Source organism: Arachis ipaensis, chromosome B5 (genome assembly GCF_059453495.1).
Source record: "Arachis ipaensis isolate K30076 ecotype BB chromosome B5, ASM5945349v1, whole genome shotgun sequence".
Lineage (NCBI taxonomy): Eukaryota > Viridiplantae > Streptophyta > Magnoliopsida > Fabales > Fabaceae > Arachis > Arachis ipaensis.
In genome coordinates, this window is record NC_142440.1 from 131708667 (window position 1) to 131780755 (window position 72089).

The 72089-nt window shown below is 35.1% G+C and overlaps 4 protein-coding genes and 1 pseudogene across 9 annotated transcripts in view; 3 read left to right on the forward strand and 2 right to left on the reverse strand.

The window, feature by feature from the left end:
- The first annotated feature begins 9244 nt into the window (after positions 1 to 9244).
- Positions 9245 to 15292, forward strand: LOC107643962 (cytochrome P450 82A4). Its single transcript, XM_016347720.3, has 2 exons — positions 9245 to 10307; positions 14439 to 15292. Exons 1-2 carry the CDS (start codon positions 9342 to 9344, stop codon positions 15069 to 15071), a joined length of 1599 nt encoding a protein of 532 aa, XP_016203206.1. The 5' UTR covers positions 9245 to 9341; the 3' UTR covers positions 15072 to 15292.
- A 15163-nt stretch (positions 15293 to 30455) lies between these two features.
- LOC107643963 (F-box/kelch-repeat protein At3g23880-like) lies at positions 30456 to 33798 on the reverse strand. Of its 4 annotated transcripts, none has more exons than XM_021124374.2 (2): positions 33046 to 33798; positions 30456 to 31812 (listed from the first exon to the last, which is right to left on the reverse strand). In XM_021124374.2, the coding sequence occupies exon 2, from the start codon at positions 31794 to 31796 to the stop codon at positions 30639 to 30641; it is 1158 nt and encodes a 385-aa protein (XP_020980033.1). In that variant the 5' UTR covers positions 31797 to 31812; positions 33046 to 33798; the 3' UTR covers positions 30456 to 30638. The 4 variants fall into 4 exon arrangements, with proteins under 4 accessions (XP_020980033.1, XP_016203207.1, XP_020980034.1 ...); XM_016347721.3 differs by having other exon boundaries at positions 30456 to 31848; XM_021124375.2 differs by having other exon boundaries at positions 32471 to 33798.
- Positions 33799 to 34737: 939 nt separating this feature from the next.
- On the forward strand, positions 34738 to 44827 carry LOC107640991 (putative disease resistance RPP13-like protein 1; annotated as a pseudogene).
- Positions 44828 to 59887: 15060 nt separating this feature from the next.
- LOC148565814 (uncharacterized) lies at positions 59888 to 60594 on the reverse strand. The gene is made up of 2 exons (XM_088487698.1): positions 60427 to 60594; positions 59888 to 60349 (listed from the first exon to the last, which is right to left on the reverse strand). The coding sequence occupies exons 1-2, from the start codon at positions 60592 to 60594 to the stop codon at positions 59888 to 59890; spliced, it is 630 nt and encodes a 209-aa protein (XP_088343824.1).
- A 7043-nt stretch (positions 60595 to 67637) lies between these two features.
- LOC107643964 (uncharacterized) overlaps positions 67638 to 72089 on the forward strand; it is a 5574-nt gene continuing 1122 nt past the window's right edge. For 2 of the 3 annotated variants that reach the window (XM_016347722.3, XM_016347723.3), the window contains exons 1-8: positions 67638 to 67900; positions 68097 to 68227; positions 68776 to 68861; positions 69189 to 69283; positions 69831 to 69927; positions 71226 to 71340; positions 71451 to 71605; positions 71683 to 71808. In XM_016347722.3, coding sequence (XP_016203208.1) covers positions 67719 to 67900; positions 68097 to 68227; positions 68776 to 68861; positions 69189 to 69283; positions 69831 to 69927; positions 71226 to 71340; positions 71451 to 71605; positions 71683 to 71808 — 987 coding nt within the window. In that variant the 5' untranslated portion in view covers positions 67638 to 67718. Of the gene's footprint in view, positions 67901 to 68043; positions 68228 to 68775; positions 68862 to 69188; positions 69284 to 69830; positions 69928 to 71225; positions 71341 to 71450; positions 71606 to 71682; positions 71809 to 72089 lie in introns of all 3 variants that reach the window. The other variant, XM_021124376.2, reaches the window with a different exon arrangement.

Below are 72089 nucleotides of genomic sequence, written 5' to 3' on the forward strand. Positions count from 1 at the left end.
TCACCGTTGTCAGTGGCTACATCCCCTCCTCTCAGTGAAAATGGTAAACGCACCCTGTCACGGCACGACTATTCATCTGTCGGTTCTCGATCATGTTGGAATAGGATTCACCCTCCTTTTGCGTCTGTCACTAACGCCCAACACTCGCGAGTTTGAAGTTCGTCACAGTCATTCAATCACTGAATCCTACTCGGAATACCACAGACAAGGTTTAGACTTTCCGGATTCTCTTGAATGCCGCCATCAATCTAGCTTATACCACGGAGATTCCAATTAAGAAATCTAAGAGATATTCATTCATTCTATAGTGGAACGTAAGTGGTTGTCAGACACGCGTTCGTGGAGGAATGATGATGATTGTCACGTTCATCACATTCATATTGAAGTGCAAATGAATATCTTAGGTAGGAACACGCATGTTTGAATGGAAAACAGAAATACTTGCATTAATTCATCAAGACACAGCAGAGCTCCTCACCCCCAACAATAGAGTTTAGAGACTCATGCCGTCAGAGAATACAAAGTTTTGATCTAAATGTCATGAGATACAAAATAAGTCTCTAAAAGTTGTTTAAATACTAAACTAGTAGCCTAGGTTTACAGAAAATGAGTAAACTCCGATAAATGGTGCAGAGATCCACTTTTGGGGCCCACTTGGTGTGTGCTGGGGCTGAGACTTAAGCAATTCACGTGTATAAAGCTGTTTTGGGCGTTCAACGCCAGGTTTGGATCCATTTCTGGCGTTGAACTCCAACTTTTGATCCTTTTCTGGCGCTGGACGCCAGAATTGGGCAAAGAACTGGCGTTGAACGCCAGTTTACGTCATCTATCCTTGACCAAAGTATGGACTATTATATATTGCTGGAAAGCCCTGGATGTCTACTTTCCAATGCATTTAGAAGCGCGCCATTTTGAGTTCTGTAACTCCAGAAAATCCACTTTGAGTGCAGGGAGGTCAGAATCCAACAGCATCAGCAGTCCTTTTTCAGCCTGAATCAGATTTTTGCTCAGCTCCCTCAATTTCAGTCAGAAAAATACCTGAAATTACAGAAAAACACACAACTCATAGTAAAGTCTAGAAATATGAATTTTTCCTAAAAACTAATGAAAATAAACTAAAAACTAACTAAAACATACTAAAAACTATATGAAATTAACCCCAAAAAGCGTATAAAATATCCGCTCATCATGGAGCGAGGGGAGCTAATATTTAGGATCCATGATGAACGACTCAGCTTTAATGTCTTCAAATTCTCACAAGAAGCAGACCAAGAAAACAAAGAACCAAGCAATGATCATAATGAGATGCTGACAGAGGAAACAAGCACTAAAGCACCACCAACACATCTGAGAACCCCACTGAATGAAGAACAAGGAAAACAGCAATTGTCACAGCTCAAGGAGAAGCTGGAGGAACCTAAACCACCAGAGGTATGTGAAGACAACAACAAAATTCCCTTAGAAGAAGAATTCGCCAAGAGCAAGGCAGCATCAAAAGGGACAAAGAAGAAGGTACCAAGGGGGTGGAGGAACAAGAAGATCCCTACGGAAGGCTTCTCTCCGGGAGATAAAGTGATCTCAGCTTACTTCCCAGATATCCCCCCTAATCTCCCCACTGTACCATCTCAGCTACCTAAGGTCTTCACCATCAACAGAGTTCTCTCCTTGGAACATGTAGAGATCATTGATACAACCAATGGATATAAGTCCAAGGCAAGAGGGGAGGACTTGAAGCATTATCAACCTCCCTGATGAAGGAGAAAGATCAAGATAGTGACGCTAAAGAAGCACTTCATGGGAGGCAACCCATGTTTTATTAGCTTTTACTAGTGAATAAGTCAATATTCATGAATTCCAACTCAAACTTGGTGAAGTCCTTATATTGCAGTATATAGTGAAAAACAAGTTTGGTGTTCAAAGCGTGCCAAGAAAGCATGAATGCAACTGAAAGCATGCTAGTCTTGGAGCTTTGAACAGAACTTTTCATCACAATGCTCCAAACTAAGTTTGGTGTCACCTCATGGTGCCACCAATGTGCATACAAGGATACACAGTTAGTTAGTTAGTTGGAGTTCATGAATAAACAAAATCTTTTCTTCTCTTTGTCATTCTAGCCGTAAAAATTTAAATTGATTTTTTTATATATTTCTTACTTTTCTTATTTAATCTTTATAGGGAAAGGAAAGGAGCATTGAAGGAGATTGATTGGACAATTTAATGGGAAAGGTTCGGCCACTTCATGAAGAGGGTACTACACACGTGCCTCAAGGGGGAATGCATTGGGAATGGTTGCCATGCAACATTGGAGGAAGAACAAACTTGGAAAGTGAACCAACTCCATCATAAAGTTGAGAATCTTCGTGCTTACTCCATACAAAACCCCATCCGTTCATCATACACCAACCCCATCAATCCACACCTTTCATCTCTTCATCACTTCTCTATATAAGTGGATCCAATCCGCACCATCTCCACATTCAAAATTCATACCCCTTGCACTTCACTTTCCAGCAACCAATTCTTCAACTTTCCACTCTCTAAATCCCACATTTCTTCCCTTCACTACACCCTTTTCACTTTAACTTCATTCATGGCATCATCAAGCTCCAAGAGGCAGAAGAGGAAGGAACCAATGGAGAACATTCCCTTCGACGAGAAGAGATTCAAGACTGCCTTCCATGAACGAGAATTTGAGCAGATAAAGCTCAAAAAGATACTGCCCGAGTTAACCTTCCAAATCAATGAAGACGAATGCCCACAGATTCGGGAGAAGATTGAAGAAAGAGGATGGCAAATGCTCACCAATCTAGAGGAGAAGATCAATGCAAACCTCATCAAAGAGTTCTACGCAAATGTGGTCAGAAAAGACAAAACCAGGTCCCCAACCTTCAAAAGCTATGTAAGAGGAAAGGAGGTAGGCTTCAGCCCAAATGCTATAATAAGAACTCTTCACCTGAAATCACCACATTTTGATGAGCCTAGCTATCATGCAAGGATAAGTAAAAGCCAAGACAATGATGAGCTCACTGAGATCGTGACTGACATCTGTGTTATAGCAGCCGACTGGGAGAGGTATGGAGATGGGAGACCCCGGTTCATCAAGAGGGGAGACCTTAGCCCAGAAGCCAAAGGGTGGTTTGAACTCGTGAGGAGGTCTATTCTCCCAGCTGCAAATAATTCAGAGGTAAATATTAATCGAGCAACTATGGTACATTGCCTAGTACAAGGTGGAGAAGTCAATGTGCATGAACTTATAGCTGAGGGAATTCAAGATTCAGCTGAGAAGCTTGAATCAGGTGCCAGGCTTTGGTACCCCAGCACCATTCTCAGATTGTGCACAAAGGCCAAGGTAGTCTTTGAGGATAGCAATCCAGACTGGGTGAACCCTGGGAGGCTAATGACAACCCAACGTATGGCCTATACTACACCTGCTCAGCAACAAAGAAAGCCACAAATAGGAAAACTAAAAGCAAAAAAAGGAGCTCACCAAGAGGAGTTTCGTCAGGAAGAATATCAACAAGGAGAGCATCCTTACCCAGCCGACTTGAATATGAATCACCTTCTAAGAGCTATTGAAGATTTGGGGATGAGACATATGGAAGGACAAGAGCAAATACTGAACCGGATGAGCCAACAAGAAGAGTGGCAGAAACAACAAATGGAGCAGCAACAGGAACAATACTCCCAGCTCACTCAAACCATCCACCAAGTTACTGAGAGGCAAGAACGTCAAGATAAGCATTTGCAAGAACTCAATCAGCGACAAATAGCCCAGATGAAAGCATTCAATGAGTTCACTATACTTAATGAAGGACGGCAACTACATAGGGAGGAGTTCAACGTCAACACTCAAGCCAAGTTGAACTACATGTCCAGTAATATGCATCATCTACACTATGCCATCCCTACATATGATGAGGTCCAAAAAGATTTTGTAGAACAAGAAGAGAGGAAGGTGAAACAGCAGAAGAAAACACTCAAGAAGAAGATGGAAGATGGTGGTTTCTGGAAGAAGCTGCTTGGAAAAGGCAAGGGAAGTGGGAGCACAAGCAATCAAGAAACACACCAGGAGGACAAGCAAGAAGGAGAGCATGGACATCCACAAGAATAAAAGGTGGTGGAGTTCCTTCTTTGGTCCATCTTTTCCTATGCTTTAAATAAGGAAGATCTTGTATGAAATAGAACTTGCTTCCATGTTAGTTTAAACCTTTTTAAATTCTGTCTTTTAAGTTTTTGTGTTGAAGAGGTTTATGATTGCTAGTCCTTATGTCACTGCATCCTGACTTTACTTATTTGTATACCTGTCCCTTTGAATCAAATGAAAAGAGAATGAGTATTTTTAAAGACCAGAGAAGAGTTCATACTATGGAGTAAGTTCATGAGTTTATGGTATAATCATAAGTTAGCTAAGTTGGTTCAACCATAAGGTAGGAGGACAACTATCTGTCATGAATAATATGCTTGAAACACACCCCATGAGACTAGCCAAATAAGAAGATCCTAATAAGAAAAAGGGAAAGAACAATCAAAGTTGAGGAATAAAAGAAAAAGAACAAGCAATAAGGCTAGGCACCAATGGTTTTTAATCTTGAGGCATGTGTCTGTGGTGTTCCTGTGTGAGGGATCTACTTGGATGAATAAGCTCTTAGGGGTGCCTTATCACTTGATAACTTGGGTTAACTAACTCGGGATTATCAGCTAAAAGTCCACTATCAAGAGTACCCCTCACTACAGAGCATTTAGTAACCCAAAGAGGTGCTGGACACCAAGGTCTCAAGAAAAGGAAAATAAATAAACTATATGCCTGTGGTGTGTATGTATGGGGGAGAGACTTGAGCAAGTAAGCCCTTAGGGGGTGCTTCAACACCTAGCACCTTGAACCAACTGGTTCGGGAGTGTTGGCTGAAAGCTTATTTTAAAGAGTTGCCCCCTCACAGAACACTTAGCCCTAAGAACACAAATAAGCCCTGAAATAACAACAAAAGGATCAATGGATAAAAGTCTCATGGGATGCAACCACAGTGAGTATTCTAGGACATGATAAAGGTCTGAAAGCCAGGAATGAACCTAAGTTGCTATGCATGAAACCACCATAAAACCAGGGACATGACTTCCACAAGAATGACTCATTTCTCTTGGCATTCCATTCATCATTCTCTTGTTCCAGTACTTGCTTAGGGACAAGCAAGCTTTAAGTTTGGTGTTGTGATGTCAGGGCATTTTGGCCAGTTTCACTGAACTTTTCTTTACTATTTTTAGGGTAGTTTCATGCATTTCCTTAAGAAATAAGCTAGTTTTGGGTAGATATTCACTTACATCTTGATTCAAGCATACATTGTGCACTTTACATAATTTCATGAGGATTTTGCATGAATTTAAGGACAAATTGGATGTTGCATTTCCCATGACTTGGACTAGAACTTTGATGCACTTTATTGCTTGATTTCAGGACAAAGGAAGCAAAGAAGAACCACATTAGTGGCTACGTTAGTTACACTAACGTGGAATGGGAGTAACTTGCAAAGTTAATGAGAAAAGTGATTGCCAATAACGCTCTCGAAGCCATCATTGCCCACGTTAAGAGTCACGTTAACTAAGTTAACGTGAACTCTAACGTGGAAGTAAAGAAATGGAGCCAACGTTAGTGACACTTAACATTATCACTAACGTTGGACCAAGATCATGAGTGGCCACGTTAGAGTCCACGTTAACTTAGTTAACGTGGCCTCTAACGTTAAGAAGAAAGGGGGGAAGCCAACGTTAGTGACATCCAACATTATCACTAACGTTGGCCAAGTCACACTAGGCCACGTTAATTCCCACGTTAACCTAGTTAACGTGGAAGCTAACGTGAGGAAGGGAGGTGACGCCAACGTTAGTGACACCCAACATTGTCACTAACGTTGGAAGGAGCCCACACATGCCACCATGAGCCACGTTAACTCCCACGTTAACTTAGTTAACGTGGAAGCTAACGTGGATAAGGGAATGTTGAACCAACGTTAGTGACACTCAACTTTGTCACTAACGTTGGAGATGGCTAGCATAAGCCACGTTAGAAGCCACGTTAACCTAGTTAACGTGGACTCTAACGTGGGAGCTAAGGGGCACATTGGAACGTTAGTGACAATGTTAAGTGTCACTAACGTTCTCGAAGGTTGGCAAGCCTACGTTAAAAGAGCCACGTTAACTAAGTTAACGTGGACTCTAACGTTGGGAAGGGGGAGGCTTCTCAACGTTATTGGGAAATTTGAGTCCCAATAACGTGCGCGAAGGACAAAGAGGCAACGTTAGTGGCAACGTTTGTGCCACTAATATTGAGGTTAACGTGGCTCTTACTTGGGTAAGGAACGTTAGTGAAAAAGTTGAATGTCACTAACGTTCTCGAACCCATATTTTCACTAAACGTTAACACCACTAACGTCCTGAGCTAAAGTCTCTGCCCACTTCACACTTTCTCTCTGCAAGTAAAGCCAAGCCCAATGAAGAAGATAACTGCTTCGAACTCAAGATCCAAAGGCCCAGACCCAAGACTTGAAGAAACAACTAGAAGAGTAGAAGAGTAGTATATATAGGAGTAGCTTTGAATTATTTTAGGGAGTTGGAAATTATAGGGAGCCTCTGGGCATAGAATTACTCTCTGTATTTACTTTCTCTGCACTTCTAGTTTCATTATGTATTCTCCATCTTTGTTTTCATTTTCCAGAGCTATGAACAACTAAACCCCTTTCATTGGGTTAGGGAGCTCTGTTGTAATTTGATGGATCAATACTAGTTTTCATTATTCTTCTTCTATCTTTTCTCTTGATTTTACTTGAAAGCTTTCGATCTTCATCCAATTGGGTAGTTATCTTGGAAAAGAAGCTATTCATACTTGGATCTCTTCTAAACCTTGAAAGAGGAATGAAGAGATCAAGCTAGAAATGTTTTCTCATACTGGACCAAATTGGGTTTGGATGGATATGTGACTATAATCCTCTCAACACTTGATTTGGAAAATGCATGTGGTATAATCAGTGACCATACTTCATCTCTTCTCATGAGCAATTGACCAAGGAATTGGCTATTGATCAAGATTTGAGAGATTGAATTACAAGAAATTGTAATTCAATCACTTAAAATTGCCAAGGAGATCAATGAGTGCATTGATTGAGGAAGAGATGAAAATGAAATTGATCCGGAGAATGCAACATCTCCTAAGCCCAATGAACTCCCCATTCCTGATCTTACCCATTCTCTTTAATTTCAGTTATTTACTCTTATGAGAAATTCCCCCATTCCCATTTACAATTCTGCAATTTACTTTCAGTCATTTACTTTCAGTTCTTTAATTTTAGCATTTACTTTTTCTGCCATTTGCTTTACCGCCATTTTATTTTCTGCACTTCTCAACTCAAATTCTGATTCGCTCAAATAGAACATTCCTCTAATTAAAGTTGCTTGATCAATCAATCCTTGTGGGATTCGACCTCACTCTATTGTGAGTTTTTACTTGACGACAAATTCGGTACACTTGCCGAAGGAAATTTGTTATGAGACAAGTTTTCTGTGCATCAATCAGATTCACCCTCAGTGATGGTTTCATTCAAAAAGTCGTTGTCCTCGTCCATCGACCCTGGTGTAACCAGAAGAGACTCTTTATATGATAATTTCGGTTCTGTGACCTTTTTCTATCATTCTCAGCAAGAATTTCCATGTCAGCTCCCGACTGATTAAGATCGACGTCTCGTGCCTTAATTTTTTTTTGTACTCCGTTGCATAAGATCGAGCACTTGGGTAGAAACCCTAGGAGAGCTATTGTGATTCTCCATTTATCAAATTGATCAATTTACTAATTTAGTTTTGATTCTACCTGTGGCAACGGCATCAGTTGAGAGAATATTTTCTGTTATGAATATTATAAAGAGTTGACTTCGTAATTGAATGAGAGATGAGTGGTTAAATAATTGTTTGGTTACATATATAGAAAGAGAGACATTTAATCAAGTTGATAATGAAATAATTATTCAACATTTTCAAAATATGAAAAAAAGAAGAAAAATATCTTCAAAATTTGAAGCGAAAAAAGTTTGCGACTAATATAACTTTTAATTTTTTTTATATTCTTTTAATTAACGTGTACTTTTATATTTTTAAATTTAAATTGATATATATTTTGATAATAATATTAACTTGAATTTTTTGTCCTGGAAGACAATAGGATGACTCCATTATTGATAGCCCGAGAGTCGATCAAAAGAAGAAATTTTCTAAGCTTTTCTAAGCTTTTCTAAGCTGTACTTTCTTCCATGAGACGTTTTGTTCGAACTTATCCATATTACTGTTACATATAATTGTACGACTTCTTATCCCAATGTGAACCATCCATCTTATTAATTATTGAAATAAAATCTATCTATCTTTGATATAAAAAAGACGTGGAAAGTCAGAAAAAAACATTTAAAACGTTTTAAATAAAGAGATTTAATTTCATTTCTTGAATAAATTATTATATATTAAATTCTTTATATGTAATATAAATTAAAAATATTATAACATTATTAAAAAATATTATTATATTTCTGAAATCGTTATTTTAATTTTGATATTAATTTATTTAAAATATTAAATTTTTAACAAAAATTTTATTAAAAAATTTTTTATTTTTTTATTATTTTTATAAATTTTATAATAATATTTTTCTGCTTCCATTTTATTATATTTTGATAATTTTCTTTTACGAATTTAATAATTTTTTATGACTTCAATTTTTATTTATAATTTTTTAATAATTTTTTTAAGATTTATATTTTAAACTATTAATTCTTATCGCTAATTAGTCGTTTTTTAGTCTAATAATGTTTATTTATTTTTAAATTTTTTGAATAAAATTTATTTTAAAATTAAAATTTTAGAAAATTATTTTATATTGATTTAAAAAATTCAATGTTATTTAAATTTATATTAATTACAATAATTAATTTTGGTTTATTAATTTAGATAATTTAATTATTTTTTAAAATATTTTAATTTATTTATTGATTCAATTTTATTCATAATTTATATTTTTATTATTAAATCATATATTTTAAAATACGTTATTCAAATGGTGAAAACTCAGATGAAGTTGATTTTATGTAAAATTGATATTTGAGAGTCGTTAAATAAAAATTTAGTCAAATCAATTAAATCATCTAACAATTTTTACATGAAATTCATTGCACCTTGAGTTTCCACCTATTTAAATAGCCATAGAAAAAGTTATTTGTGGTGTGCAACCCCAAACACCATAAGAAAAGCCATATCTACTATCTAGCAACCCCAAACACAAACCCAGATCCAGAGAGAGGGAGAAAAAAAAAATGGATTCAATCTTAAATTACCTAAAGACGACCGAAATAACCGGAATCCTTTGTCTAATAATCTTACTCTATATACTTCTCCGACCCTTCAAAAATGGTGGTAACCTCAAAGGACCTCCCATGGCAGCTGGTGCATGGCCTATAGTGGGTCACCTTCCATTGTTGCGCGGTTCACAGCCACTTCACAAAACTTTAGGCGCCATGGCTGACAAATACGGACCCCTTTTCACCATCAAGCTCGGCGCCACAGAGACCATAGTAGTCAGCAACTGGGAAATGGCCAAAGAGTGCTTCACCACAAACGACATGACCGTTTCGTCTCGTCCCAAGACCATTGCAATGGAGAACCTTACCTACAACTTCGCCGCTTTTGGTTTAGGACCGTACGGTCCATACTGGCGAGAGCTTCGCAAGATCACAACCTTAGAGCTTCTCTCGAATCGCCGAATAGAGCTTCTAGGCGATGTTCGCGTCTCTGAAGTTCAAGCCTCTGTTAATGAGCTCTATAGTCTTTGGTCCAGAAAGAAAAACAATGACGGTTACGTGTTAGTGGAGATGAAAGAATGGTTTTCACGACTGACCTTCAACACGGCTCTTAGAATGATTGCCGGAAAGAGATACTTTGGTGGTGCTACCGCAGATGCTGTGCCGGCGGCTGGCGGCGAGGAAAAGGCGAAAAAGTGTTTAAAATTAATCGATGATTTTATGCATCTTTTGGGATTATTTACTGTGGGAGATGCTATTCCTTCGTTGAGGTGGATGGATTTTGGAGGCCATGAGAAAGCCATGAAAAAAACTGCTAAGGAATTAGACAGTGTTTTGAGTGAATGGTTGGAGGAGCATAAAATAAATTTCGGGAAAAAAGCTTCCAGTGAACGAGATTTCATGGATGTTATGATCTCTATTCTCGGAGAATCAAAGATTCATGGGTTTGATGCTGATACCATAATTAAAGCCACATCAATGGTATGAGTTTATTATAGAGTAGTTGTGTACAATTTTACTAGGAGTTAATATTACATATTTAAAATTTATGTTAACTTATTATTCCTTATTGTTATTGCTTCTCTATGTTTAAAATTTAGGAAAATTTTCTGAAATGAATTTGTTACCAGTGGTATATTAACAGGGAATTTTTCTAAAATGAATAAAAAATTATTTATTTTTCAAAAAAAATAAAAATTATTTTTTTCAAGTTGTAGACAAATCGAAAGAGACAAATCCAAATTGTTACAAAATTTAAAAAACAAGTAGCATTTCTCAAATCGAAAAAGGATAGGCCAAGCAACTAAAATAGTTAAAGCCTTCTTTCCTAAAACTAAAAAAAATACAAGAAAATAAATATACAACTAAAAAATATACTAGAAAAAATTTTAATTCTTCTATGCTATATGCCTATATTAATTGCATTTCATTTAAAACAAAAATATACAGAAAATATTAATTTTATTTATTTCTTTTCAATCCATTTTATATAAATAAAATAATATATAAAAAAATATAGGAAAAATATACATAAAAATATACTAGAAAATAAATGTACAAGAAAAAATAATAAAAAAATGTGTACAAAAGAATACAAGAATATAAATATACAAGAAAAATAAAAGATTATACGAGAAAATTTTAGTAAATAAAAAAAGAACAATATATTAGAGATAAGAAGGAATCCTAAATATATTGGAGATGAGAAGAAATTCTATCTCCAACAATATATTTTGTTAGAGATAAGAAGGTAGTAATACATAAGGACAAACAACTTTAAACAAACTATTAGGATTTAAACATGTGGAGGAGATACTACACAAGTGGATCCAAGCCTACTCATAAAAGAGAGATCCAGATATAGATATTTTGCAACTATTTTCTAACAGACCTATAATAATTTCAAAACAGAGGTCATTAATAGAACTCTTTACAAAATATCTTGATATATTCTAGTGCTTTTTTCTTTTTCAACACTAGAAATTTCTATAGATCTGATCAGTTTCATTTTTGATAGGCAGGATCCTCATACAAGAGGTAAGTTTAGAGCATACGTAAAACTAAGGAGCAAAGATAGGCATATTAAAAAATTAAGTTTTCAGAGAAGGAGAGAATTTTAACAAGTATTCATGGTGAATATCTCATAACGGATTTTTTGAATTCGAAACTGAGTTGGTTCATTACAAGAATAAAGGCCTCTATATATAAAGACTTACAAATAAAGCTGAAATCTTCACGACTAATAAAAAACGAGACATGTGGCAAATAAGAAGGAATCTTATCTCCTGCTATAGCAATACATAAAGACAAACAACTTTAAATATACTACTAGGATCTAGACACGTGGAGGATGAGGATAGGGATCCTATCAACTCCATTATTACCCTTTTACTGCATACATAATTATTTAGCTAAAGGCCAGAACTTAGTGATGTGCTCATGCTCTGTGATGTCATCTATGTGTTTTAAATGTGGAGCAAACGCGGTTGTATCTTCTTGTTGAAAATAGTAGTCATCAACTCTTTCATAGGCAGTAAACGACTCTTCCGTTGGTTCTTCAGTGTCATCATCAATCCCTGCATCCACATGTGTTGGATTAGATATAAGAGTGGATAAACCCTTGCATCTGCTTCTTCATAGTTGTAAGTATTCTGAGAGAATGGTGGATTGTCCCACAGGTTTGAGTCTTGAGCGAGTGATAGGGTTGGAAAAGAGATAGACCCAGTAAGAAAATCAGTTTGAAATTGCCGTAACTCTTCTTGTATTGTTCTGCTTGTTCCCGAGGAGTTAGAATTGTCTTCTTCTTGGCAGAGAGAAAGTCCTTCAATAATTACCGATAGCGTATGTATTGATATTAGGTTTATTACAAAAAGTAAGATGCTTGGCAAGCTTGTTGAGATAACTTTTTTCATCTGTAGGCCACATCTTTGAATACCCTACTATGTTGATGTTGCATCGTGTATAGAGAGTATCTTGCTTGTAATGAAACTGTCTCCTTAGGACAAAAGAGTAATAAAATTTCTGCTTCTTTTTGTGAGGAATATTCTATATTCCATGAGCCTCCAGCGCATTGTAAAGTTTTTCTCGCCGTGTTAGAATAGGTGCAAATATAGTCAAAAGTTGTTCAAGGAATGACCCCGAAAATTGCCTATCACAAAGCAGGTGATACATGGCAAGAGCGGGAACAACTATGGCATAGTCATATTGGACAAAAAGTGTCCACATGAATCATAACATTTCTTCTGGAATTGATCCCTTGTTGATGGGGATGATGCAGTAAGGAGAGTCGATATTAAAATATCGAGAGTTGGCTATTATCTGTGTAACAAGGAGGAGCATGTGTAACCAATAAAACAGACATTGTTGGGCCAAATTTTTACAATAGCAGACAAATCTGCCATATGATCCTCCTCAGTTTAATCATCAAAGAAATCTGATAGATGGATGTATTAGATATATCCTCAATAAATGTATCATTCATTGCTGTGTATGCACTTAGCATTCCTATGGTCCTATCAGGATTTGGTGATCCTTCTTTAATTTTCTTTTCTTTAGCAGGGGTCTTAGAGGTAGAAGAAGAAGAAAATAATCCATTGTTACAACCCTCAACAATCAAACCCAACTCAGATAAAAGCAGGCAACCTCTATTTTACTTTTGACAACCTTCTTCCACACAAATATAGAGAAAGGTTAAGTGATTTTGGTGCATGGATTGATACTAGAATGGCAGCCTCAAACACAAGCATCCAGCAAGTTTTCTCTAAATTTATTATCAGGATGACAGGCAATCTTAGAGAATGGATCAACACCCTTAGTGAGTATGAACGCCTGCAACTCATCAATGGAAGTGTTGCCCAGTTCCTAGGAACATTATACAGAGTTTCTAGGAGGTATTGCTATCATCCAAAAAAAATTCTCAGGAATACTTTGAGATGAGATGCTGCTCTTTCAACAGAAAAGATATGAAAATTCATTACAAAAAGATGGCAGCTAAGTACTATCTTTTTGGAGGACAGAGCAATCCACTCCTTAAACAAGTATTCCTTGCCTCACTTCCAGAAGAACTTCAACCGGAGATTTAGAGAATGATGGTTACACTCCGAAAGAAAATTCCTACAACTCTTGGAGAAATTTATCAGCTGGCTTTAGCAGCTCTTGACAAGCTTTGTGAACAGTAACAGATGATCAAACAATTAACAAAAAATTCTCAAAAACTGAAAGGAGCCTGTAACAAATCCTATCTGAAAATCAAGTAAAATGATGCTGACTCTTGTGATTGTCAAACAAAAAGAAGGCACCACTTCAGACGGACTCAACGTCCTATTTTTGGCAAAAATCACTTTGGAGGAAGAAGAAACTTTGGAAGGAGTAAAATAGACATTGTTGAGTCAGGATTTTTACTTTAATGAGGTTTGTTGGCTTGGCTGAGAAAGGAAAAGGCTCCAATATACACCACTAAATCGATTAATGTCACCCGATGTAACAGATTGAAACCGGTACAACCGATCTTTCATTCACCTTAAAAAAATATATTTCAAAAAATAATACTTTTTAAATTTTTTTTGAGAAATAATAAATTTGTTTATTTCATTTCAAAATGTTTTCCTTAATATATATTATGTTGCTTATAGTATAATTTATATACAACTTTAAACTTAAGGTCAAAAGTTAGCTTTATTTTTCTATTTATGTTATTTCTTATTTTTATTTTTTAAATTAGAAAATAAAGTAAAGAAAATGATTTAGAAATTTAATAACCAATATGTGTTGGTATTACTTCACTCATTCACTTTAATAAATATCGAAGTTTAAATCTCACTTTATGTATACAATAATTCATTGATTAATGATAAATTCTTAAATAAAATTTATATTTACAATATATTAGTTCTTAACCTATAAAACAAGAAATAAAAAATAAATAAAATGTGAGAATAACTACAAAGACCAAAGTTGTGTAATTCAATTTAAAACGAGTAAACTAATTTGGCTATTGCCGATTTTACACCATTTGACTAACCAAGTGTTTTGTTTTTCAGAATGATCTTGTTGAGAAAATTAGTTATAGTAGCATTGTTTGTATAATTAATGTGGTAAACGTGTTTTTTGCAGTCAATGATTGCTGGAGGAACTGATACAACTAGTGTTACTCTTACATGGGCACTATGTTTATTATTAAGAAATCCTCGTACATTGAAAAAAGTAAAAGAAGAACTTGATAGCCAAATCGGAAGCGAGAGATGCATAACAGAATCAGATCTAAACAAATTAGTGTATCTTCAAGCTATAGTGAAGGAGACACTAAGATTGTATCCAGCAGGTCCTCTTGGAGCACCTCGGGAATTCATAGAGAATTGCACTTTAGGTGGATTTCATGTCAAAAAAGGATCTCGATTAGTTGCGAATATTTGGAAAATTCAAAGTGATCCAAGTATTTGGTCAGATCCCTTGGAATTCAAACCAGAGAGGTTTCTCACAACTCACAAAGACATTGATGTTAAGGGTCAGCATTTCGAGCTTTTGCCATTTGGAAGTGGTAGAAGGATTTGTCCTGGAATCTCATTTGCCCTTCAAATGGTTCACTTTGCTTTGGCTAGGTTCTTGCACTCGTTTGAAATTTTACAACCTTCTCCTGATGAACCAATTGATATGACTGGCATCCTCGGATTATCCTATGCCAAAACTACTCCAATTGAGATTTTGATCAAGCCATGTTTGGCTCTTGCTTGTTATGAAACCATGTAAGATTTAGTAGTATTGTCATCTTGTTAAATTATATATATGTCCGTGTTCGTGTAGTACAAGTATATGAGGCTATGAAGTGTAATGCAGAAGATTTGATTTGGAATTAATGCCAGACAAAGATCTGATATCTGGTATTAAATCTATGGCTTAAATTTGGAAATTACACTTTGTGAAGTTGGATATTGATCTATTGAAATATCTTAGTGTGGTTATGGATTAAATCTTTATGCAATAGGGTCGAATTAATAGATTGATTTTGTTGTGGTTAGTAGCTAATATGTATGTAGCAGGTGCCTTTTCTAAGTTTAATTTTGGTTTGGCTTTATACTAAATCAATATGATTGTACTCCCATTATTATACTCCAGTCTCATGAGTATAAATAGAGATTAATATAAAAAAAACTATAGCTATGGATAAAATTTGTTTTGCAATAATTTTTTCATTAGGTATCCTTATTAAATTGGGATTAAGCTCTTTTAAAATGAAAAAAATTACTAAAATAATAAAAAATTTAGTTAATTTGTCTCTTAAAAATACATATTAAGAGTATTATAATAATAAAAAGTTTTTAAATTTTTATTGTATTCAATACATTGAAAATATATAAAAAATTAATTTTTCAAATACTTTTAGCCAAATAATTTTTTTGGTATTTTTAAGATGTGTCTTTAAGACATAACTTAACAAAATTCATATTTTAATATTTTCATTATTTTTTAGTCAAGATAGTGAAATTTATAATTAATAAAAATTAAAAATTAAAAATTTAAAGATGATTAAAGTATCATTTTATCACATTATCAAAAAAAAAAATTTTATTGGATTGTAAAAAATTTTATTATTTATTAAAAAAAAAAGAAAACAAATTACAATGGTTTCAAATTGCTCCAAAATTTTCTTTATTTAATCCTCTCCAAACTGTCATGCTTACACACGGACACAAAAAAGAATCTACCATAATCCTATGTTTAGCAACAATTATTCTAGGACTAAATTTTTAAAGCGGTCTCCCAAATTCGGCCGCACACCAATATTACTCTTCAATTTTCAATTGCACTAATTTGACATCTCATATTGAATTACATACAAGTCCTTCAACTCATTTTTGGGGTGAGTCGGCAAGCGGACTGCTGATGGGGCACAACCACTGTCACATTGTCAATTATAATTCTTCAATTTAGTATCTGTCCCCATTTATAAACCCTAATGCTTCTTCTTCTTCTTCTTTTCTGCTTTTCTTCTTTACCATCTTCTACTTCTGTCATTACCCATCTTTGTTGCTCATTGGTGGTGGTTCGTGTGGAGTAACTCACTCCGCCTCTTCAGTTTTTTGCCAGTGCATATATTATACTCCTTAGCATTCAGAGTTTGGATAGGCTTCTTCTCTGCTTGGGTTGTTTCTGGATCAAATTTAAGAGGATCAAACCTATCCCCAAAGTCTAACTTATTGTTTCAGATGCTTGATGATTCTGGGGAAAACCCAGCATGAAGCTCAAAGATGATTGTGCTAAATCGTAGTAAAATTTTCAGAGGTCAAGCTATGATGAGTCAGAAGCAGGGCACGAAGAAGAAGAAGATGATGAATCATAAGTTTACGAAGAAAGAGTGAACCCCGAAGCCAGTTTTGGATCTTCCAACACGTTGTCGAAGAATGCTTTGTATAGCACCCTACCACAGAGAGCTTTACGCGTAAGTTATAAATTCACGGCGACGAGGCATTACTACACTTAGACTTAGAGATACATATATAATTATAGAAGGATAATATTAAAACTAGGAGTCCATAAAGAAAACTTGAATATCGCCAGCCGTCAAACGCTCATGGACATGCTAAAGCAATAGAGCATCGTATACAAAAGCGGAAATATCAGAAGTTCAATAAGAAGGTACATAATAAAGTATATACATAATAGTTACTAGTCTCGACTGGTGAAGAAAGGCCGGCTAGAAGATTACATTACTAGAGACAATACAAAATAATAAACCTATCTCTCCAATAAAAAGTCTTTAAGAGAAATTAAAGTCATATACAATGCAATTTTAAAATAGGGAGAGAACTCTAGTGTCAAAATAAAATCCTAAAAAGTAATAATCTTCGCTTCGTCTGCACTCTCACTGAGGTGTATTGCGTCCTGTATCAAAAAAGAAACAAGATAACAACAACATGTGAGAACTCAAAGGTTCCCAGTAGGGTAACAATTTCTAATAATGACTACATAAAGAAATATGAACCCTCTACACAATTCTGATCTCCAAATTTTATAGGAATCAGCCTAGAATCTTAACTAGTCCATACAGGATTAATTTGCTATGGTACGAGTGATTTAAATTACCACTAGTCTCATCTATTTTCAACAGTCATCATTATTATTCTCAGTCTCAAGTATTTGAATGGGTCAAACACGAACAATAATTAATACAATGCAATCACAAATAGAGAACAATTATGACAAGTAACACAATTAGCAGTTAAATAGATTATCAATTAGGCAAACTAAGTAATTATGCACGCATAAACAATTACAAACAAATACACATGATGTATGTCTGTCCTACTGACCGTGAGCTCACGTGTCAGTTGTACTGTCAGACCCGACACATCTGGTAGCTAACCGGGATATTTTCTCTCTGTTGTGCATCCGCAGGAGGAACATCCAAGACTTATCACAAGCCGGTCTTGGGAGGAAGAAAGCCCTGAATATGTCACCTTCTCACTGGAGGTAGCACTATCCTGGAGTATTCTCGGCTACCCTTAACAATCAAAGAGACTGTGATGCAACAAGAAAGAGAATCCTCAACATAACTCATCCACACCACAGTTGGGAATTAAACCAAAGAAAATCCTCAACCTTCTATCCGATCCCCCGATGCAACAGGAGGGGGAATCCTTAACCTCACTTGTCTGCCACAACAAAAGAGGAAATCCTTAATTCAGAATCACACAATCAAAATTATTAACAAATTGAATCACAGAATCAACTCAAAACACGCAAAAATAAATTGAACCCAGCTACTCGGAATCACAAAATCAGAATTATTAACAAATTAAATCACAAAATCAACTCAAAACAAGTAAAAATAAATTGAACCCAACAACTCAGAATGTAACACCCTACCACACATAGCCTTATGCTTAAGTCATAAAACAGGGGTGGCGAGGTATTACGACCTCTAAAACTAAAATTTAGTATATATAGTAGTGTGAAAAATGTTTATAACTAAGAGCCCTTGAAGAAAAATGGGTTAAACAAAATCATTAAATTGAAAGCGCAACACTCCGATCGATACGAATAAACAAGAGGGTGCCAAAAATACGAATATCAAAACTCAAGACTCGGTTTGTGAAAATAACCGGTCCGAGCATAGAAGTATATATATATATAAAGTAAGGAACCCAAAAGAAATCCAAAAGACAAGTTACAGAACCTGTTCTCCAAAACAACCTCTAAGAGGAGTCAAAACAATATATATGTATATAGTGAAGATAATAAGTATCTAATTAAGTACATAAAACCAAAATAAAGTCCCGAGAACTAAGGATCTTCACTAATCCAGAAGTCTCCAGCACGCCTCAGCGAGGAGCCTCACGACCTGCATCTGAAAACCACAAAATCCGCATGGGTGAGAACCGGAGGTTTTCAGTATGGTAACAGTGCCCACATATCTAACATGTAATGTCCTGGGAAAGCCGAAGGCAATCCTAGAACTTCCAACAGATAATCAAAACTTATAAACAATCTAAACCATAATTAAAACAGGCAACTAGATAAAGATCTTCAGTCTAACTAACACTCCCCTTTCCAAATCCTTCGAACCTCCCAACCGCCATTAGTAATTTGATATCGCAAACACAATTATATCAACAAGGAAATGCACAAATAGGAAGCAGATACGGCAATTAGATAATTAGCAAGTATTATGCAGTTAATTAGACATTCCAAACAATTCACATATAATGCATATGATGTATGCCTGACTTAGTGGCTGATGAGTCTCATCTGTCGGTTATAAAGCCAACCCGACAAGTCCTTGTAGCTAACCATTGGACTGTCCCTCTGTCGTGCATCCCCAACTCGAGTTATTCTCAATCATAATCATCAATACATATACACAACACCCACACTGATGTTTATCCACGGGGTGAGCTCATCCGGAACTTTCAGTGTCCGGCCACACTTACGACATAGGGTCAGCAGAGTATCGAGTCTCTACCTGGAGCACGTGGTGGCTAGCCACTGCTTTCACCCAGGGAAACTCGTATCTCAGATAGTGGAAGTGCAACATTCACATTTCATTCATTAAGCATATATGCAATCATACGCAACCATAATTCAATAATAGCTCAGCCATAATTCGGCAATAACTCAGCCCTTTGGCTCATAATACAATCCATAACCATCCAATTTATTAACAATCTCAGCACTTCGGCTCATGGCATATAAAGCACTTCCACCATCATAATCAACACCCGATACAATTATCATTAATCATAATTCATCATTAATTCTCTCATTTCTTCATCCACAAGTTATGACATTTCCTAACTTCTTCCCATCGCTAGGCATATCATAAGGATTTAGGACATAAAGCGTGAGAACGGAGGCTTAGAAGTCTGAAATTCGGTTTTGAAAACTTAAAAATCAGTTTTTGGTGAAAATGGAGCCATGTGTGTGCGTCGCTAATGCGCACGCGTGGAAGGCTGGAAAAGTAGAGTGACGCATGAGCGTCGCCCATGCGCACGCATGGAAAGCAGAGAGATCAAGTGACGCATGTGCGTCAGCCACACATACGCGTGGGTGCGTTTTGTGCTCCTCGCACAAAACCAGCACAGTACTAGCGCAACTCTCTGGATTTTCTACTGGGCACTTGCATCAATACAGCGATGTGTACGCGTCGGCCAGGCGCACGCGTGGGGGAGTAAAAATCTGAGATTGACGCATGCGCGTCGGAGCACGACTTGCCAAAAATTTTACTAAGCTAAAAGTTGCAGAATTCCAGTTTCAAACCCCAAACTTCCAACGGGCATAACTTTTTCGTTTCAAATCATTTTGCATCCGTTCTTTGAACAGCATAAACATCTCGGATCCAATTTTATTTTTAAATAAGTTTGACAGAAATCAGGGATCCGGAGACCAAGTTATGCTCTGTCAAAGTGAACTAACTCCTCATTGATGAATTGTTTTCATCGACCCAAAAACTACATTTTCATACAAACCCACAAAATTCTATTTTCAAAACAAACCAATTTCAAATCTTTTCAAAACCAACCAAAACTTACCAAAAATCAACCTCAAGCCTCCTCAACTCATATGTTAACATTCTTATCAAATTCACAATCCACCAATCCACCATTTTAACCAATCTCAATCAAATAACTCAATTTCAAACACAATATCTTGTCATATATCTTTCCTTATCCCAATTTCCAACAATACCATCTCCATCAACTATCAATACATACAATCAATATTATCCTCACCATCAACATGGTTTCACTCACAATTCAATCTCAACCAATCATTAAGCATATATCACGACATGCATATCTCTCATACATCATACCATCAAAACATCAAAATTCATTAATCACATACATAACCACACATTTCATCTCACCCAATAAACAACATCAATAGTTCAAATCCTATATTAGGGCCTTTAGTCTAAGTTTTCACACCACATTACATTTTAAATACAGGAAACCGAAACCATACCTTGGCCGATTCCCCGCTCAACCCGGAACACCTCCAAAATACTTTTTCACAAGCTCTCACAACTTCAATACCTCCAAGAATAGATTTTTAACACACAAAAGCCCTTTTTTCAAGCTTTCCAAGACTTCAATTAAGCTCCAACACACATATATACACTTCCTAAATCATAATACCAAATTCAAGCATACCCACTCAATACCCAAACATCATAAACCAATAAATTCCACTAGGATTGAGAATCTTACCACACCCAAGGATCAAAGAGACAAGATTAAACCTCTCCTTCAAACTAGTTGGATCCTATAACATTAAAAGCTCACAAATCTCAACATTTTTTACCCAAAATTTCAAAATTAAGGCTGGAATTTCAGAGAGGAAATCGGGACCTACCTCAAAAAAAAAGTTATGGATTTTGTAGAGCTCAATACGGTGAATGCGTGACCATAAACGGTGCAGCAATCGAAGCTCCAGATCAAAAGTTATGGTGATTTGAAGATCAAGTAAGGGTGAGAACTTTGGAAGAGTGTTCTTCCCCCTTTCCTTGCAATTTCAGCTTTTTGGGGTTTAAGAGAGGAGAGAGAGAGAGTGCTGAATAAGGGTTTTAGGTTTAATTTGGTTGGGCCAAGGGCCCAATATGGGTCCGGTTGGTCCGGTTTGCCCGTTCGGTCAAATCTTGGGCCGGTTTCTTTAAAATTGGTGTCAAAATTCTCGTTTTAATTTTCTCTATCATATTAAGCCATAAAAATAATATTTCTAATTTTCTAGAATAAATTTTAATTTATAGGTTAATTAGTCTTTAATTAACCGGATTTTACACAAAATCACAAAAACAGAATTATTAACAAATTCAATTACAGAATCAACTCAAAACAAGCAAAAATAAATTGAACCTAGCAACTCAGAATAACAAAAATAAGGGAGAAGAGTGTACATTTTATAAATAGAGGAGAGAAAAATATCATTTTAGTATCTCTTAGATGAGGAGAGTAAAATTTTCTCTATTTTTATTAACTATTTACTTATTAAATAATTTGGAAATGATAATATTGCTTGTAATTTTTAATTTTTTATTATGTAGTGGATTGTTCTTTTCAAAACTTTAAATTACATGGTGGATTATTTTATTGGAAGTTTTAAATTTTGTCTGCTTTAAAATTTACTTGACGCGCTAATATGCAACATTGTGACCTGAATTGGAGGGTCATAGATTCAAATCGTAGATTGGTTGTCTAAATCTGTGTTTTTAAATGTTAAGTAAATTATTTATCCTTGGTTCATTGTAAATGTTTAGTTTGACAGTTTTATTGATTTGGAATCATATAATACTATTGTAATGAAATTCAGAGGAGATGACGGAAATACTGTGTTGGTGATTCTTGAGGATTTAATTTTGAGTAGTCTTACAACTTGCAAGTATCATAAATAGTTTGGTATGATTGATTCTTTACGTAATGTAGTAGTATTAATATAGTCTAATATCTAATGCTTATTAGTATTACTCTTTTGACTTCTGGTTTAGTTTTGTTCAATTTTTGTAATTGCGGGTTTGGTGCATTTTAAATCTAATTTTTCTACTTAATTAAATTCTCTTATTTTTTTTAAATTTTAATAGTAAGCTTTAATATTTGAACTTGTTTGTGATCTTTTAACTAAAAATTATAGATAAATTGTTATAAAATTATAAAATTTTAAATTTTGTTAGTTTAGAAATGATTTAACTTAAATATTTAAAATTATATATTGATTTTCACACAAACTTTTTTTTAAAAAAAATAAGTTTGTCGTCGGTTAAATTCGCCAGTAACTATTAATTTAATTATTAACAATAAATAATATATTACCATCATATTTATCAGGAGAAAAATACGATGATAACAAGCTCTAGAATTTTGCCAAGTAAAAGTTTATATCCACCACTAAATTCATCGATAATTAGGGGCGGACGAAAAATCCACTAATAAACAGTTACTGACGAAGTTTATACCAATAGATTCTTTTAGTAAATTCATCAACAAATCCTACGATATCTAGTGACTTTTATTTATGACGAATTGTAGCTAAAAAGTATGTGAGTGATGGGTATGTATCGGCTGATTTTTTAAAAAGTAGACAACACCTAAAAAAAAACTAAAGTAATCATAAATTTTGTATCAAAAGTAGGGATCGGATGTCAACGAAGGGGGTGAGGGCGGGGGTGTAGATACCTCCGAACTCTCTATCCCTAAATTCTAACCCTTTTTTGTCTCCATCTTCAATCTCTACTGTGAAAGAATGTTTACCTTTATCTCTATTTCATGCATTTTTCAAAGTTCTTGCAAGGTCCTGTGCTCCATTTAACGAAATTTAAAACCCAAATAAAAAATAAAAAAATCATAAAAACATTAGAACAATTTACAAATATATCTTATTCAAAATTATAAATTAAGTAAAATTTTATATTATGTTCTAAAAAATAAAATAGCATACCATAAAATTACTAAAATATATATGAGAGGTGAAATTACTAAAATATATACAATAGCTCTAAAATTTTAATGACAATTATGTATATTCACCTAATTCAAAAATCACACGGAACAGGTCGGGATCTTCGCTTAGGTCCTTGCAGTTGTCTCTTCCACCTCTGCCCTGTGAAAAAAAAATTCTGTATTTAGGTCTCCATTTTGGACAATCCTTACGGTGATTTTCGTGGCCTGAGAAGTTTTGCCACATCTAACCAAAAAAAAATAATATATTTTTTTTTCAAATTTTGCAACTAGTAGTTATTACATAAATTTACAATGCAAATGAATAATAATTAAAATATACCAAAATATATAATAATAACAATCAATAAAAACATAAAATTTAAGTAAGACTGAAATTAATCATCATGATAAAAGTAAAATAAAAAATAAAAATGCTATATACACACAAATAATTAGTTACCATATATTTGTGCATAAATACATGTGTAACACCCTAACACACAGAACTTTACACCTAGGATGTAAAATAGAGGTGGCGAGGCGCTACGACCTCTAAAATAAAATATATATACGTATAATAATTAAAAGATTGCAGTATACTAGGAGCCTTGAAGAAAGGAGAAAAACAAAATCACAAAATTAAAAACGCAACACTCAGAAACAACGTAACTTATGTAAGAAGAAACTACGGTTCTTAAACATATATATATATATATATATATATATATATATATATATATATATATATATATATGGAAAGTAAGAGTAGAGGATCAAGATACAAAATATCAAGCTCCGAACTCATCCTGCGAAGCTAAGTCTGGCCAGAGAATAGTTACATACATATATATATAATCCATAACCCAAAATACATAAAAGCAACCCTAGTTTTTCATAAACCTCTACGAGGTGCAAAAGTAAAACATATATATATATGGAGAATCTATACATATATATAACAAAATAGAACAAAAAAGTATAATCCCAAAAAGCCCACTTCACTGCGGAGAACTCCAGACGCGAGTTGCCTTGACCTGCATATGAAAACACAAACATCATATGGGATGAGAACCAAGGGCTCTCAGCATGGTAAAGGTGCTACGCACATAAGATATAAGGTCTTGGGAATGTTAGAGGCAATCCTAGAATGCCGACACTCATATTATAAAACTTAAAGAGCGAAAACAGAAACTATAAAGTAAGGTGATTTTCTAAGGATTTCTGACTTAACCAAAACTTAAACCAAACTAAAACTTAACTAGAACCCTAACTCTCTCTGCCTTTCCTCCATTCTTCTATCTCCGGTGAAATTACAGAGACAAACAAGCAGACAATGGCAAACACATGTAGAATACAAGTAATACAGATAGCAAATATAACAAATAGCATGTTATAATCACTTAGGCAATCCCAATTAATACACAAGCAAGCAATTCAAACAATATGCATATGATGCATGCCTGTCCTATGATTGATGAGTCTCATCTGTCGGTTATCAAGCAAATCTAACAAGTTCGACTGCTAAACCCTGGACTGTCCCCCATCGCGCATTCCCATGAATCTATGCATAGCTTTTTCTATTCTCATTCATAATTCATTTATATACATAAAATTGCTCAATGGGGGTTAACCTTCTCAGAAATTTATAAGTGTTCGGTTAGCAACATTTCATAGCACACCAACACAGCACCAAATTTCCCACATCATACCACATTCAATCATACTTCAATATTACACAATTTCAAACCTAAATTCCTCATTTTAAATCAACAAGACTATCATCCACCTACTCAATATATATATAATCATATCATCATGTCATTCATCACCAACTCATCACTTAACATCCTTTTATCATTATAAAGAACAATCATCCAACAAATACTCAATTCATATCATAATAATCATCTAGGATGCTAAGCATTAAACATTTTCATGCATTCCAACCTATCTATGTTCATCTAACTTAAGTTTTCACAAGACATTATATATTAAATACGAGAAACTTAAACCATACCTTGGTCGATTTCCATGTATAATCCAAAATACCACCAAAGAGGCACCAAACACAGCTCCAAGGATCCAAAATCCCCAAAGTAATGGCACCTAAACTCCACCAAGCCACCAATGTATACAATCAAGCTCCAATTTACATACATACCAACCTAATTCACATATATGACATATACATACCCGAAATTCAATACCTATCATACTCAATTAAGAAATTAGCTAAGGTTCTAAAATTCTCACCTTACCCAAGGGTCATATAAGCAAGAGTGATTGTTTTCCTCAAGCTAATCAAATCCTATAACACCAAAGAACCAAAATCTCAATACCACTTTATATAATTTTCGAAATATTGGAAAAAAGAGAGGCTGAGAATAAAAATGGAAGTTCCATACCAACCTACATACCGGACTTTATAGAACTCGATGTCACGGATGCGTGGCCGCAAATGGTGCGGCGATTGGAGCTCGGAGCGGAAAGTTATGGTGGTTTGATTATGACGTTAGGGTTTTGTTTTTCTTCCCCCTTGCCTTGAGCATTGCTTCATCGTTTGTGCTGAATGGAGAAGAAGAATGAATATTTTTGAGTTCTTTTGGGCTGATAGGTTGGGTGTTGGGACCATTTCGGGTCCGGTTCGACCAGTTTTGTTTAATCTTGAGCCAAATTCTTTAAAATTAGTATCAAAATTTTTATTTTAATTAGTTCTATCCTATTTTACTATAAAATTTATATTTTTAATTTCCTTTATTAAAAGTTAATTTATTGATTAGTTATTCGTTAATTTTATGGAGTTTACAACTTGTGTTATTAAATTTATTTTAATATATATATATATATATATATATATATATATATATATATATATATATATATATATATATATATATATATTTCATACAAGTGGCTAATTTAGTAACTGACGGTTGAATAAAAAATGTAACAATTGGCTTGCTTAATTCAAATAATTTAAATTGTCAAAAATTCAATAACTAATAATTTAATTAATATTTTATAATTTTAATTGAACGTAAAAACAATTAATAAAAAGAAAAATCATTATCACAAAACTATGAAATATATAACAACAAAAATATGTAATAAATTAATTTCATATCAAAAGAGAAAAAATTGAAATTGATGAACAACAAAAATAATAATTCTAATTTTTTTAAATAACTACATTAAAATATTACATATAATATAATTAAAAATAATTGGTATTTCTATTATTATTATAATATCTTTTATATTGAATTAAATAATGGTTAGAATTTATTTCTATAATTAATTATTCAGAATTTGTTAAGTTAGTTAATAAAAAAAAATCACTAAGAACATACTATGTCAGTATAAAATTAATAGTAAAAATAATCCTATTTTAAGTATATATATAATTAAGCCAATGAGTTATAGCTCAAATGGCACTTCACATATACACCTAAACGATTATAGAAATACACCCCAACGATTACAAAAATACACCCAAAGGATTACAGAAATACACTCAAACGGTTACAGGAATTCACCCAAACGATTATAGAAATACACCCAAAGGATTACGAAAATACACACAAAGGATTACAAAAATACACCCAAAGGATTTAAGAAATACACCCAAAATTCGTTGAAGTACACCTTATGCATAATTCAGAACTCTTTCTCTTTCTCCTCCTCATCTTCTGCTGCTTCTTCTTCTTCAAAAACGATTTCAGAGCTTGATGTCAAAAAATAATGGAAATCGAGAATAACGAAGAGAGAAAACAGAGAGAAAAGCACGTAAATGAAGAAGAAGAACAGGAAGAGGAAGAAGAACGTGCATCAAGGAGAAGAAGAAGGAGAAAGAGAAGGCAAGAAACGAAAGAAAAGAAGAAGAAGAAGAGGAAGATGAAGAAAAACGTGCAGCAAGAAGAAGAAGGAGAAAGAGAAGGCAAGAAACGAAAGAAAAGAAGAAGAAGAAGAAGAAGAGAAAAAGGAAGAAGAACGTGCACAAGAAGAAGAAAAATGTGCATTTGTAAAGACTTCTATAAAAAAACGCTTGTATGTGGAGAATTTCTCTATATAAAATTAAGGGTAATTTACCATAATAAATAAACTAACCTCCAAATTTACATAATTAATTGCATTTATATAGATCAACTATTAAAAAATAAGACTAATAAGTTAATCTATTATTCATCATAACTCTTTTAATTCAGGTAGTACGTACTCAGTACTAAATAAAAAAATTTAACAAATATACTTGTTCAATTCTAAATTTTAGAACTATAAATTTTAGAACTAAATTGACTATAAATTCAACAAATGTATTTTATATTTGATATTATATAAAAATACATTGTTAACTTAATAAAAAATTAAATAACTAAAAACGTACATTTAATAAAAATATAATTTTATATTTTAAAATATTAAAAAATACATTTTAAAAATAGACCATCTAAATATATTTTTATTATTTTCAACAATTAGAAATAAGGTATCTTTTAAAAAAAATTTAAATATAAAAAAATTGAAAATAAAAATTATTTTTAAAAAATAAAAATAAAAAACAAAATCTAAACCTATTATTAACAATCACCTTCTCTCTTTTTGTGAAACATCCAAACTTATTATTTTTTAAGTAGGAAAATTCAATATGATCAGACATGGGTTCAGGTTGCAAAAATGTTCAACTGGGAGAAAAAACACATATACACAGAAATCGCAGTTGAAAAAATGTTCGACTAGGAGCAAAAAAAACACATATACACATAAACCGCGAGACCGCGGTTTCTAGCCATTTTGTATATCAACATAAACCGCTGTAAGGATGTAGCAGTTTATGCACGTTTTCAATTCACACACAAACCGCGACACCCTACAGCAGACTATGTGCAGTTTGGCTTGAACGTAATCCACGACACCCCTGTAGTGGATTATTACGTGTATCCGTAAACTGCGGGACTCCTGTCGTGGTTTTTGCATTTTGTGTAATCTGATAAAATTGGATGCCAGTTTATTTATTATAGTAAATTGTCCTAAAATTAATGATTATTAATTCGACATAAAATAACATTAGTATTTATCTAAATATAAAAATTATAAATAGAATTTAATTATTTGTAATTATTTCATTCAATTTTAATAACAACAAAATATTCTACATTAATTCAATCGATTCACATTATCTATATATGACTTTTTAAAAATTCATGGGCTTGTAAAAAAATTAATATATAAATCACTTTAAGATTGATATTTTAAAGGGTTAGAATTGAGTGTATATATAAACTTCATAACAGGTGAACTCGTACGAGTCTACGAGTTAACTCGCGAGTCAAGTCTAAGTCAACTCCACGAGTTTACTTAGACTCGCGAGTTTGACAACCTTAAATATAACAAGATATTGTCATAAAATCTCTAGTTGACTATAAGATATGATAGCACCAGTGAAAATCATGAAAACAAGTAAATATTTTAAAGGAACTAATAACATTGGCAAAGGAATTACCACACATATATATCACCTAATAACTGCTTCTAGTTCTATAAAATTTTGGTTCTTAATCTTCACTGCTTACATTCCTATGCTTGCAATAACATGCTACACATGTTGTATTATCTAAAGTTCTCAACATTACGGTTGCAACATGCTAAGATCTAATCACTATAACTACTACTAGTAGGAATTACCATTCTTGTACCCAAGCCATATGATTCAAGCTCTATTGCACTCTTGTGGTCTATCTTTGCAATCATTGGTGTCACATTTTTCAGATCCTGCAGATAGAAATTGTTGTTTATATTTCCATTGACAACTAAGTCCGTAATTTAGTAACTTGCATATACGCATTTATTCTTCCATTCAATTCCTCCACAATGAAAGTTTTGCAAGCTATTAATAAATATTGATCTAAATAAAGTTTTGCAAGCTATTAATACTCATATTTTGTTTGCATAAGTGATGCCAAAAATTGGTTACAAGTCTACGATTTGATCTTACAAAGCATAGATTGAGTTGTCAAAATGGCGTATATGATAGTTACAGTACCTGACTTTTATATTAGGCAAACTAAACATGGCAGTGGCTGCATTGTGCAGTTGCTATTCGTATCAAATTGGGAATGTAAGATAGCTATAAGAAACATTTGACAATTCAAATGAGTTCATTCATGAGCTGAGGTTTCTAGTGAATGCAACAGGGGACAACTTAGTATTAGCAGTGCAGCAACATCAGCAAATAGTGATAGCATCAAACTTATCATTTTACAGTTCAGTGTCAATTGTGACTTTTAGCAGTATATTTTCTAGTGCAATGAAACAAATTTTCAGCTGCTAATGTGATATGTGACTCTTGGACTTGATAATTTTGTTGACAAAACAGCAATAGAACACTAAAAGCAGCTCCCTCATTAAGTTTTTGTTATGATACCCCTTCCCTCCCAACCATCCCTCTACGACATCATTTTAAGATCTTAAGTACATCTAACTTTTCCAGTGGCAAAAAATTCTCTCATTAGTCAATATTTCATCATCTTTTGTTCGTATTAACTATCTCACAGCAACAAAATTCAGAATACACAGTTACCATCTTATTAGACATGTATGTAACAATCTAAGAAAGCAATCTTATTCTAGTTGCTATCCTATTAGACATGTATCTAAAGATCCAAGAAATCATATGCTGCATGACAAATTTACTCCGAAAAAAAGAACTAAAAACAATACTCTGACACGTAAATTTTTTGGTTCCAACACTATTGGAAATGGAGATACACAGGATCAAAACCACCTTCACATAGTCACATAATTTCCACGGAAAAAATTAATGAAGGTATATGCATCATAAATAGAGCATCTACATCATAGATAGGGCATACATAGGGTACTTTTGGCAGGGTAATAGGATGTCATAATTTATTTCCATCCTTATATTATTCATTCCTATTAGTACAATCCCATCCCATGACTACTATAAAAAAGATTTCAGCTTGCCATCAAGAAAAGATAAAGTAACCAATAACTAAATAAAGAAAGTGAAAAATTCATTACTTGTACAATGAGATGGTGGCAAAAATCATTCTTCACTCCAGAAAATCATGTTCTAGATTCTTACTAATGAAAAAATCAACGCAACTTCATTTGTCTGTAAACTTCATCCAACAATTAGCAAAAATGAATAAACTTATGCAACAAATAGTCATGATAAGGATGTTAGAATTTTATGCACTTGTATATATAAAGTTTGCAGTCAAAATAAAAGTGATCTGTCTACAAATTTGGATCCAACAAGAAGTAGCCAAAGTAAGGAAACACCCAAAATAATCACAATGACCTGAACTTTGCTGACAGAACAAAAAGCTGCAGAAGCAAAACTTTGAATAGGAACCGAATTTTAACAAGGCTGAACCAAGCTCTCAACATAATCAAATGCATTGACGTAATCATTGTTGGAAAAGATCTTAAAGCGTTTAACACTATGATCTCTTCGGTCATAAAAAACTAACTCAAAACGATGCCTCATCAACATGAAGATATTTCCATTCTCAAATATAAACTCTGGTGATACCCTTTCAACACCAAGATGGTGAAAACTAATCTTTAGCAATTGAGTCCAAGAATTTTCATCTCCAAACTCCTTCATTTGCCATGCAATAAAATGAGTTTTCTTGTAATCATGAAGAAGATACAGGCTATTTCCCCAAACTCCCAGAGTTGGCTCTTCACCAGGGATCTCATCAATACCCTTTGGAAGAAGAATCTGTTTATGTGTATCCGATTTCAGGTCAAAAGAAACAATCATTAACATATCAAGTGTAACAGCATCCCAATCATAATGACCTCCATGCGGGTTACGGAGACCTAGCCAATTAAGAGTGCCACCGATGAAGTGGCCATTATCTTCAACACAAAACGGAAAAGCAGGGAAACTGTTAATCGTCTTCCAAGAACTGCCACCGAACCTATAAACTTGCGCAGTTACTGTTCCAGAAGAATCCCGAATGAGAGTCACTACCTTGTAACTGTCACTTGACTCATCATACCCAAACCCAAAAGCATTATGCACATTGACACGTAAGCACGGTGAGTTTTCTGAAATAAACCCTGTGAGAGGGTTCAATAAACGGAACCAGATATCGCTAATATCGTTGTTGGGGTGGTCAAGAATATGGGCCACACAAACCAAGCCGTTGCATGAACCAGAAACCCAGTCTTGTCCGTGTAGAGAGTGGCGATTCTCTTGAGCATCAAGAGTGGATGGAGGATTTTGGATGAAAGATTCAACGCTACTAAACACTAAGCCCTGTTTTACTTTTTCGTCGAGGGTTTCGTTGAGGGTGAGCGCTGGTGTTCGCGTAAAGAGGAGGATGGCATTTTTGGGTGATCGGTGAAGGTGAAGTTTGACGAAGTGAGGGTGGGAGATGATGGAGTTCCATGACTTGCACACAAGCTTCAGGCGCGTGAGAGGCTTTGCAGGAACCCAAGAGAGGATCTCCATCACCAGTTCACAAGAGAGGAGCGCCGCTGTTGGGTGTTGAGGCGCCATGTCCATGCCCTCAAAAAAGGTTCTGAAAATCGGACCGGTCATCAAACCACTTTAGTCACTAGTTTATTAGTTCATTGGTCCAACCGGTCCAACCAATAATTCAACCGAAAAAACCGTTTTAGAATAAAATAATAAATAAATTATAAAGGACCAAAGATGAGAGTACTCCAAGAACTCCTATTAGATGCAACAACATTCAACATTATCACATTCTCACACACAAATACAAAGCCTTAACTCAACGAACAACCACAACAAGTGACTTGGAAAGAAAATGTAAACACCGAACAATCACAAGCATACACAACATGTGAATATTATTATAGCAAACATCATAACAAAATAGCTCTTTTAATGCGTCTCTGAAAATATCCCAAATAAAAAAAACTACATAATCTGATCTACTTGATTCAAAAAGCTACATATATTAGAAAAATTAAGAATCAACTAAAAGAAAAAGAAAAAGAAAAGGAAGGCCTGGTTGATTCGATTCAATTGCCTGAGATGAAGAATCAAACAGGGCTGAGAAGCTGAGAGTTTAAATGTTAAACCTCACTATTCAAATAACATGACTCGATTATTGTTATTATTACACCCTTCTAATGTCACAAACTCAATATATATTATAGTCCGTTGACACTTGTGTATTCACAACTTGGCCTCATCATTCTGATTCATACCTTAAGTAGAAGAAAAAGTCCCAATCAGCTTTCGTTCAATTTTATCCAGAGAGTTGGGGTTTTGGTTCGGAGTTCATGCCGACGATGATGACGAGAGGGATGAATTCGTGAATCAGTAACATAGGCAGTGCAAATTTTAACAAAGCTCAACACAATGATTAACAACAAAAAGCACTGAAGGAACAGTGAATCAGTAATGTGCAAATTTTAACAAAGCTCATCACAATGATTAACAACAACAAAAAGCACTGAAGGAACAGTGAATCAGTAACATAGGCAGTGCAAATTTAAAATTTAAAAGTTAACAATTTAAAATTTATCATCAAATACAATCACTGAGCAAAGCCAATCAATCAAGCATTGACTGAGCATTCTGTTCTGATTCTGTGACTGGGAAGCAACAAATTCAGCAACAAATTCAAGTTACAGTAACAAATTTAACAAATCCTAGTAAAGTCCCGATTTACAGCAACAAGGCAAATTTATTGATTACCAATTCAGCAACATGCAAAAAATACAGGGAGAAGGGAAATCTGGAAAAGAGAGAACAGGGAAGCGATGGTGCAGGGACTCACCAACGGTCGACGGCGAGTCGGCGACCACCCCACGGAAGGCGACGAAGCAAGAGACAAACCCACGAGTTGCTTCTGCCGCTGGCGACGAGACAGACGAACCACGAGATGCCAGTGACTGAGACGAGACTCGAGTGAGACTGGGAGCCAGAATCGAGCAGAGACAATCACGGACGACGAGCAGCAACCAACACCCACAGCTCGAGCACTCACTGGCGGAGGGAGGCGCGAGCAGCCGAGCACAGAGGAGAGAGGCGAGATACGAGCACACGACGCGGATCCGGCGGGAGGCCCGAGAGCACGAAGACGTAAGTTCTTGAGTGCGACGGACGGCGGCAGCAGTCTCTCACTCCGACAGACGGCGACAACAGTTGGTGGAGGCTAGGGCAATTTGCTGAAGGAAGGAGCTGGAGAAGGGGCGATAACGCGTGCAAAGTGCAAACAGCAATCTCCTTTTCCCTTTCAAGGAAGGAAAACGACGTTGTTTTCTGTAAACCGGCCGGTTCAACAATTCTCAAACGGCTTTTGTTTGGACGGTTTTACACATTGGACCAAAACATTTTTTTGTCAGTTTGATCGGCCAGTCTGATCCGATTTTCAGAACATTTGCTCAAAATACAACGAAGAATGTAAATGCAATTGCAAGGTAGTTTTGGCATTATAAGTTGGCTAGGTTTTAAGATGGCTATGGTGGCTAAAGAGATGACATGTGTCCTGTTATTGTTGTGGTTAGTGGAAATTATTAACCTCGTTTCTGAAAACGAAAAATTTGTGATCGCGCACACATTTTTTGGAATTTTATTAATATGTAGGGTTGTGAAAGTAATTTCATTTTCTAAGTTGTTTATGGCATTGCAGAACAACTTTCTTTTCTCAGCAACGAACTTCTTTATTTATTTTCTTAATTTTAAGTTTCGTAAATTGAGGAGAAGGGATGTTTTTTAGACATTTCATAGAAAAAGAAGTGTCATTTTCTCTTAAAAATACAAAGTACATACTTTTAATTTGTTGAAATAAATATCTTTTTGTATAATAATAATAATAATAATAATAATAATTAGTTTATTGATTTTTTTGTTAAAGTTGACTTTGACTTTGAGTTTTGAGTTACTTCTCATTAAAGAAAAAGCAGCTGGAAATGAAGAAAATGAAGTATCTTAGTTGAGAGAAGCTTTGCTGCTAGTTGCTTCTAATCATATCATTTGGTTTACTAAATTCTACTTCTAAAGTAAGAATTCAGTTGTCTCTCTCTCTCTCTTTCTTCTTTAATTAGTGAGGTCCAAAATTAGAGGGGGAAACTGTAATAACATCTGCTAATAGAATCAATAAACCACATTTTGGTCCTCATTTACTTAAGAATAATCATCATTAACTGATTAAAGTATAATTGTAAATCCATCAAATACTAAGAAACTTGTTTGGGAGAAATTGTGTGCTATTAATCTTTATTTACACACTACTCTTGTAAACTAATACTGTTATTTACTGGTAACTGTAGGGTCTTATTTAAACCAAAGAAAATAAAGCTGCTGCTATTGAGGGAGGGGCATTACTCTCTGCTTCTGTTCAGGCGTTGTTGGATAAGATCATTTCCAATGAGTTCTTGGACTTCTTTAGGAGAAGGAAGCTTAATGTTTCACTTCTTGGAAAGATGAAGATGAAATTGCTGAGTGTTCAAGCTGTTCTAAATGATTATTTGAAAGACTAGAGCACTTTGCACAGCAAATACACATCCTTCAACTGAAAGAAAGTGTTTTCAACAGTGTTTGGCAAGGCATGATGAGAGAAAGAAACTTAGAGAGTATTTGGTGTCAGAAGATGTTGGTGCAAGTGACAATAAAATAGGAGTGATTGCGATTGTTGGCATGGGAGGGATTGGGAAAACAACCCTTGCTAAACTCCTATACAATGATGATGAAGTTAAAGACAAGTTTGATTTAAAAGCATGGGCATGTGTTTCAAAGGATTTTGATGTTTTCAGGGTCACTAAGACTGTGCTTGAATCGGTTACCTCAAAAACAACAAATACTGATAACTTGAGTACTCTGCTATGCAAACCTTTCCTATCTTCCATTTGACATCTCTTGATAGTGAAGATTGTTGGTCTTTACTTGCTGAACACGCATTTGGAGCAAATAATTCCAGTGAAAGGTCCAACCTAGAAGGACTTGGAAGAGAAATTGTGAAAAAATGTGATGGTTTGCCTTTAGCTGCAGTTGCATTGGGGGTCTTCTTCGCATCAAATTGTCGAAAAATGATTGGAGTAAGGTACTTGAAAGTAACATTTGGGATCTGCCAAATTTGAATGTGCAACCTGCTCTGCTACTAAGCTATCATTTCCTTCCGGCTCCTTTGAAACGTTGCTTTGCTTATTGTTCAATTTTTCCAAAGAACTCAGTCTTAGAAAAAGAGATGGTAGTTCGGCTATGGATCGCAGAAGGCTAGTACATGTGTCAAAAACTAAGAAAATCCTGGAAGAAGTTGGTGACGAATACTTTGATGAACTAGTATCAAAGTCACTAATTCGTCGACAGTCCATGGATGGGAAACGCTTTGAAATGCATGACCTCATCAATGATTTAGCTGCAATGGTTTTATCCGCTTATTGTGTCAGGTATGAGGATCAAAAGGCACTTGAAAATCCGAACGAAGTTCCACATTTCACATTTGTCATACAACATAAGTTGGTATGACTATTTCAATAAATTTAATTCCTTTTAATCTCCAAACTTTATCCGGGTTTGTTGTTAGCAGACAGCAAAATGGATTGAAGGTGGGAGAATTGCAAAAATTTCCCAATTTGCAGGGGAAGCTCTGCATTTCAAAGCTACAAAACATTGTTAACCCCTGTGATGCTTCACAAGCCAATATGAAGAAGAAAGAACAAATTGAAGATCTATCATTAGAATGGGATAGCTGCACTGCTCAAGAGTCCCAACATCTTGTATTGGAGCACCTGCAGCCTTCAACAAACTTGAAGAAACTAACTATCAAATTCTATGGTGGAACCTGGTTTCCGAAACTGGTTAGGTGATTCCTCATTTGCAAACATGGTGTATTTGTGCATCCGAAGTTGTCACTATTGTTTGTTACTACCACCTGTTGGACAGCTTCATAATCTTAAAGAACTCATCATATTTGATATTATCTCAGTGAAGACTATTGGTCCTGAATTTTATGGATCTTGTTCTCCTTCATTTCAATCATTTCCCTTAGGCTCTCTCCCTGTGCACAAGTAGCTCTACTTTATAGAATGTAAGAATCTGAAATCATTTTCAATTTCAGAAGAAGAAGATGCACCCCAGTGTCTCACATTTCTTCAAGGTTTCTACATTCTAGAATGTCACCGAACTTGAATCATTTCCTCATCTTGGATTGCCAACTCCTAAGCTTAGACGTTTTTGGGTGTCATATTGCAACAAGCTTAATTCACTACCAGAACCGGTTAATGCTCTTGTTGGCCTTCAAGAATTGACAGTTCTTAACCTCCCAAGTATGCAGTTTTTTGCAAATGAAGGTCTTCCTATAAATACCTTTCCATATTACGTCTTTATTATTTCAATTCTTTTAGCACCTATAAATACATTTCTGTATTGTATCATTCCACACAACTTGAATACACATAAACCTTTTTTTTACTGCTCTCTCTTACCCTTTCTAACAGAAATATTATGAATGTGTAGAGTCATATCCTTATAACTCCATTGACTCTTGAATTTTACTTGTTTCATAGATTGTAGGAAACTATTTGTGAACCATGCTTGTGGAGTTGTGGGAAACTTACTGTAACTTGAAGCAGAGGATAATATTCTCTATCGGATTTTGGTGTTTGTTTTAAGAGAAGCTCACAGCAAATAATGGTGCAACCTCATGCAGCCAAGTTCAGCTCATGCATGCATGGTTGGCGTGACTAAATTAAGTAGATGATAGTTGTAGAGTTAGTTATTGTTACTTGCCACGTAGGATCAGTTAGTTAGAGGCTAAGTTAGTTGTAGTTTTCTGCTATATAAGCCACGTGTATCAGCTAGTTTCATTTGAGATCTTTCACTTTAGATTGAGTTTATTCATCAATTCCATTTAATTTCTTCTCTCAATTCTCTCCAATTTATTGTGCTGTTCTGCTTCACTCACCAATCTTAAAGCATATTATCAATATGTCATTGTTTTTATATAATCATTAAATGTTTTATTTTGTGAAAGAAAAACTATAAGTAGACTATGATTTTTGTGAACAATGTAGATAATGGGCCCAATAAAGTAAAAACATATTACACTTTTAAATTGTCCATCTAAATTTTAATATTAAAATAACCATCCGCACACCCAGTGAATTAAACATCTGTTGTTCATATTATTCAAAATAATCATCGGTTACCTAGCCATTACCCTTTGTGAAATTTTAATTTCTTTATATTTTAAACTCTCTAAACTATCCCTTTTCAAGCAAACTTATTTAATTAGACTTTTTTTTTCTCAAAACCGATTTTGACGTCAAAATATCCATAAAACATAAAAAATCTCACAAAACCAAATAAAAAATATTATTATTATACAAAAATAGTGATATATTTGCAATATATTTGTGTTAGTGATAATAGAACCAGAAAAAGAATATCTTCAAACTTTGAACATTTATTACATGGGAATGGATTTGTAGTTAGCAAAGTAGCAGGTAAAATTGAAGATAGACACCATGAGTTGCTAAATGAAGCCGAGGTGGTAGCAGTTGCTGCAGAGAAAGAAATTCATGTTATGATGATGATGATCATGACGCTTGCTTTTAATGGTTAATTACAAATAATCAATGCTGGTTTAGCTAATCAGTTTAATTTATTTCATCTGTTTATGATTAACTGTATACAGGTTTTTATGATTGGTTCTGGTTTGTATTACTCAATTAGTGTTGGACACAAAAACAAGTATCTTTTATACACAATAGTAAATATTTAAATTTTTATGTTTTTACTTGCTTAAGAAATGCGCATTTAAAGACCATCTCCCAGAAAGAAATATATGCTTTTAAGAGAATTTGATTTACATGTGAGTTGTGATTGTTGACTTTAGGAAATTCATTTCGTTAAAAGCACAATAGTAACTAAATGGTTGTTGAAGGATTAAATGATTTAGTGATTTTAGACACAAACTTGACTGTTAAGGTGGATTAAGTACGTACGTGAATCTAAATGTGGTTTAAACAAAAGTAGTAAAATATTATTTTAATGAAGAATCCGTATTTTTTATGTTTCATTAAGGTGGTTCAGTTACTAGTAGAAGTATAATGGGAGTACTTGTACATCTTAAAAATATGTGATCTTGTGTAGTTTTTTTTTTTTTTTGGTTTTTTTAAGTCTTTGGCTCTTTTATATATATATATATATATATATAAAGAACAAAGAAACAAAAAAGAGTGCTGATGTGGATGTGCAATGCACTTCCACTCAACTATATCTTTTTGTCATTAGATAGTTATTAAAAATTGACCTACCAAAATGATTTGTATATCAATTAATCATTATTAATATACAATTATCCACTAATTTTGGTCTTTCTATTTCATCATGGTAAGGTAATCGAATAGTACGATTTTAATTTAGTATATATATATATATATATATATATATATATATATTATTTCATTTAATATTAGTAGCATATTCATAATATATTTTAGTATCAAGATATTAAATAGAATTATTAATTTAATTTTAAAAAATAAAAATTAAATTTGTTATTATACAAAAAATTTTACTATATATCAAATAATGTGTTTATTAGTTTTCACTTTATTATAAAAATTATCTAAATCATAATACTAATAATATATCATAAGATTATTATTATTAATGAATTAATCATATTTTAATATTTATTATTTATGTATTTAAAAATTAGATTTGAGAATTATTTATTTAGTTTTATAATAAATAATATTTTTTAATTTGAATAATTTATTAATTAGTTTATACTTATTATACCATATATTCAATAATTTATTGAAAAAATATTAATATAGTGAATAAAAAAATAATTTGAAAAGGATATTGTTTAAAAAATAAAGACAAATAAACTCCTAATTAATTTGAATTTAGAGATAATTAAGTTTTGGTTCATTTTTAAACTTGACACGTCAACATTTTTTGTTTAGAATTGACAGAAAAATACTCACAAAGACTTTGTGTCACAGAAATAGAAGATAGAAATTGAAGCAGATCGATTTTATATTGAGGAGTTATTCCAAAAAAATGAACAACGTTGTCATTTTAAAAAAATGAACAAGACCGAGTTGATAGTTCACTCTGTGGTGTGGTGGATGCTTGTTTTTATTGGGCCTCATAGGCCTTCACAAAAAAAAGATAATGAAAAGTTGAAAAGTAAAAACGGTGTTGAAGAAGTTAGTGCCTCTGTAGATGAAACTTGGGATAAATGGTAAATTTGTTAGTGTGTGTTTGGATTAGAGTTGGTCAAATTGGAGTTTGAATGAAAGTGATTTTATAAAATTGATTTTGGATAAAAGTGAGTTTGTGTCAACATAATTTATGTTTGGCAATTCTATATTAAAATTGATTTTGATAAAATGAAAATGTTTAGATAATATTAGTTAAAATCACTTTTAGATAGATAATTAATTAATTATTAAAAAAGTATAATATTAAATTATAATATTATTTTTTAGTATATTTAATCTTTTTTTTATACTCTTTTTAGTATATTTTTATATAGTATTTTTTATAAAATTCTATTTTGATTTGTTATAATTTTTTACTATTATAATAAAAATTAATATTTATTTATTAAATTAAAAATAACATATAAAATAATATATTTTAATACTCTTTATGAGTATTTTCAATAATCTTATTTTATTTGTTGTTTATGATTCTAACTTTTTACCAAATATATTTATATTATTATTTATCATTAATTTTTTATTTAATTTATCATTTTTAATAGGAACAATAATACATATTATAACAAATTAGAATAATAAATAGTGAACAAAAATTACAATAATAAATTTTACAATGTTAAACAAAAAAAATTCTATAATTCTTTTAGTATTCTCAATATTCTTTTATTTAGTATTATTTTGAACTGTAAAATTTTATTACTTATGATTCTATTATTATGTATGATCAATTTTTTATTTAATTTGTCATTTTTAACAAGATCAATAATTCATATTATAACAGAATTACAATAACAAATTTAATAAAAAAAATCAAAATATAAAAAAAGTACTAAAAATTGAAAAAAAATTTGATAATATTTAAAATGAGTTGAAACAAATTTGAAATTTGGAAAAAACTAATAACGATCATCAAAGGTTAACACACGTTAAAGTGAAGGCAGAAGCAACAATTTTTTTGCTTCCAGTAAACGCGCTTTTAGTATGCAAAATCACTTCTGCGTTTAAAGGAAAAAAGTGGTTGTCAAACATTAAAATATAGCGTTCAAAGAACTTCAACACACTTTTATTCTCTTTAACGTGTTTGGCAAACACATCCTTAGTCTCCATGCGCATCCATATTCAAAACATAAATTTAACCCATGTGAGTATTAAAAAAAGCCATGTGGTAGAATATAGAAATTTATACAGTTGTGTATGGGTGAGTAAATGCATGAATTTATTATGTAATTCTAAATTAAAGGTTTTTTAATTTATTTTACCAAAAAAAAAAAGAAGAAGTTAGATATAAAAGTTTTTTAATTTAATAGCTTAGTTTCTATATAAACGAATCTTCTAATTAGATATAATTTTATTATTTGAAATTTTCTACTTGTCTCTAAAATTCAGTTTTTGATCCGCTTTTTTAAGAATTTTTTATTATTTAATTAATTTGAATATCCACTTTTTTGTATCAGTTATTCAAAATATAAAAAAAATTATTTATTTTTTATTTTATATTGATGCGTTTGAAAAATTCTAAAATTAAATTGATGATGATTAAATATTATTAAAATAATTAATTATAAAATTATTAAATTTATCTTTCAATTAATATTTGTTAATTAATAATTTTGTGTGGCAGATTTATGAACTCACCTTTCAAATAAAAAGAAAAAGAAATTGCACAAAAAATGGCTGCTGGTGACTTCACGTACATGGAGTTCATGTCGCAACTATCCATTTTGCAAATTTCAAAGAATAAAATTCATTATTATATAGATACATGCATACACACATTTATCTATTATATTATATAAAAATCGGATTTTTGACACTTAATGATGGAGCTGATGTGACATACTTTTGAGAGTGTTTTTTGATTTATTTTTTTAACTCATTAAATACAAGTTATTACGATAAACTAATTATATCAACTAATTGATTTGATTAGATATTTAAATATCATATAATTTATTATAATTTATATCAATTTAATTTGGTAGTATTTTCTAATTTACTTATTTTAATATTTTGTTAGTATTTTTTAATTTATTAAACCAAATTTATTATGTGTACTAATAAATTAATTTGATTAATTTATTAGTCATTAAAATAATAAACCTATGAATAAAATAGGCAACTAAGATATTTTCAACTAAAAATTAAATCAAATCAAATCAAATATATTAAGCTAAATTTAAATCATGTGAATTAAGCACTAAATTAAAATAAGATAATTTCTTACTTATTCAAGTTGAGTGCAATAAATACAAATTAATTTTGTTAGATAATCATAGTTGTCTGGTTTACTATATTTTTATCGTTCTTACTATTTCAACTCTTTTTTTCTTCTTTTTTTTTTTCTATATGTATAATTTTCTTTATATATAAATGTATCCAAAATGAGAAATTCAAAGTATTTTATTGATTGTTTGTTTGATGAATATATCTCAATTTGGGTATTCTACTACTGTGGATGGAAGTTGACCTGTAGTAATTCAAAGTAGCCAATGTATTTTTTTATAGTATTAGATAGAAGAATATTTGTTAAAATGAATATACCCATTGTAATGAATTCTTTTCAATTGTTATATTTTTATATCAGTCGTGTAAATTCTTTGAAGGCACAAGATAATAAATAGGTTGACTTTAATATCATTAGAAGCTAAATTTAATGGTTCAAATAAGCACCACTAATTATGTTGAAAAAATAATTTTGTAATAATAATGTGATTTATATATTAATTTTTTGAGTAAATTTATTTCAAAATGTAAAAATTAGACTCAATTACGTTAAAATTTTAGAGGTAGTATAGAATTTGACAACAAAATTAACATTTATTAAGAAAATAAATTTATTTATGGCTATTTTCTAACTATAAATAATAACAAGACTTATAAAAAATATTAATGTCATCATTTTTATTAATTAAATCATAATATTAGGTAGTTGATAGTTTTATAGGCAGAAATTATTAAGTAATGATGTAAAAATTAGCAACGAATAAGCAATAAGGATTCAGAAAAAATCTATTATATAATACCAATTTTATAATTAAAATATATCACAATTCACGTATCATATTCTCATATATTCTATTTATTATATATTCTATTTATATAAAAATCAGGTTTTCGCACTTAATGATGGAGTTGACGTGACATGCTTATGAGAGTGTTTATCGATTTGTTTCTTTTAACTCACTAAATATAATTTATTATGATAAATTAACTATATCAACTAATTAATTTGATTAGATATTTAAATATCACATAATTTATATGAATTTGATTTGGTAGTATTTTTTAATTTATTTCTTTTAATGCTTTGTTAGTATTTTTTAATTTATTTGTTTAATTATTAAAATAATAAATTTATGAATAAAATAGGTTTTTGAGATATTTTTTACTAATAATTAAATCAAATCAAATCATATATATCGAGCTAAATTTAGATCATGTGAATTAAGGACTAAATTAAAATAAGATTATTTTTTACTTACTCAAATTGAATGCAATAAATAAAATTAATTTTGTTAGATAATCATGATCTTCTGGCCTTCTATATATAGATAGCCACGCAAAATTATACGAATTACATAAAAAAATATTTTTTAAAATGAATATACCCATTGTAATTAATTTTTTGTCAATCTGTTATCTCTTACCTAACAAATAATATCCATGTTAAATATATTATTTTCATCAGAAGTCATACATAATTGATTGATAATTTTATATATAAAAATACTCATGTGGTAACTAAATACCATATTGTTATCTCACTAAAGTTAATTCTCCTATAATTATGTGAATATATAGCACTATCATATGAAAATTGATTGAATTACATTTATTTTCAACAAGGTAGGTGATTTTTTAGGCCTAATCACGGTCAGAGTTAAGGAAAATTTGAAAAATGCTAACAATACAAATACTTTTTATTTTTAATACCCAATAATAAATATATAAATTAAAATTAATATTGTTTCGTACAAAATTATAAAATGTATAGCATACTCAAAACATATCCAATTCGTATTAACTGTCATTGTTTATGAGTTACATTATCATAAATCTGGTTATTAAAAAAGATTAAAATTAACTTAAATATACACAATATTATTTCATGCTTTTCGTTTTTATTTTATTATTGATATGGTCACCATAAATACGAGCTATAACTCGGCCTCATAACCGTTACTGGCAGCCACCATAACTCGTCATTTGTCGTTATTGCTCGGCCCTTATGAGCTATAACTCGGTGACATCAATACTCTTATCATAACCGACGTCTCAAACGGTATGATAAAGTCGGTTACGAAATCAATCATCACAGAAACCGACAATTTATCACCCAGAATGTAACGGACGAAGAAATATCTATAAAGGAAAGGTAAAGTATCTTTTTGAAGGACAATTCTGAACTTAACACCATACCGACTTAAGCATTGGAGTGCCTTTGCAGGTACACTCCACCCCCCTTTGTATTGCTCGTGCTCCCACACCTACAACGAACATAAGGAACTCGAATTCTGAGAGACGAACGTTCAAGCCTTGCAGCACATAGCTCGGCTGATCTCGAGGAGTTGAAGCCGATCTATTTCCCAGGCAAGATCAATTGGCGCCCACCGTGGGACCGAGGAAATCATATTTTTTCTTTTGGTCCCATCACCTCCATCTGCATCCATGGCTGACGCACCGCCTCCTTCACTGTCCGAACTCATACGAATGGTAGCTGAGCTACAACAAGCTAATCAACGAATGGTTGACGAGAACCAAATAATGGCTGCCCAAATTGCTGAACTAAATCATGCTCGGATCGAGCACAACGATGCTCATCGCCAGTAGGCAGAAGATGAGGAACATCAATCCCAACCGACTCATGTTTTAGAAACCGCTCGACGCGAGGAGCAGCAGCCCGAAGATGAAAAAGAAGAGTCCGACGACCCTGTAGGCCCCTTCACAGAAGAAGTAATGAACTTCGAACTGCCGAAGAGGTTCACTCTGCCGCTGACCCTCACGCCTTATGATGGACTCGGAGACCTGAGGAAGTTTCTAAAGAAATTCCGATCAATAATGATCGTCAATGGTGCATCAGATACAGTTTTATGTCGTTGTTTTCCGAATTATTTAGACGGCCCTGCACTTGATTGGTTGTGTGCTTTGCCTGCAGGTTCCATTTCGCGTTTTCACCAGTTGGCGAAGTTATTTGAAGAGCATTTCGCCGGATCCGCAATATACTTGCACGATTCCGATTACTTGAACACTATCAAGCAAGGACCAAACGAAAGCTTAAAGGACTACATGACCCGCTTTACCAAGGTCGCGATCAGCATACCAGACCTCCACCCCGAGGTCCATCTGCATGCAATTAAAAGCGGTCTCCGACCCTGAAAGTTCCAGGAGATGATCGCAGTAGCAAAACCGAAGACTCTAGCAGAATTTCAGGAGAAAGCAAAAGGACAAATTGATATCGAGGAGCTCAGACAAGCTCGGAAGTCTGACAAGTCACACTTTCGCGAAGAAGATAAGAACTCAACAATTAAGAAAAGTTTTAAACTAACACCTCGATTTGATTCTTATACGCAGTTTAACACTAAGAGAGAAGACATAATCAAAGAGATCTTGAACTCAAAACTAATCAAGCCACCGAGAAAGGCCGGCACGTACCAAGATGCAAAGAACGTGGACAAATTGAAGTACTGCGCTTTCCACCAGAAACACGGCCACAATACCGATGATTGTGTGGTCGCCAAAGATCTTTTGGAACGACTAGCAAGACAAGGACACCTAGACAAATACATTGGTGGTCACATCCAAAAACGCGGCCCTAGCTCTACAACAAGCGACCTCTCTGAACAACACCGAGGAAAAGAGAAGGCATCTTCAAGCCAATATGAAAGACCACGAGGTATAATCAATTGTATTTCAGGAGGATACGCAAGTGGAGGATACTCAAACTCGGCAAGGAAAAGATCGTTCAGAGCAATATGCTCGGTAAACGGACCGCACCAAGATGTAGCAATCACTAATCCACAACCAGAAGTCACTTTCACACATGCCGACTTCAACTCCAAAATACAAAATTTGGACGACCCTGTGGTAATCACCCTTCAGCTAGGGGATCTATTAGTGAAAAAAGTACTCTTGGATCCCGGGAGCAGCGCCAATGTTCTGTTTTACTCCACATTTCAAAGGATGAAGCTCAGCGACAACATGCTACAGTCCACAGGAGGAGACTTGGTCGGCTTCTCAGGAGAACGAGTTCCAATACTCGGATCAATGTGGTTACAAACCACACTGGGTGAGCACCCTCTTTCAAAAACTAATGATATTCAATATTTAGTAGTCGATTGTTTCAGCCCATATAACCTTATTCTCGGCCGACCTTTTTTGAATAAGTTCGGCGCCATTGTGTCTACAGTTCATCTCTATGTAAAGTTTCCACTGCAGGACGACCAGGTTGTAACAATCCATGGAGATTATAAAGAGGCACGACAATGTTACAACATCAGCATGAAATTCCAAAACCGCTCAACGCAACAAGTCAACAATGTCAACCTCAAACAAAAGGAACACACACTAGCCGACCTGGACCCAAGAGCTGATTTTCTCGAGCGCCCAAAACCCTCTGATGACCTACAAAAAGTGTATTTCAATAATGACCCTAACAAATTTACATATGTAGGTACCTCAATCAACACATCTGAGTTACATGCCATAACAACCTTCCTGCAAGAACATGCCGACCTTTTCGTATGGACACCATCAGACATGTCCGGCATCGACCCACAGATTATCAGTCATAAACTAGCAATAAACTTGGCAGTCCGACCAGTGCAGCAGAAGAAACGAAAACTCGACGAAGAGAAAAAGAGAGCGTCACTAGAAGAAACACAAAAGCTCATCAACGCCGAATTTATCAAAGAGATTAGATTCACCACCTGGTTAGCCAATGTGGTAATGGTAAGAAAACAAAACGGTAAGTGGTGCATGTGCGTCGACTTCACTGATTTAAACAAAGCATGCCCAAAGGATTCTTACCCTCTACCATCCATAGACTCTTTAGTAGATACTGCATCAGGCTACACTACTTTAAGTTTTATGGATGCGTATTCAGGGTATAATCAAATACTCATGCACCCCTCCGATCAAAATAAAACAGCTTTTATCACTGATTTCGGTAACTATTGTTATAAAGTTATGCCATTTGGATTAAAGAACGCAGGTGCAACTTACCAACGCCTTATGGATAAAGTGTTCGCCAAACAAATCGGCAGGAATATCGAAGTATATGTGGATGATATGGTTGCCAAAACAAAAATCGGACATAATCACATCAGCGACCTTACAGAAATATTCGGCCAGATCCGCCAGTACAACATGCGTCTCAACCCCGAGAAATGTGCATTCGCCGTTCAAGGGGGGTAAGTTTTTGGGTTTTTTGCTAACATGCAGGGGAATAGAGGCAAATCCAGACAAATGCCGAGCAGTGCTGGATATGGCCAGCCCTAAAACAGTCAAAGAAGTTCAACGCCTCACAGGACGACTTGCCGCACTTTCCAGATTTGTTCCTTGCCTAGCTTCAACTTCTATTCCTTTTTTCCAAACAATTAAAAAGAAAAATAAATTCGAATGGAACGACGATTGTGAGAAAGTCTTTTCAAAATTAAAAACAACTCTCTCACAACCGCCGATTTTACAAAAACCCTACAAGGGGAAGATTTATTTCTATATCTGTCAGTTACTGATTGGGCGATAAGTTCGGCCCTTGTTACAGAAAGAAACAAAGTTCAGCATCCGATATACTTTGTCAGCAAGACTCTCCAGCATGCCGAGCTCAATTATCCAAGGATTGAGAAGCTCGCACTGGCACTAATATTCTCGACGCGACGTCTCCGACCTTACTTCCAGAGCTACGTTATCCACGTCAGAACCGATCACCCGCTAAGACAAGTGTTACACAAACCAGAAATTGCAGGACGACTCATAAAATGGGCAGTCGAACTATCTGAGTTCGATATCAGATACCAATCCAGAGGACCGATCAAGTCTCAATTTCTGGCAGATTTCATCGCCGAGCTTACAATACCATCCGAAGAAGATCATGCAAAACAATGGACCTTATATGTAGACGGCTCTTCAAATAATGGGGGCTGTGGGGCAGGAATTCGTCTGGAGGCCGAAGACGGATTCATATTGGAACACTCAATAGATTTAGCTTTCAAAGCCAGCAACAACCAATCCGAGTATGAAGCACTGCTCGCTGGACTCCGACTTTGTTTAGATCTCCAAATCTCGACGATCAAGGTATATTGTGATTCTTTGTTAGTGGTACAGCAGGTAAACAACCTTTTTCAGGTAAAAGATCCTCTACTCTCTAAATACCTGTTATTAGTAAAAAAATTATCAACAAAATTTGCCAAATTTAAAATAGAACATGTTCCGAGGGTTACCTGAAACTGGAGGTCGATCTCGGAGGAGATCTTCTGTTCTGGTCGGAGATAACGTGTCTGGCTGGCTGATGGCAGCCGGAGCTGTTGTGTCCGACTTGTTGGACTTGCTGCACTGCTGATCCTGGGCCACCGGAGGGTGGGGGGTACCTGCAAGAGACTCCGATGCTTAAGTTAGCATGGGTATTAAACAGGTTTATTGTAGAATCAGAGTATGAGTTATACCTGGGTACTCCAGTGTATTTATAGTAGCGTGGGCTGACCTTTCTGAGAAGATAAGTTAGTTATCTTATCTTATCCTATCTTATCTTGAGTGAAGTCAGCTTATCTTCAAGGGAACCACCTTTATCTCTATAGGCCGGGATTGCCTTTGGATTCTGGGTCGTATTCCTCTATTTGGGCCCTTTTATTGGGCTTCCTCTATTTGGGCCCTTTTATTGGGCTTTGCTGTCGATTTGGCCGAGTTCTTCGTAAAGAAGTCGGTCCGCTTGACCTGAACAGGTCGGTCGCTTCGCCACTGAACATCCCGGTTCTGACAGTTCGGCACCGGGTATGAACAGTGCCCCTGCTTGAGCTCGGTCTTCTTTTTGAGGCTGAGTTCTTGACTTCGGTCCTTCTTTAGTGAAGCCGAACTCAAGCATTTTGTCGATTCCTTTGTAGAAGCTTTTTTGAATGTAGAACGTTTTTTCCTCTAAAAGCGCGCGCTTTTATTTCGGCGCTTTTGAAACGTGCGTGGGTTTAATGCTTTCATTTAATTTTAACATTAATTGCCTCGTTTCCTTTTTGGTTCTTTATTTTGATTTTTGAAAACCCCAGAGACGGTTTCTCTCCCTCGCCCTTTTCGTAACTTCTTCGCACTTATTCCTTCGTTCTCTGCTTTTTACCCTTACTTCAATTTTTCTTGCGTTGCGGCGTCTGAAGCTTCTGTTTTCTCCTGGAGTTTCGCGTTTCTTTCCGCGATACTACTTCTGTTTGTACTTTCTGCTTGTGAGGGGGCGATTCCGGATTTCGTCTTTCATCCTCAATTTGCTGCTTTTTCCAGGTTGGTACCAATAGAAAATCTGCGTCCATTCCTTGTTTTGTTTGGAGATTTCTTTTTCGTCCGATTCTGAAAAAGTTTGCACCTTTGATGATTTCCTCTTGGTGTGCTTTGATTTTTGAAATGCTTTTTGCTTGGTAAACTGTAATTTCTGTGTTTTATTGTGATGAAAAAATGTTTGCTGTTTGAATACTTTCTGAGAGATGCTGGGATGCGAGCTGTAGATTTTTCCTGAAAACCTTGCCTGATTATTGCCTCCGAAGGATGCCCCAGGACTTTGGTTTGGGTCTTGGGGTTTTCCTTTTTCTGCGTGTTCGTCTGTATCGTGTTTGAGTTGTTTTCTCCCTTGTCCGAGATGTTTTTAGTAATCTCATCTTTTTTCTTACTTGTAGGATTAGTTGGCCTCATGTCTTCTCGCAATAACATTGTAGAGATGTCTTCCAGAGTTCCCGAGGGAATGTCCGATTGGCTGGACTCCCTTGTCTTATTGTGTGTTTCCATTGTGGATGCTGAATTTTGCACAGAGCTGAGGAAGCGCCATAGGATTTGTGGTAGTAGTGCCCGCGAAGGGGATTATGAGCTTGTTGCTCCTAATTCTGATGAGAGAGTTTGTTTTCCGACCTCTGTTGAGGGGGAGCGTCCTTCCTTCTATGCTTATGAATACTTCTTCAGTCAATTAAACGTTACTTTCCCTTTTACTGCTTTTGAAACCGACTTGTTGTGGTCCTGTAATATTGCTCCATCTCAACTTCATCCAAACTCCTGGGGTTTTATCAAGATATTTCAACTTCTTTGTCAGGAGTTGGACATAACACCTTCTGAAACTCTTTTCCTTTATCTTTTTGTCTCGGCTAAACCTGGAGGCTCCTCCAAAAAGAAAGCTTCCTGGGTTTCTTTCAGGTCGGCCCAGGGGCATAAAGTTTTTGCCATATATGATGAGTCGTTCAAAGATTTTAAGAACTATTTCTTCCGAGTCCGTGCCATTGAGGGGGTTCGCCCCTTCTTTCTTGATGAAAATGATGAACCTGCTTTTCCTCTGGAGTGGCAAAAGAATGTAAGAGTGCCACGTTACACGTGGGAAATGCTTAGTGAGGTTGAGCGGGCCTTTGTGGTCGTTCTTGAAGATTTGTGGGGGAAGCCACCCCATTTGGACACGAAGAGATTTTTAAGTGATCCCTCTTTGGTTCGGGCTGCTTTGGGTACTGTCTGATTTGTTTCTATACTTGCTCCCGAGTTTTACTTCTCCTGTGTTGTAACTTGTCTTCTATGGTTGATTTTGTGTTTTTTTAGAGATGTCGAAGAATAATGATTCTATGAGGGCCTATAAGAAGGCAAAGAAGGCGACCGCAGCTTTAAACATCTCGGCCAAGGCGGCCGGAGAAGGATCTTCTCAGCCTCCAGTTAAACCTCCGATACCGAGTTCTCCCGGGCCGAGGAAAGCAATTCCTACTCCTCGGGTCCGTCTGGTTGATCCTCCACAATCTTCTGTTGCAGCTTCTGGTGCTCCTCCTAGTAAAAAGCAAAAAACCATGGAGCCTTTCAACCCGGATGCTCCTGACTTTGACGCGGTTGAGTTTGTAGACCAACAAATCGGCCTTTATGGTGCTCTTTCAATGGACGACGTGTCGCTTCTTCATCACTTTGATTATATTACCCGGAGTGGTATCAAGTTGGCACACATGGGAGCGGCCCTGTATCAAACTGCTCAAAGTCTTCCTCTCCATGCTACTAAAGCTTTTATGGAGGAGGCCAAACAGGAGTTCGATCGGATGAAGGGCTTGAAGGAGGAGCTGGAAGTGAGGGTGGCCAAGTTGGAGAAAGATTTGGAGAACGAGAAGGGTTGTTCCGCTTCTCTGGATGCTTCTCTAAGACTGGCCAAGGATACGGCTATGAGGCATAAGGACAGTTATGTGACGTCTTACCGAGAGGTGTTGAGTCTGAGAGAAGAGTTGGAGAATGCCCGGGCTAATTATTCTGAACTCCAAGGTCATCTTGTCGGTAGTGTAACTGCTGCCTATGAGAACCTGAAGGAACAAGTTCAGGTTATTGCTCCCGAGGCCGACCTGACCCTTTTTAGCTTGGAGAACGTTGTCAGGGATGGCAAGGTTGTCCCTGATGACGAGGATGAAGATGATGTCGATCCTCCCCCTGTAACCTCTACCAAGGTGTCGACTTCTGCTGCCCCAGCCGAGATTGGTCCTCCCGCTTCTGATCTCGACTGCCAGATTTTGAATCGGGATGACGGTACTGTAGATGCCGTTCCTCTCCAGACTCGGCCTCCGTCTCCTCGGCCTGATGCTGCTAAAAAATCTTCTGATTCTTAGCTTTTATCTTTATTCTGGACATGTAGTTGGCCCGGCTTGTGGGCTTTTTTAAACTCTTTATGTTTTGCTGACACTTTTCCTGTTGCTTGCCTAGCAACTTTTTTTTTTATAAAAACAAATGGTAGCATGCTTTAGCTTCTTTGCGGTAGGTTTTGATTGCCTCCGAGGCTTTTTAACTTTGTGGATGATAACTTTGTCTTTTGTGCTTGACTTGGTATTTCTTTGTCGGAACCCTACAGCTTAACCTCTTTTGGATTGCTTTTGTATTTTGTATTTTGAATCCTTTGTGGTAGGTCTAACTTGATTTTTTGGCTCGTTCTCGCTCTGGTTTATTTCTGACGATTCGTAGCCGGTTCCTTCAAGTTGGTCTTCGAGTTGTTTTCGCAGTCCATTTCCAAGTTATATTTGTAATCCCTTTCCTGGATTTTTGTCAGATCTCTTTTCGGGAGCTATTTTGATAACTTGCTTGTAGTAGGAGTCCGACTTGGTTATATCGGTCTTCTTTAAGTTATTTGTAGTCCTCTTTCTTGGATCTTTGTCAGATCTCTTTCAGGGACTACTTTGATAACTTTTAGTAGTAGTAGGAGTCCGACTTGGTTATATCGGTCTCCTTTTAAGTTATTTGTAGTCCTCTTTCTTGGATCTTTGTCAGATCTCTTTCAGGGACTACTTTGATAACTTTTAGTAGTAGTAGGAGTCCGACTTGGTTATATCGGTCTCCTTTTAAGTTATTTGTAGTCCTCTTTCTTGGATTTTTGTCAGATCTCTTTCAGGGACTACTTTGATAACTTTTAGTAGTAGGAGTCCGACTTGGTTATATCGGTCTCCTTTAAGTTATTTGTAGTCCTCTTTCTTGGATCTTTATCAGATCTCTTTCAGGGACTACTTTGATAACTTTTAGTAGTAGTAGGAGTCCGACTTGGTTATATCGGTCTCCTTTTAAGTTATTTGTAGTCCTCTTTCTTGGATCTTTGTCAGATCTCTTTCAGGGACTACTTTGATAACTTTTAGTAGTAGGAGTCCGACTTTGTCATGTCGGGCCCTTCTAAGTTAAAGTAATCCTCTTTAATAGGGTTGGCCAGACCTCTTTCCAGGGTTTACTTATAACTTGGGTTGACTTGGTCCGACTTCTCTACGTCGGCCAGTCATAAAGTTATTATTTTAGCGATCCGTAAGACCTCGTCAGGTTCTTTTTTAGATCACTTTTGATAACTTCTTGCATTATTCTGTGTTCATCTTTGCCGATTTGTAGAAAGTGGTTGTCATCTCTAGATCGTCCTTTGGGTGAATCGCGTTTTCACCTTTATCGGACGGTTTGTCTTTACCGTGATCGTGCAGTGAAATTGTTTTTCATTTTCTGCCGATCTGTCGCTTTATAATCGGACGATGAATGCTTCAAATTAATGCGTCTTGAAATCTTTGTAGAATATCTCAAATATATTTTATTAAAAGTAAAGGTAGAAATATATACATATAGGATTGTCTGAGTCTCAACTTGGTGCCTCATTAAAAAACCTTTTCAGGAAAAAGAGTGCATCCAATGATGAGATCTTTTATATACTTTTTTCTAACTGTAGTACCTTCTGAGGTTGCAGGCGTGCCATGAGCTGGGAAGCTCTCGTCCGTCGAGTTCGGACAGTCTGTAGTAGCCCTTTCCAAGTACTTCTATAACTCGGTAGGGTCCTTTCCAGTTTGCTGCCAGCTTTCCCTCTCCTGGTCGAGTTGTTCCGATATCATTTCGGATTAGAATGAGATCATTTTCTGTGAAACTTCTCGGCACTACCTTTTGATTATATCTGGAGGCCATTCGGCGTTTTAGAGCTTCTTCCCTGATTCTAGCTCTTTCTTGGATTTCGGGTAACAAGTCGAGCTCTTCTCTCTGAAGTTGGAAGTTTGCTTCCTCATTATAGTGAACTACTCTGGACGACCCTTCCTCAATCTCTATTGGAATCATCGCCTCTGTTCCGTATGCTAATCGGAAGGGGGATTCCTTCGTGGTGGAATGTGGCGTTGTTCGATATGCCCACAGGACCTGTGGGAGCTCTTCTGCCCAGGCTCCCTTTGCATCTTGTAATCTCCGTTTCAATCCAGCTAATATGACTTTGTTAGCAGCTTCGGCTTGTCCGTTGGCTTGTGGATGTTCGACGGAGGTGTATTGGTGCTTTATATTCAAGTCGGCTACTAGTTTTCTGAAGCCTACATCTGTGAATTGGGTGCCATTGTCTGTGGTTATTGAGTATGGAACCCCGAACCTTGTGACAATGTTTCGATATAAGAATTTCCGGCTTCTTTGAGCGGTGGCGTTGGCTAGGGGTTCTGCCTCAATCCACTTTGTAAAGTAATCTACTCCCACTATGAAAAATTTAACTTGTCCTGATCCCTGTGGGAACGGGCCGAGAAGATCGAGTCCCCATTTTGCAAACGGCCAAGGTGAAGTCACGCTGATGAGCTCTTCTGGCGGGGCGATGTGAAAGTTGGCATATTTTTGGCATGGTGGACATGTCTTTACAAATTATGTGGCTTCTTTTTGTAAAGTTGGCCAATAGAATCCTGCCCAGAGTACTTTTTTGGCGAGAGCTCGCGCTCCGAGATGATTGCCACAAATGCCGCTATGTATTTCTTCTAGCACTTCCTTTGTGTTGGAGGTCGGTACGCATTTTAGTAAAGGTATTGAGATTCCTCTTTTGTATAGTATGTTGTTTATGATGGTGTAGTACTGTGCCTCCCTTTTTAACTTCTTTGCCTCCTTTTCTTCTGCGGGGAGTGTTCCTTCTTTGAGGTAGTTGATTATGGGGGTCATCCATCCTTGGTCCTGACTTGTTATGGCCAGGACTTGTTCCTCTTCTGAGATTGATGGGTTTTGCAACATTTCCTGGATGAGGCTTCTATTGTTGCCCCCTGGTTTGGTGCTGGCTAGTTTTGAGAGTGTATCAGCTCGGGCATTTCATTCGCGGGGTATGTGGCAGATTATATATTCCCCAACTTGTCCGAGCAGTTCCTTGGTTTTATCCAAATATTTTTTCATGGTGGGATCTTTGGCTTGGTAGCTCCCCGTTTTTCGTGATGTGACTACTTGTGAATCGCTGTAAATGTTGAGTTTTTGAGCTCCGACCTCTTTAGCCAGCTTCAAACCAGCTAACAGTGCTTCATATTCTGCCTGGTTATTGGAGGCCGGGAACCCGAACTTGAGGGAGAGCTCAACTTGGGTTCCTTGGTTGCTTTCTATTATCACGCCTGCGCCGCTTCCAGTTTTATTTGAGGAGCCATCCACGTAGAGATTCCATTCTATGGGAGTTTCCGGGGTATCTGTGAATTCTGCGATGAAGTCGGCCAGATATTGTGACTTGATGGCCGTCCGAGCTTCATATTAGAGGTCGAACTCTGATAACTCGACTGCCCATTGTAGGATTCTGCCTGCTAAATCTGTTTTCTGCAGTATTCCTTTTATGGGTTGGTTAGTTCTGACCTTAATGGTATGAGCCTGAAAGTAAGGGCGGAGTCGTCGAGATGTTAGGATGAGGGTATATGCAAATTTTTCTATTTTCTGGTAATTCAGCTCAGATCCCTGTAGTGCTTTGCTAATGAAGTAGACGGGTTGTTGCCCATTTTCGTCTTCTCTGACTAGTGCTGAGGCTATCGCTCGGCTTCCTACCGCGAGATATAATATAAGTGGTTCTCCTTCTTGTGGTCGAGATAGGATAGGTGGCTGTCCTAAGAACTCCTTGAAGTCCCGGAAAGCTTGCTCACATTCTGTCGTCCATTCGAACTGTTTTCCCTTTCTTAAAGTAGCATAGAAGGGGAGAGATCTTATCGCAGCTCCTGCTAAGAATCGGGATAGGGCGGCCAATCTCCCGTTGAGTTGCTGTACCTCTTTGACACAGGTTGGGCTCTTCATGTTGAGTATAGCTTGACATTTGTCTGGATTTGCCTCAATTCCCCTTTGTGTGAGCATGAAACCCAAGAATTTGCTTGCTTCAACTGCGAAGGTGCATTTTGCGGGGTTGAGTCGCATGTCATGTTTCCTTATAGTGTCGAATACTTGGGACAGGTCGAACAGTAATGTATTTTCGTTTTATGTTTTTATCAACATGTCATCCACATAGACTTCCATGATTTTCCCGATGTGAGCAGAGAAGACTTTATTCATTAGCCTTTGATAAGTAGCTCCCGCGTTCTTGAGACCGAAAGGCATCACGATGTAGCAGTAGTTCGCCTTTGGTGTTAAGAACGATGTTTTTTCTTGATCTGGTGGATACATGGGGATTTGGTTGTATCCTGAATAGGCGTCCATAAACGATAGGTATCTATATTCGGAGGAAGCATCTACCAGAGCGTCAATACTTGGGAGTGGATATGGATCTTTTGGGCAGGCTTTGTTGAGATCGGTGTAATCGGTACACATGCGCCACTTCCCGTTTGATTTTTTCACCAAAACGACGTTGGCTAGCCATAGTGGGTACTTGACTTCTCTTATGAATCCTGCCTCCAGTAGCGTTTGTACTTGTTCTTCCACAGCTCGGGATCGTTCTGATCCGAGTTTTCTTCGCTTCTGCTGCACCGGCCGAGATCCTGGATAGACCGCCAACTTGTGGCACATTAACTTAGGGTCTATGCCTGGCATGTCTGCTGCTTTCCATGCGAAGAGGTCGACATTATCTCGCAGGAATTGTATCAGTGAGTTTTTTGAGTCTCCGCTTAGGACCGTGCCGATATTAGTTGTTTTATCCGAGGTGTCTCCAATCTGAACCTTCTCTATCTCACCTTCTGGGTGTGGACGGAGTTCCTCTCGACGCTGAGCTCCGCCAAGCTCAATTGTATGAAACTCTTCTCCTCTTCCTTTGAGGTTTAAGCTCTCGTTATAATAGCGACGTGCCATCCTTTGATCTGCTTTTACCGTGGCTATCCCCTCTGTAGTTGGGAATTTCATGCATAGATGTGGGGTTGAGACTATTGCGCCGAGTTGATTGAGTGTTGTCCGACCTATGAGAGCATTGTAGGCTGAACTTACGTCGACTACAATGTAGTCTATTTTGAGGGTCCTAGATTGGTTCCCTTTTCCAAAAGTAGTGTGTAGCGATACGTATCCCAACGGTTGTATCGGGGTGTCTCCTAGTCCAAACAGATTGTTCGGGTATGCTCTAAGTTCCCTTTCGTCTAAGCCGAGTTTGTCGAAAGCTGTCTTGAATAAGATGTCGGCAGAACTTCCTTGGTCCACTAGTGTGCGGTGTAGATTGGCATTTGCCAGTATAATTGTGATGACCATGGGATCGTCGTGTCCCGGAATGATGCCGGATGCGTCCTCTTTAGTAAATGTTATCGCCGGGATGTCGGGTGCTTCCTCCTTTCCCTCAATGTGGTATAATTCTTTGAGATATCTCTTTCGGGATGATTTGGAGATCCCACCTCCTACGAATCCGCCATGTATCATGTGGACGTGTCTTTCTGGTGTCCGAGGTGACCGTTCAGTTCGTCCATCATCTTCGTCTCTCCATCTTTTTCTTTGGTCATCATCCCGGGTGGCCAGGAATCGATCTAATTTTCCTTCTCTTACCAATTTTTCTATGATGTTTTTCAAGTCGAAGCATTCGTTGGTAGAGTGCCCTCGAATTCGATGGTATTCACAATATTCCTTCCGATTTCTTCCTCCCCTTTTGCCTTTGAGTGGTCGTGCTGGGAGAATCTTTTCTGTATGGCAGACTTCTTTGTATACGTCGACCAGGGATGCTTTGAGAGGAGTGTAGTTGTGGTACTTTTTGATTTTTTCACCCTGTCGATCTTCTTTCCTTTTGGAGTCCTTGTCTTTGTCTCGGTAGGAGGTTCCAGATTTTGAGGTTTCTCCCAGCCGAGCGTTCTCTTCCATGTTGATGTATTTTTCTGCCCGTTCCTGTACTTCGTCTAAGGAGGTAGGATATTTTTTTGATATGGATTGGCTGAAAGGTCCCTCTCGTAAGCCATTGATAAGCCCCATGATGGCGGCCTCTGTCGGTAGACTTTGTATGTCCATGCATGTTTTGTTGGATCTTTCCATGTAGTTGCGGAGGCTCTCCCGATCTCCTTGCTTGATCCCTAGTAAGCTGGGTGCGTGCTTGGCCTTATCTTTCTGGATGGAGAATCTTGCCAGGAACTTTTTGGCCAGGTCGTCGAAGTTTGAGATGGACTTCGGAGGTAAGTTGTCAAACCATCTGATCGCCGTTTTTGTGAGAGTTGTTGGGAAAGCTTTGCAGCGAACGGCATCTGAGGCATCGGTAAGGTACATCCTGCTTCTGAAATTGCTAAGATGGTGGTTGGGATCTGTGGTGCCATCGTACAAAACCATATCCGGAAGCTTGAAATCTTTTGGAATTTTGGTCTTCATAATTTCCCTGGTGAATGGGTCCTGTTCTTTGCGTGAAGTTTCCTCAGGAGTGGTCCGAGGAGCTTTCATTTTGAGGTCGGCCTCTAATTGCTGTAATTTTTCTTCTAGTTCTCGTCGTCGCCGTACCTCTCTTTGCAGATCTTTTCCGAGTATGAGTTATACCTGGGTGCTCCAGTGTATTTATAGTAGCGTGGGCTGACCTTTCTGAGAAGATAAGTTAGTTATCTTATCTTATCCTATCTTATCTTGAGTGAAGTCAGCTTATCTTCAAGGGAACCGCCTTTATCTCTATAGGCCGGGATTGCCTTTGGATTCTGGGTCGTGTTCCTCTATTTGGGCCCTTTTATTGGGCTTTGCTGTCGATTTGGCCGAGTTCTTCGTAAAGAAGTCGGTCCGCTTGACCTGAACAGGTCGGTCGCTTCGCCACTGAACATCCCAGTTCTGACAGTTCGGCACCGGGTATGAACAGAACATATACCACGCGAACAAAATCAAAGGGCAGATATCTTATCTAAACTCGGCAGTACACAGTCCGAGTTATCTACACTGCAACAGTTTACAATAACATCACCCACTGTTACTCTGACCAATGTGTTAAGTGTTACACAGGTAAAGGATTGGAGGGACGACTTTATACACTATTTAAAAACAGGTAATATACCAGAAGGGGTCGAAAACAATAAAAAGTTCCGACGGCAAGCATCTTCTTTCACAATATTCAATGGAACACTGTATCGACGAGGTTATACTCGACCTCTACTCAAATGCCTTAACAACTCGGAAGCTGAGATAGCCTTAGCTGAGGCACATGAAGGAATCTGTGGCACACACACAGGTGCTCGGAGCTTAGCATCAAAGGTCCTCCGAGCTGGATTTTTCTGGCCTACTTTAAAGCACGACAACCAACAAAAAATCCGATCATGCAACAACTGCCAAAGACACGCACCACTGATACACATACCAGCAGAGCAATTACATCATTCAGATATCAGCTGGCCATTTAACCAATGGGATTTAGAAATACTCGGTCCGTTCCCTACGGCACCGGGCCAGGTAAAATTTCTTATTGTTGGCATTGATTATTTCTCCAAATGGGTAGAAATCCAACCTTTGGCAAAAATCGCATCCCAGCAAATGATTTCGTTCGTTTGGAAATACATTGTTTGCCATTTCGGCATACCTCAACATATCATAACTGACAATGGTCGCCAGTTCGCCGATCAGAAATTTCAATCTTTTTTGCAGAACCTCAAAATAAAAGAGCATTTCGCCTCGGTCGAACATCCTCAAACAAATGGACTCGCCGAGGCAGCAAATAAGGTAATTCTACACGCACTTAAAAAGAAGCTAGATGATGCCAAAGGGTTCTGGGCCGAGCTTATACCTGAAGTCCTTTGGGGATATAACACCACCCCACAAACATCAACAAGGGAAACACCGTTCAGACTTGTATATGGCTCCGAGGCTATGATACCCCTGGAAATCTCCCAAAGCTCATTTAGAACACAAGTCGGAAATCAAGAGGAAGCTCGGAGAACCGAACTCGATACCATCGAAGAAGTCAGAGACATCGCAACATTAAGGCAACGAGCAGCACAACAAGCAATAGCTCGCCAATACAACAAAGCCGTTAAAAGCAAATCCTTCATGCAAGGAGACTTAGTACTTCGGAAAACAGAAACTGCTCGGAAACAAACCTCGCATGGAAAGCTCGCAGCAAACTGGGACGGTCCATACCAAATACCAGAAGTACTCGGCAATGGAGCATACAAACTCGAATCAATAGATGGTAAACTACTACCCAATACTTGGAATGTATCTTCCCTAAAGAAATTTTATAGTTAAAAGGCAGGGACAGGCTTGTACTCTTTTTCCTACTACCAAGATTTTTTCCAAAGGGTTTTGCTTGGAGAGGTTTTAACGAGGCTAGCCTACCTGCACCTTTGTATTTAAAAGGTTCAAAAGGACTCCGAATATATAGGAGACGAATATTATCTTATTCTTTATCAAATAACTGTACGGATGATATTATCAATCAAATATAACTCTATCAATACAGCTCAAACAAACGCTAATACTCGTCTAAGCTACAACCTGCCATTATCAAATAACATCATCAGCCACAAGGCCAATAAACTCGGAACACTTTCCGAACAATCGCAAACAGCTTTTACAAAAAGCATCACATTCAAAATTCAAACAAGTCAATTCAACAAAGTTCAAAACACACGAACTAACTATTACATATGCAAAACAAATTTAAACAAGTTTCTAACAAACACATCAAGCATTATCGGCTTCATCTTCTGTGTCCCCATCATCTTCGATCAGCTGACCATCTCGCACTATCTTTCCAGGATCCATACCAGAGAGATCGGCATCTGGTACCAAAAACTTTACCTGCAACCTTGCCCTTTCAAAACCTTCAACAAAAGAATCCAATATCTCATCCGCCTTTTTCTTCTCCATATCCTTAAATTGAGCAGTAACCTCAATAAGCCGAGTTTGCATGTTCGCCAGATCACTTTCTTTTTTCTTCAAATCTTCCACATCCTTAACATAACTTTCTTTAGTCTCCTTCAACAACTTCTCGGTCTCAGTCAAACGCGCTTGAAGCTCAGCAGCAGCACTCTTACTCTTAACCAACTCCTCCTTCAAAACAGAAACCTCTCCTCTTTCCGTAGCAACTCTCTTATACTTCAACTCTTGGCTACGCCTAAGACTTGCAAGGCGCAGGCCAACAACCTAGAGAAAGAAATAAACCAAAATTCATAAGACTCCCAAAGAAAAAGAAAAATAAAGAAACAACAGTCAGCTATTACCTGCATATACTGCCCAATAGCCATGTCTCCAACCTCCTTTGCAAGAGAAACATCAGCCGACGATTGGCAATACTCGTCCACCACAGCCATATAGGGATATTCCTTTTTCCACACCGAAAATGCCTCACTTTGTTCAGAAATTTCATGAAGCCTTTTTTGATTACCCATAAAAGCCTGTATCTCTTCCAGAGGAACCCCTAACTCCTTTTCATCAGAATCATCGGACAACTCAACAAGGTCGGACTTCCTTCTCTTCTTTGCAATCACCTTCCTCCGACCTTGACGAGGCTGAGTAACCTCGCCAGTCCCAACAACTTTCTCAGCATTAGATGACGATACCTCCTTCTCCAGATTCTTATTTTTGAAACGCGTCCTCAGAGACGCAGCTGAAACACCAGGGTATTTACCACCTGCAAAAAACAAACAACATCAGAAATATGATGAAAACCAATAAACACCTTAGAAACAACCCTATAACTCACCCAAATAGGCTACCACAACATCTTTATCCTGCTCCCACTTCAGAAGCTCATACATTGAAATCAGGTCTCCCCGACCGATATTTTCAACAAGAAACTCAATCAAACAAACATTTCTCGGAGAGATAACTTCAGGTCCGAGTATATTTTGAGGTTCCGAGCACCAATACAATGGAAACTTCTCAGCCAGATTCTCATCTATGAAAAACAGAAAATCTTTTTCCAGACCCCTAACCTTTAAATACATCTCTTTAAAATCTTTGAAAGAAGATTTGTACAATTTGAAAATGCCAAAACCAGGGGTGCTATTGAAATTTATCCAACCACCTTTCCACACCCCTTTGGCTTGAAATAACGAAAAGAAAAGGTCAACAGATGGCACCTCTTCCAGAAACTCCATTAAAATTTTAAAAGAACGAAGAAACGCCTATCCATTTGGATGAAGCTGCGACGGAGCGCAGTTTAACTGCCTCAAGACCTGACATTCGAAATCAGTGAAGGGTAATCTAACTCTCAACTCTTCAAGAACGCAGCTGTGCATATAGAAAAATTCAAAGCCTCTACCCCGGTGATAAACCCTATCATTAACACTATAGGGCAGTAACTCAACCCCAACTCCAGAATTCTGCCTCACTACCCTACTAGCATCCACCTCCTTAGCAGCAGCTTCATCACAGAACAATGACACCCGAGACCTCACATCATCCCCAACCCAGTCATAAGACCAATCTATTCCAACTTTCTTTTCCTTCTCAAATCCCATCAGAAACAGTAAACAAACATGCAACCAAGAAATACAAAAAATGAGGGAAGAAAGAAATTAGAAGAACACAGACATGACCATACCTCTCTTGCTCATTCTTCACACAAGAAGCAGAAAACCAAAACGCCCAAATTCCAAATCAGTAGAAATAATTAATCACAAATAAAAACGTTCCAAATATCACCCTTCCCTCAGTCACATCAAACGGCGAAAGGAGCATTGGAAACCATCAAAATATTAATGAAGCTACCACTCATTCTCTCTCCTCAATAAAAAGCACGCACGATTTCCCACGTCGCACAAATAGAAAGTTGATTTAATGAAGTACGTTGAACTGGGGGCTCACTCAGTAATCCACTTTATCGAGTTATAACTCATCACAAAAGCTCAACCTGCTTCATTAAAAAACTTTCCTCAGGCTAAGCTTGGGGGCTGTGATATGGTCACCATAAATACGAGCTATAACTCGGCCTCATAACCGTTACTGGCAGCCACCATAACTCGTCATTTGCCGTTATTGCTCGGCCCTTATGAGCTATAACTCGGTGACATCAATACTCTTATCATAACCGACGTCTCAAACGGTATGATAAAGTCGGTTACGAAATCAATCATCACAGAAACCGACAATTTATCACCCAGAATGTAACGGACGAAGAAATATCTATAAAGGAAAGGTAAAGTATCTTTTTGAAGGACAATTCTGAACTTAACACCATACTGACTTAAGCATTGGAGTGCCTTTGTAAGTACACTCCACCCCCCCTTTGTATTGCTCGTGCTCCCACACCTACAACGAACATAAGGAACTCGGATTCTGAGAGACGGACGTTCAAGCCGATCTATTTCCCAGGCAAGATCAATTATCATAAAAAGTCATACATATTATAAGAGAACTTCATCTTTTTACCAACGGTTTTTTCATTCAATGGTTTTTATAAAAAAAAAAGCATGATAATGTTGTGTTTGGCAAGAATATATGGAATTTTGAAAGGTTGAAACATAGGTTTAGTCCTTAACATATTCATAAATGAAGTGCAGAGTAGATAAAAAGATAGCTAATAAAAGAATAAATAGTTAAAGCTTTTTATTACTAACAGTCGTAGTGTATGATAGGTGTTCTATAATTTTCTGGATTTGATTGTTTCTTTATTATTATATGTTGTTCTATTTAATTTATGTTAAAAAAAAAACTTATGATAATCATCTTATCGTGGAAGTGTAAAAGTTGTAGGTATTATATTTACTTTATATGCTCTTAAATCTCATATCCTTGATGAATATTTGTGATTGAGTAATTATTAAAAGAAATTAGTTTAGTATCTATTTTATATTCTATTTAAATTATAATATTGAGTAAATATTAATTTTTTAAAAATAAATAATGCGATTTTTTCATAAAAACAACGTTTAAGTAATTGTGAAATTAGATTATACCACAGATGATGATAAATATCTTGACATTAGATCTGCTATAAAATAATTTTTTAGGAATATTATATTGTATTATATAATTTAGTTATATTTTTCTTATCTTCAATTTATATTATTTAGATTGGCATATTTCTAAAAAAGGTTATTCAATTTTTTAAATTATTAAATCAAATCAGTTATAAACTAATTAATTACGTTGATTAAATATCTAAATATCTTATTATTTAATATAATTTAATTTATATAGATACATGACTTTTACAGTTTTATTATTTATTGTAATAAATTTTAGAGATCATTTTCACAAGTTATAATTTATTTTTTTATCTGCATATTCAACTTTTAAGAATAATTTTTTTAATTTTGTATTTATAAAAAAATTATTTTCTACTTTAATATATGAATTTTTTATTGCGGAACTCACTTTAACAAAAATAAATTAATTTATGAAAATTTAAACTTGAGAGCTTACTATGGTTAAACTCAAACTTTAATTTATTTTGTCATATTATTATATAAATATTAAATTCTTTGATTAAACACTTATTTAATTGAATGAAAAACATAAAAGTGTATATGGAGCTCATGTAAATTTTTTCTCTTCAAAATTGAGAAGAAAACTGACGAAGAAGTATAAACATGGATAAAAATACAGAGTTACCATTTGAATTATAATTTATATATAATATATAAAAATATTAATATAATTTTATTCTATTATAATTTTTTCTCTTCTTACTTTTCCTTTCCATCCAAGCAAAAAAAAAAATCTCTTCTATTTTCATTCTATTCATTTTTTCTTCATCTAAACAATACACAAAAAAATATACTTTTCTTTCCTCTCATTTTTTTTCTTTCTATTTTCTTTCCTCTTATTTTCCATCTTATATCCAAACAATAGTTTAGTATTTATCCATTTATCTTCTAATAATATTGTTATAACAAGGATACATGTAACTTTATAAAAATGATATAACCTAAATTTTGATTATCTGAAAATTTATTAAGTGGCTAGAATAGTTCCACATCACGAACCAATGAATACTAGCAATAGAGATGATCACAAAACAGTCGAAACGGGTATTTGCAGGGATTACTCCCGTTTTGGGGGCTAGATGGAAATTCGTAAAATCCTCACGACCTACCACGTGAAAATGGATGGAGACTAGGGGTGGCAAATGGGCCGAAACCCGTCGGGCTGGCCTGCATAACCCGCCAAAAAGGCGAGTTGGGTTGAAAATTTGAGACCGCCAAACTTAAAAAGCTTGCCTACCTCGCACCGCCTAATCCATGGACTTTGGCAGGTTTCTGTAGGGCGGGGCGGGCTTTCCTGCTGGGCCAAGCTTTTATTTTGTCAGTGCCATTTTTTTACAAACTTCTATGATGTTATTGATCTACAAGAGGATGAAGATGATAGTTGAAGATGTTCTAAGTTATATTTTGGATTATGTTTTATGTTTGATTGATTATAAACTTGAAGATGTTTAATTATATATTTTGGACAATATTTATTTTGCTTTGGACAATGTTGGTTTTATTATTTTGTTTCAAAAAATTTGGTTTATAATTATGTTTATTATATATTTATAATTATAAAGACTTTAATGTGTGTGAATTTAAAAATTATATATATTGTTTAATATTTAATGGTTTATAAAAAAAATGAGAGCCCGCCAGCCTACCATTAGGCGAGGTGGGGCGGGCCAACCCGTCAGATGGCAAGCTTTTGGCGAGACAGGGCGGACTTTTCCGTTTACGACCCCTAATGGGATACGAACATAAGTACCCGTGGAACCTATTAAATATATGCGAATATAAAATTATTAATTTATCCTAATTTATATATACATCAATCCATTTCTTGAATTTAGTAACCTTAATTTCTGCCTCCAATTCGAATTCTTCTTTTTTCTTTCGGACTCCTTTTCAGTCTCGATCCCCTCTCTCTCTCTGGCTCACTTTCTCTGCCTCTCAAGTTCGTTACTACGTCGCTCAGTATCGTTCCAAAAATTATGTTATGTTATTATGTTGGAATATATTATGTTTTCTCCTTTTGAAATGTTATTTTTCATATCGAATATGTTATAAATTGTATTGAATTATATTGAGTTGATTATTTTATGAATATTATATTATGTCATTTTGTGTTAATTTTTTTCAAAAATTTTCAAAAAATATTCGTAGATAACTGAGGAGATCTGCATTCTCTAAGGAGTAATTAAATAAGAACTTACAATGACGGAGAAGGAACGAGGTCATTTTTTTTTAAATAGGAGTGAGGGATGGGAATGGGACTTCTCACGCTCTCCTGAGTACTCATTACCATATCTAACTAACAATGGAAATCCAATCTGAGCCAATTTAAAAGGGGACGCGTGGACTTCATCTGCATTGAACCTTTAAGGTAATGAACCTAAATCGGATTTAGGACCCTAACAATAGATTTTAGTTGATCTTACTTGCATTGAGGTTTTATTAGGTCCAAATATATCTTGGACTATACTATTTATTATTATAACACTTAGTATATGTAAAAGTTAGATATATTTACAAGACATTTTTTAATTCAAATTAAAAAAATTAATTATCTCTTTTTTAGTTTTAAATATTATTTTCTACTGTAACGAAAAAGTGAAAATAACAATAATCACTCACACAATTAAATTAGATAATCTTAATATATACATGACACTATATATATCAAGAATTATTATATATGATATATATATTTTTTTTCTATAATGACTATTTATATAATTTATTGAACAATATTTTCATCTTAATATTTAATAAATTTAACATACAAAATAAGTAACTTAAGTCATCATTTAGAACAATAAGTATAATAGTGTAAATACTTATTTATTTATTAGTAGTAAAAAATATGTAAATAATATAAATTGATATTTTTTTAGTATAAAAGTAGTAATAAAAGTTATTAAATAAGTTAATTACATAATTAAAAAAATTGTAAATAATTTCTTAAATAATAATAAAAATTAAGATCACTATTTTCACATATTATAAAATTTATGAAAAATTTTTTGGATAATAAATCAATTCTCAATAGATTATACATTAATTCTGTAAAAAAAAATGAATACGTTGGATATTATTATTTACGTACTAATATAATATATATATTATTAATTATTAAGTTTATAATTAATTTTTAATCTAATTTTTGATAATTAAAATTTAAATGATTGAAATTATTAAATGCTGAATATTTTATATCTATCCAATTTATTTTTTTTATTAAAATAAAAAAGAATAAGTTGTTAATCAATTCTAAATTTAAATTTAAATTTGAGTAAGAAAATAAAAAAATATTTTAAATTTTATCTCACTAACTAGAATTAATTTTAACTAGAATTAATTTTAATGGTCATTTACTATTTTTTAATAGTAAATATTGTCAAATAAAATAGTGTAAGAAATTAGAAGAAAATCTATTTATAAGTTTAGAAAATATTAATTTATTTTTCAATAAGATAAATGATATATTGAATAACAAAAGTTGTGTTATTGATTTTTCTTCACACTAACTAATACTCAACGATGATATTTCGGTACATCATGTTACCAAAAAATATTAATCGATCTAATAACTTTTGTAATGACATAAGTTTATGAATTTGAAAATTTAAAAATTATTTCATAAAATGTGAAGTTTTAACAAGTAACAATGTTGATCATAATATTTTGACTTCCAGAATGAATATGATACTAACAAATAAAATTGTCCCAAGTAAATTTTAACAAAGACAAAAGTCCATAAATATTGCTATTAATGAAAAATTAATCTATTTTAAAGACAAATACAATTTCTTTTTTACGGATTTCCTAATTTGGCAAGTCGAGGACTAATCCACCACATATTGATGCTCTATTTATTAAGGGTCTCTCCCTAACTAATGGATTGTTATACACACAAGGCGAGCTTCGAACTACAAATACTTACTTAAACCAACAAATGAAATGATCATTCAACCAATTCAAATGGATTAAAATAAATATTAATTATTTTAAATATTATTTGTAAGTTGTAAAATATTTATAATAATAATTATTATATATTTTTTATTTAAATTTTAATAAATTTTTTTTATATAATTTTATATATTATTCCGTATAGAATACTAAAAGATACACTAGTATAATACATAAAAACAGACAACCAAACTAAAAATAATTTAATATATGAGATTCTTTCATAATGTATAATTTTAAAAAATGAAACTTTTTAAATATACAGTGTAATGTATAATTTAAGAATAATAAGATAAAAATATCTAAAATTTTTTAATAATATTTAAAATTTTTAATAATAATAATACAAAATATTTAAATTTTTAACAAAATAAATTTTTGATCTCATTAATAAATAAAATAACTAAAAAACAGATATAATTAATTTATAATTTTTTAAAAAACTAATTTAATTAAAAAAAATTTATCTTTCAAAATTAATTTGACTATTAACTAAAAAATGGAGAGACTAGACTACTAGAGTATACAATTTGGCTGAGAGACTGATTTGGTAATCCGTCCGGAATAAATAAGAAAGCTCAAAGCTACAAGATGAGAAAAACGAGGAAGAAACTGAGAAAACAATGGAAGCGAAGTTGTCGCGTGCGGCAAAGAAGCTCACAACGTCACCCATTCAAGAACTCTCCCATCTTGCACAGTGCTGCAATGCCATCAATCTCGCTGAGGGCTTCCCGGACTTCCCTGCCCCTCCCCACATAAAAAACGCCGCCGTTTCGGCAATCAATTCTGACTTCAACCAGTACAGGTCAACTTTCTAACCCTTACCATAAATGTTTGTTACTTGCTGGAGCTTCAACGAAATTAACTCTATCCATAATGATAAGTACGTCATTTCGAGTAAATAGAAGAGACAATAGAAAGTATCAAAACCTTTTGACCTTGTTTCAGCTAAGTGCTACTTTTACAATAAATTGATGGAGTGTACTTGTTTGTAATTTGAGGCACGTGCAAGGCATATGTGATTACCTGAGCCAGATGGTGAAGGAAATTCATGGCTTGGACATCAACCCCTTAACGGACGTTGCTATTTGCTGTGGTCAAACTGAGGCATTTGCAGCAGCAATTTTCGCAAGTATGTGCTAATGAATTTTGTATGTTACTGCTAAAGAGAAACATAATCCTTCTTTTTAGTTGCTTACTTTAATGTCTTTGCTTCTGTTCAAATTTTGCTATCAGATACCTTTTTCGATTAGTAGTTCTTGGCAAGCATCGTGAAAAGGGAATAATTACTAGAATGCAATTTAATACATTAAAAGTTTTAAACCAACTTGCATTGGTTGAGGGCGAGCCCACTCGTCCGCTTGAGTAAATGTCACTTGTCTGCTTTGAATCTGTATTGTGTATGTAGCACCTGCTGGGTGAGGAGATACTGTAGGAAACCAAAATAAATAACTAATTAAAGTTTGATATTAGAACACCGACAGGTAATTGATTTTTATCTTATTTGCTACAACTGCTTAATGTACTTTATAAAGTTGTACTGAAAATTTGATGTTAGAACACCAAGGCAGAATTGATTATATCTTATAACAATTTCAATGTTTTGTGTTTTGGATGAGATATTCTATATATTCCTTTCTTGTGCTATGTAATAATCATCTTCTGTTCTGTTTCTCACAGCAATTGATGCTGGTGATGAAGTCATACTGTTTGACCCTTCGTATGAAACATATGAAGGATGTATTACCATGGCTGGGGGAGTCCCAGTAAGCTACTTATTACCAATATTCATATCCAATTTTGTGGACTAAGATGTCTTAATAGGTTTAGTACTTCAGTTTATCGCAAGCTTTACTAGGAGCAAAGATTACCACTGTCATCTACATGTGTGTTCTTTTTATATATAACACTTCACCAGGAAAAATCCTCATTTTGCTACACAATTTAATTTATGTATTGTCGCATGGAAAACGTTCTTGCAGATAATCTAAACTAAGCTAGTGGCCCTCAATATTTTGTGTCTGTTATTGATGTGAAATGATCTTTTCACTAGTGCAGCTTGTTTTTGTTAGCTTAATTAACCAACATGACAGATACATGTGCCGCTTGACCCACCTCAGTGGACTCTGGATCCAAGCAAATTGCTGAGATCACTAACAGAGAGAACTAAAGCCATAGTACTGAACAGGTTAAAAATCACCCAAATGCATGAGTTTCCCTCAATTTCATACATAGAATTTGTTCTGATCGTGTTGCTGTTTGTACCTATGTGACAACCATCTGAATAGTGATTACGAAAATCTTTTTTCTTTTCTTTTCAAATTGTTTTATTTAAAGATCAAGCAGAGATGCAATATCAGTGTTTTCTTGTTACCCTGTTACTGTAGAAACTTTAGTTACAAGAATTCATGTGTTTCAGATCATGTTTCCTGTGCATTCTGCTGTCACGTGTTCCATATAAATCTTTCACCGAAGATTTTGCTTCTCATTTGCTCAACTTTTGTAAGGGGAATTGCAATATTTACACATGCTTGGTTTGAAGTTTATGATTCATTTTTTACATTCACAGAACTTCTCAATATGAAGTCGATGAAAGTAATAACAATTACTCACTAAATTCTTTTTGTCCTTTTTTTCATTTGTTTATTTTATATAACTAGTTTTGAATATAAATGCCTGTAGATGCTTAGTCTCGCATTATGGATTACAAAAATGCTGACATAAATTTCAAACAGTCCTCACAATCCAACTGGCAAAGTTTTCACAAAAGAAGAACTTGAGACTATTGCTAGAGCATGCTGCAGCCAAGATTGCCTGGCAATAACAGATGAAGTATGAAGTTCCCTTCCTTTGCACTGGTAAAACTTAAATTTCAAGATTTAATAAAGACAATTTGAGTGTTTTTGTGTGTGTGTGTGTGTGTGTGTGTTTGTTGGGGGGGGGGGGGGTTGTCAGGGTGGGGATGAATAACATTAATTTATGTCATGAATTGGATATTCATGCTTCATTTTAATGTATGTTGGATCTACTACCCAAGATGATGGATGAATAAAGGCGAGATGCAAACCATAGGATCCAAGATAAGTGAATGAAATGGAGAAGCATTTTATGTGTTCTTTGCGATTAACAACAAAAAAGGATCCTTCGAACTTGACGGAAATTTTATTGCACAACTATAAGAATGTAGAATTGGATGTTGACTTGTTGAGTAGTTAAAGGGAACACTAAAATTAACTTAATAATGTAGAGTTAAAGATGTGGTGGTGGATAAGTGCTTACACTAGGCAATATAGCATTAGCAACACATTTGTTAAAGAGTAAGTTGGAGTTGGCCTTTTATGGAAGAGATGTTAGGCTTTTATCTTAGGTGATTTCGGCATGTGTGGAGAAAGCTTGTGCTATAACTGGATTACAAAGCAATATTCATTGGAAGAATTACTCATCAACTCTCTTTGATATAAGGCTCAATTTGTTTCCTAAGATTTCATGTGATAATTTGTTTAGTCTTTGGATTTTAAATATGCTCCCTTTGGTTCATGAGATTTATAACCATAAATCAAGTTCGTCCCTTGGTTACTAGTCTAGTTAACAAAATACTTATGTGTGCAATAAATTGATATGTGACAGCATAATGGCTAGCTCCACTACACTAAAGGTGTAGCCTCAATTTGATCCCTCAATTGACTAAATTGAGTCATTCAAATCTATAAAATTTAGTCCCTTAAGAGAGCAAATTAAGTCTCACCTTTAGTGCAATGTTAGCTAACTATTAGGCTGCCACAGTAGCAGTTAACTGCATACATAAGTAACCTATTTACCAAATTGGTGATGAAATGACCAATTTGATCCATAGTATAAAATTTAGAGACCAAACTAATTATTGAGTGAAAACTCAGGGACCAAATTGATGCTTATCTCTCTCTTTACATGGTTAAGATACCACTAATTATAGTTAGCAGATTAGCCGATGATAATTATAAGGGAGAGAGGACTTGTTACGAGTCTTTTAGCAAGTCTCTCTTGGGAGAGTTGAAAGGTTTCTCAAGAATTTGCTTGGAGTTTTAACTCTGCAAGAGTTGAATATATGTACATAATGGAATTCCGTGCCTCATTTATCATGCTTTCTGCAGGTATATGAGCATATAACATATGACACCGTGAAACATATATCCCTTGCCACAATTCCAGGAATGCAAGAGCGGACTGTTATAACATCGTCTTTGTCTAAAACATTTAGTGTTACAGGTAACAAATCAAAGCTTCATAAAACCACGAAGCCTGCAATTTTTTTTTTTCGGTTCCTGCATCATTTTGAATAAATTACATTCACTCACTATTGGTCTGTCATACATCAGGCTGGAGGGTTGGATGGGCAATTGGACCTGCTTTCCTTGCATCTGCTATCAGAAATATTCATATCAAAGTTACGGATTCGGCACCAGCGCCATTTCAGGAAGCTGCATTGACTGCTTTGAGAAGTCCCCCAGAATACTTTCAAACATTGAAAAGTGTAAGACATCAGAAGCACTTTGAGGAAATGTAGAACTATTTTTCCCATGCTTCTTATATTTCTATCTATATACTCAGGATTATCAATCAAAACGAGACTTTATTGTCAAGTTGCTTGCTGGAGTAGGTTTCAAGATACAGTTTATACCTCAAGGTTCCATCTTCTTGTTTGCGGAGCTTCCAGAAGATTGCCTCCTATCTGATGTATGTCAACTCATTAAACTTTTCTCGCTACTAGTTTAGAGCTATTTTAATTGTCATAGACTCATGGGGTTCATTTGGATGAGTTTCTTCAAGATGTTTTTGAAAGATTTTTTTGAAAAAGTAAAAGTTGTTTTATGTTTGGATGTAATGTTAAAAGTTCTTTTCATACGATCAAACATATCTTATGTTATAATAAAATAGATATTTTTTCTAAAAGATTAAAATTTCCTGTATTTGGTTTGCATCTCTAGTTTTTGTTTTCATTTTTAGTGTTTTTTGTT

Coding starts and splice junctions, on each gene's coding strand:
- LOC107643962 (XM_016347720.3), top strand. CDS start 9,342: ATGGATTCAATCTTAAATTACCTAAAGACGACCGAAATAACCGGAATC. Junction 10,308..14,438: donor TAATTAAAGCCACATCAATG/GTATGAGTTTAT, acceptor TGTTTTTTGCAG/TCAATGATTGCTGGAGGAAC.
- LOC107643963 (XM_016347721.3), bottom strand. CDS start 31,832: ATGACCGGTCCGATTTTCAGAACCTTTTTTGAGGGCATGGACATGGCG.
- LOC148565814 (XM_088487698.1), bottom strand. CDS start 60,594: ATGGGTAATCAAAAAAGGCTTCATGAAATTTCTGAACAAAGTGAGGCA. Junction 60,350..60,426: donor CTATTGGGCAGTATATGCAG/GTAATAGCTGAC, acceptor TTCTTTCTCTAG/GTTGTTGGCCTGCGCCTTGC.